The sequence below is a fragment of the Diachasma alloeum genome, unplaced genomic scaffold, assembly GCF_001412515.2.
Source record: "Diachasma alloeum isolate Michigan unplaced genomic scaffold, Dall2.0 Dall_scaffold_00433, whole genome shotgun sequence".
NCBI classification, from domain to species: domain Eukaryota; kingdom Metazoa; phylum Arthropoda; class Insecta; order Hymenoptera; family Braconidae; genus Diachasma; species Diachasma alloeum.
In genome coordinates this window covers 179,632-251,720 of record NW_021680572.1, presented here as the reverse complement: position 1 = coordinate 251,720, position 72,089 = coordinate 179,632, and the positions used below count along the sequence as shown (strand labels likewise).

General features: G+C 36.4%; 3 protein-coding genes across 3 annotated transcripts; all 3 read right to left on the bottom strand.

The window, feature by feature from the left end:
• Positions 1–41,919: 41,919 nt before the first annotated feature.
• Positions 41,920–44,542, bottom strand: LOC107042277 (A disintegrin and metalloproteinase with thrombospondin motifs 12). Its single transcript, XM_015263276.1, has 10 exons — positions 44,440–44,542; positions 44,044–44,161; positions 43,824–43,950; positions 43,621–43,766; positions 43,504–43,544; positions 43,303–43,429; positions 42,874–43,017; positions 42,679–42,805; positions 42,349–42,459; positions 41,920–42,048 (listed from the first exon to the last, which is right to left on the bottom strand). Exons 2-10 carry the CDS (start codon positions 44,061–44,063, stop codon positions 41,977–41,979), a joined length of 915 nt encoding a protein of 304 aa, XP_015118762.1. The 5' UTR covers positions 44,064–44,161; positions 44,440–44,542; the 3' UTR covers positions 41,920–41,976.
• Positions 44,543–48,563: 4,021 nt separating this feature from the next.
• LOC107042276 lies at positions 48,564–50,534 on the bottom strand. Its single transcript, XM_015263275.1, has one exon. It carries the CDS (start codon positions 50,453–50,455, stop codon positions 49,247–49,249), a length of 1,209 nt encoding a protein of 402 aa, XP_015118761.1. The 5' UTR covers positions 50,456–50,534; the 3' UTR covers positions 48,564–49,246.
• A 7,833-nt stretch (positions 50,535–58,367) lies between these two features.
• On the bottom strand, positions 58,368–61,234 carry LOC107042273. Its single transcript, XM_015263274.2, has one exon. It carries the CDS (start codon positions 60,809–60,811, stop codon positions 59,603–59,605), a length of 1,209 nt encoding a protein of 402 aa, XP_015118760.1. The 5' UTR covers positions 60,812–61,234; the 3' UTR covers positions 58,368–59,602.
• Positions 61,235–72,089: the final 10,855 nt, after the last annotated feature.

The following is a 72,089-nucleotide window of genomic DNA, read 5'->3' as shown; positions in this document are numbered from 1 at the left end:
CACTAATTAGTTTCCCATCGCACATAAGCGTGATTGCGAATTTATTTACATGAAATCAATATTTGGATGGGTAGCAAATGGACGACATTTCGGTAGAACGTAAAGGTTTTTTCGTATCGCATTCCTCTGACTGATTGTTTATTCATCAGAAGATTCCAGAGGTCCAACAAAGTATTTTGTGTACACAGAAAAAAATAAACATAAATTACGTATTGCTAAGAGCAATTTACAAAATGATAACGTAAATTACGGCCAAACAAAAAGTCTTTCAAGTTTCGCTAAGCCTATTTCGTGATTAAGAAATCGTAAATAACGATCTTATTAGAAACGTATTTTACGAGTCAGTTATGCGTAATTTGCGAAAAAATAATCGTATTTTACTCTGAAAATAACTTTTTGTTTCTTTATCGTTAATTATAGATAAGTGAACGTAAAATACGGAAAAAATATCGTCATTTACGAATACGAAATATCGTCAATTACATTTATGTAAGCGTAATTTACGCTTCTACTTCAAACGTAAAATACACTTCAGAAATCGTAAAAGGCGACTGCTGAAACGTAATTTTAGTTAAAAATTTTCCGTCATTAGTTATCGAAATGAATTTCGATAAGCTTTCATGAAAAAACATTAATTATTTTCCGAGTGGTTTCATCGCATGAGAATTATACAAGCATATCAGTCGATCTGCGAAACGTGAGCACCATGGTTAGTTGAATTTGAATCAACCGTTTGGTGAGGCACCCTATGACGCCAAGATTAGCCGTGGTGACGCGTACGTCACCGCACGGGTAATTACGTACAGTTGTGTCACATGAATGCGGAATGGGGGACACGCGTGTTCTAAAGTGTTTCATCCCGACTGAGCTAAACTACCAGGAGTAGGGATAAATTGTGCAATGGTGGGGATAATGGGTCTGAAGAACAATAGAAACCCAATTTTTTTGTATGTGACCGAGGTACTTACTGATTGATAAACTGAGTAAAGTGACCTAATAGCACAAAACTCTTCGAGATAAATCACTTCAGACGACGATTCCGTTGGATAATTCAGGCCGTGTACGAATTTCGGAGAGTGTTCATGACATAAACATCAACACTTCACGATGGAGTGGGAATTTCTGGAGGAATATGGCGGAGTAATCCAATAGAATATCTCTTGTACTCCGAAATCATAGAAAATTTGGGAAAACTCAAGGCATTACAACTGGAAAAGCAATGAATTTCCAGATTTTTGAGAAAAAAAAGAGAATTCCTCATTTAACTTGAATTATCAAACAGAAAATGAGTATTCAGTACAAAATTACCCAACTTTTCAATTTATTCAAAATTTCAGACTGTTTTTACCTAAATTTTCTTGATTTTAATAAATTGTTATGCAATAATTGAACTGGAATGTAGTTTCCACTAATTTTTTTAACGAATTACGGACCGAAAAATCGACTTGAATCAAACCGAAAACTCGACTTGAATTAAATCGAAAAATCGACTTGAATCAAACCGAAAAATCGACTTGATTCAAATCGAAAAATCGACTTGAATCAAACCGAAAACACGACTTGAATTAAACCGAAAAATCTACTTGAATCAAACCGAAAAATCAACTTGAATCAAATCTAAAAATCGACTTGAATCTAATCTCAAAATCGACTTGAATGAAGTCGAAAACTCCAATTGGATCAGACCGACATGTCAGTTTAGATCTGACCGAGTCCGACATGATTCATGCCGTCAATTCGACATGAAATAAATCGATTCCCGGCATGATTCAGTTTGACTTGATTCAGACCGATTTCTCGGCTTGATTCAAAACGACTTTTTTTGAGTTTGTGTTTTCACTTATGCGCAAGTCAGTATATTGGTGAATTTTTAATGAATTAAAAATTCAACGTTATTCGGTTACAAATATTCATGTTTTGATTGAAAATTAGAGATGCCGCGAGTCGAAACGAGATGAAAAACGACATTTTGTCAATGCTCAGGAGGGCAACATTGAATTGAATTCAATATTATTGAATTGAATTCAATGTTGCTCTCCTGAAATTGACTACCGAATTATCCATGAAATTTCAATAATTTCCTACAGTGTATACCACACTCTGGATGTGCGTGAGAACGAGCCCTCATCATTCTTCAGTAACGTGTATAATACGTTCTCTCCCTCTTGGAAAATAGGGAAAGTTCGAGCTGAGAAAAATATTCACTTAAAATTATGATAGTCATCATAAAGGGTGAGCAGTAACAACAAATGATCTGAAAATTAAAACAAAATTTATCTCCTCCGTTAAAAATGTTGATAATTATGTCATCAAATTACCCCTAAAATTTCAGATTAAAGAAAATCGATTTCGCGATAACCGCTCTAAAAATGGAACTAATTGAGTTCAATTGTGCTCGTTTTCAAACTGATGTAATTATCTTAAAATATTTGAAAGCGAACATTCGATTACTAATGATTAAATTCAATTTCACCTTTTCCTCAAACAATCCAAAATTCAAAGTGGAAAAATGAAATTTTTTGAAAAATCATAACTCGTTGAAAAAAAATCGAATCACTCTGATAATTTTATGCGAGCTTGATCTCATGTACTCCTCAGAAAAAAAGATAATCGGAAACAATCAGAAAAATGAATTTTTTAAATTTCAGATTTGACGTGGAATTGATCTACAATGTTAGACATTTTTCGAAATTTTATGGAAAACATGATAGTAATTTTCATGAGTGATGTAGAATCCGATTCAGAGAAAAAATGGTTATGAAATTTCAAGTTTTAGGGGGAATTCAAGAAAATTCATGAGTTTTCATTGCCTGTGAGACAGAAATCCCCAAACTGAATTGAATTCTCAACAGAACATAAATATTTAGAAACAAAATGACATGAATTTTCAGTTTTTCCCCGAATTTTTCATGATTTTTCCGAATTTTCATGAAATAATTCAACTGAAAAATCGAGTATTTTATTGATTTTCAGATTATTCGAACAGAAAGTCAATGGAATATTTGATTTTCTGATTGCAACATTTCCGGAAATTTTAGTGGAAATTAACCATAGAAATTCCCAGGAGTTGACACAGAAAATTCAGACGAAAATTTTTAACATTCAGACGAGGTTTTTTTTATTTTGTATACTATTAAATGTCTCGCTCTTGTTAGCTAAGTACACTGAGAAAAATCCGACGCTCGTTCAATGGCGCGGCGCTCATTTCAAGGCATTGCGCCCATAATAGTACATTAGAGTACAAGGGCACAAATTTCGTTTTCAACGAATGTGTAGTTTACAGGCGGAGCCGAAGGCGAGGTCTGTCCACACATTCGTTGAAAACGAAACTTATTACCGAGTGCTCTATAATATTTTATGTCAAGTCGTGCAGAAGTCGAGTTTTGAGCAGGCTGCGCGAAGCGCAGCGTGCGATAAACTCGACTTATTGCCCGGCGCGACATAAATGCGTTCAAAGTCGCGCGCCTTTGTTTTCAAGAAATTTCCGATAAAACGGGCTCTCGAATCAAAGGCGAGAAAATCTTCATTTGAAAGGTCTACAAGACTTTGAATCAAGAGCAGAAATTGAAAATGGAAGGGGAGAGAACTCTAACCTAATATTATAAACTAATTGGAGCATAGAGGAAAAATATGGAGTAAAGAAGCGGTGAAACGGACTCTCTTCAATTGTCCATATCTCCCGACTGAATACCGTAATTTGAATAAATGAGATTTTATTTTGGAGTTCGAAAAAACCTTTGAAAATTGTGTGAAAAATTTGACTATGCTATTTTCGTTTGATTGATACGTAGATTTGGTCCGTTTTACCCCACTATCTTCAGATTTTCATCATTCAGGAAGAACCCGAGTGGAAATTGCTTCAGGCCCACCTGAAGCACGATTAGAACTTGATCAGGTTTTTGTAAGGTTCGACTGATCCGGTGATTACTGATGAGAACTTAACTAAGTTCTGATCCAGCAGATCGGATCCAAAAAACTACAGGCGGATTCAGATCAAGTTCTGATCAGGTAGACATGATCAAATGATGCCTGATGAGAACCTCACCAGGTTCTGATCCGGTAGATCGGATCCGAAAAAGTACAGGCGGGTTCAGATCAAGTTCTGATCAGGTAGACATGAACAGATGATGCCTGATGAGAACCTGACCAAGTTTTGATCCAGTAGATGTGATCCGAAACACCGCAGGATGATTCAGATCAAATTCTGATCAAGTAGGTACGATCTCACCCTGAGGTCAGCTGCCTGACTCCAATTTGATCAAATTCGGACTTGATGTCTTTGATNACTGATGAGAACCTAACTAAGTTCTGATCCAGCAGATCGGATCCAAAAAACTACAGGCGGATTCAGATCAAGTTCTGATCAGGTAGACATGATCAAATGATGCCTGATGAGAACCTCACCAGGTTCTGATCCGGTAGATCGGATCCGAAAAAGTACAGGCGGGTTCAGATCAAGTTCTGATCAGGTAGACATGATCAAATGATGCCTGATGAGAACCTCACCAGGTTCTGATCCGGTAGATCGGATCCGAAAAAGTACAGGCGGGTTCAGATCAAGTTCTGATCAGGTAGACATGATCAAATGATGCCTGATGAGAACCTCACCAGGTTCTGATCCGGTAGATCGGATCCGAAAAAGTACAGGCGGGTTCAGATCAAGTTCTGATCAGGTAGACATGATCAAATGATGCCTGATGAGAACCTCACCAGGTTCTGATCCGGTAGATCGGATCCGAAAAAGTACAGGCGGGTTCAGATCAAGTTCTGATCAGGTAGACATGAACAGATGATGCCTGATGAGAACCTGACCAAGTTTTGATCCAGTAGATGTGATCCGAAACACCGCAGGATGATTCAGATCAAATTCTGATCAAGTAGGTACGATCTCACCCTGAGGTCAGCTGCCTGACTCCAATTTGATCAAATTCGGACTTGATGTCTTTGATCGGCATTTGAATGGGGTCAATTGAAGGGAAAATGATCAAATTCAGATCCGGTCCACCTGACATTAATTTTAATAAGTTTTTCGCATAATTTAATTAACTATTATTGTACTATTCAATTAAGTTTTATCAACCATTATGAATAATTATTTTCAATATTAAAAAATGATCATTATACTATAATTAAAATAAATTAACTTAATTTAATTTAATGAATTTAATTAAATTAAACAATTTAATTAACAGCCAGCCCTTTTCCAATGTATAAAAGGGAGGGATGATGATGCCGTAAGTGCGTATTAGAAGAGTATTATTGGATTATGCTGTCAAAAATAATGAACACTTCTATTTGTATTTTCACTTATATCCTTTATTTTCATGAATAATTTCTGACTCTACTTTAACCAGGAGGTACGTTGCTCTACGGATACTCAAGAGAGACTGACTGACAACTAAACTACTTGAGCCTTATTTTAGGACAATGGGGGCAACAACATTTCCACCCCCCTAAAAAGGGTTTTTCCTTCTCCCTTGATCACTTCTGGTCGCCAAATGTTGCTTAAGGATAGGCAGTAATAAACATAAGCTTGTCCGTAAACTACCAGTTTCGGCATGGACATTTCCCTTTTCTTATTCCCCGGCCCTACTGCAATAAAACCATAAAACGTCTTTCCAGAAACGAAAGATATAAAAACTAGGAGAGAAAGAGTGAATTTTGTACTTGGAGAAATCCCCAAAAATCCAACAAGTATCGAACTTACACGCAAATGATCTTGAGAAAAAAAATCACCAAATGTCTATTTATTTATTAGAGTTATTGTTATTATTATTATTATTATTATTCATTAATGAAATAGATAAAAATTTAATTGAACATATTTTATCTCTGAATTTATCACGCATATCCGCGAGATCAGGAATAATCGTAAATTCAACGAATACCCCGATACAAATCATATAGGCAATGTACAGTTTACTCAATAGTAATACCGCGATAGCGTAGTGATTATGGCATAGCATTAGCAATCACAGGGTCCCCGGTTCGATCCTCAGCGTCGGTAAAAAAATAATATGCTTTTTCAGAGGTAATAACAGTAGAGATTCATTAAGAGAGGCTGCCTACGGTGAAAGAATTAAATTATCTTTTGTTTTGAATTAATTATCATTGATAATTGTTATTGATACTGACAGACAAGTCATCCGGTTTTCATACAGTTGACTTGATCAAGTTCGGATCTATTCGTCCTGATCAAATCCGGATTGGTCAGAGGCGTAACATGTCTGATCAGGACCGGATCCGTCAACTTAATCAATACCTGATCAGTGGTCAGGTCTAACCTGATCCAAATTTGATCAAGACCTGACCGGAATTTCCACTCAGGAAACACGATGCTAATTGAAAATTAATGAAAAAATATGTGAATAAATAAACAAATCAGCCTCCAAATCAATTAAACAGAACATATTTTCAGCAAACAGACAAACAAATAAGTCAATAAATTAGAAATATGAAATTTGAATATTTTCTTTAATCAGGAACAGATGAACGTGAAACTGGCGAACGATTCTGGCGAACGATATCCACAACTTTTGGAGCGGACTGTACTGGCGACGCTCCAAGGGGACCGCAGACGGAGGTCAACTTTTTTACCCCTAATTTTTATAAATAATTGAGGAACATGACAAAATATGTTTAACACACCCTTACCCCTCCATATGCATACATTATTTGAATGAAAAATAAAATTGCTAAATTTAACTAAAAATTTTTAATATTGGGACTTGGAGCGGGGCGGAGGGGGGATCCATAATAGGGGAGGGTTGAAAATTTTACCCAACAGAGGGAGGGGGTTTCAAAATCTACTTGAGCCATCCCCAGCCTTCCGTTCGCATGCGATGATTAATTAAAAGAATCTAATTGTCAAATAAAAAAGAAAATCTCGAAAATTCGGATTTCGAGAGGGGGTGGAGGGGGATGCATAATAGAGGAAGGTTGAAAATTTTACTCAACAAGGGGAGGGGGTTGCAGAGTCTGTCTGAGCCACTCCCAGCCCTCTGTTTGTATGCGTTAAATAAATAAAAAAATAAAATTGTTAGGGGAGGGTTGAAAATTTTACTTAACAAGGGGAGGGGGTTTCCGAGTCTATCTGAGCCACCCCCATCCCTCCGTTCGCATGCGTCAATTAAATAAAAAAATGTTAAATTTAAATAAAAATTATGAGTATTTGGGCTTTGCAAGGGGGTGAAGGGGGATGCACAATAGGGGAGAGTTGGAAATTTTACCCAACCCCCTCTCCTTGTTGGCTAAAATTTTCAACTCTCCGCTATTATACATCCCCCCTCCACCCCCTCACAAAGTCCAAATACTCAAGATTTTCATTTATATTTAACAATTTTATTTTTCTATTTAATTAACGCATGGGAACACGAAGGATGGGGGTAGCTCAGATACATTCTGCAACCACCTCTCCCTGTTGGGTAAGATTTTCAACCCTCCCTTATTATGCATCCCTCCTCCACCCCCTCTCGAAGTCGCAATTTTCAGTGATTTTTTATTTATTTAACAATTACATTTTTTTATTTAATGAACGCTTGCGAACGGAGGGATGAGGGTGGCTCAGATAGATTCTGGAATCCCCTCCCCTTGTTGGCTACAATTTTCAACCCTACTCTATTATGCATCCCCCCTACATCCCCTCTCGAATTCCCAATGTTGAAAATTTTTATTAAAATTTAGCAATTTTATTTTTCATTCAAATAATATATGCATATGGAGGGGTAAGGGTGTGTTAAACATTTTTTGTCATGTTCCTTAATTATTTATAAAAATTAGGGGTAAAAAAGTTAACCCCCGTCCGCGGTCCCTTTGGAGCGTCGGCAGTATAGTCCGCTCCAAAAGTTGTGGATATCGTTCACCAGAATCGTTTGCCAGTTTCAGGCTCATCGTCCTCATCACATCACGTTTTCCCAACGAATGGAAAAATGCGACTCAACTGCGCCTGTTTTTGTTGGTTTTCACCGTGTTGATATTCAATTTGTTTTAGCGTGTCCGTGCATGAGTCCGGCGACACACGGCTGTAGGCTTTGGGGGGAAGGGGGACAGGCCTCCCTGAATTCGCAGAATCGTTCAATGTATTTTTCTCATCGCTGGCGTGATTTGTTTTTGTCGGCGAAAGATCTGTTTTTTAGAACTCTGGGCGTTAAAACAAACGTACATACCTGTGAAATATATACATTTTCATCACGCTGTGACAAAAAGTGAACTTTTCGGCACGCTCCGCGTGCCTAAAAGTCTAATTTTCGCCACATTGTGATGAAAAATATTGTTCGTAACTCGTGAAAAAATGTTTTTTAGCTCGTGGGATTATATCACTCGCCTTTGGCTCGTGATATACCTAATAACCTCCCACTCGCCAAAAAACACTTTTTGCACTCGTTACGAAATATACTATTTTCGCACCTCGAATTGTACGTCATGCTCGCAATTCATCGACGTGAGACATTGAATCAATTGCCTTAGACTTCAATTTTGATTCGTATAAATCAAGAGCGTGAGAAATTTTAAATCAAAGATTCCTACCCTTGAATAATTCACGTCAACATTGAATTGAATCTCGACGACATTGAATTAAGAGCGCGGCTTTTTGACGGCGGAAAATAGGACCCCAAGTGCCGAAAATCATGAATCAACAGTGCCGCCCTCGATTCAAGAGCGCGTTTTTGAAACAAAGTCGGCGCTTTTGAATTTTTTTCGATGTCGAGCGTGACTTTGAAATAGCGTCTGAATTTTTTTCAACGTATATTATGGTCTGATTCGATAGATATTATCATAAGGAATATTTTTTATGTAAAAGAACTTCATTTGATGCAGTAGATTTCGATAGATTGAGAAGAGAAAAATTTTGGGGAATCGCTGTATTTCAACTAATTAACTCATTGAGCTGAACTTTGACAGTAAAGTACCCCTAAAGAATACCAATTATGGGTCAAAATTGCAACTGTCACTTTTGTGCTTTTTTGTGAAGATTCATAAAAAAAAATACAGAATTTTGCACGTATTTACGGACGTATACATACACTGGGAAAAAATTAGCTAGGAAAACTAGGAAAAAATTTCCTAATATATAGACTATATTTACTTGAGAGAAATAAATTATTTTGAATAGCTTAAATCTCTGAATGTTTGTGCTTTACCGCACTCGAATAAATTATCATTTATCACTATCGTTCCGCGTTAGTTTATGAATATAATAAATAACAATGAATACTTTACGATTGATGATTTCCCTACGCAATTTGAGTAAGTTCGTTTGCGATAAAATCATATTTGAGTACAAGAATATTTTAAAGCATGAGACCTTTCTCGCGCTAAATGAATTGAGATGCCTGAAAAAATTAAGGGGAGACTACTATGAGTTTTAAAAGTCGTTGGTTATTGGAGTGAGACTTTTCATACGTTGAAAATCGATTATATAGATCTGAAAACGAATAATTAGTGCAAAAAAAATTTTTTTATTGTTCGCTTGCCCAAAAACGCTTAAAATGCCAAAAACAGTCCAGGGCCTCCAATTTTTGAGCTACGGAGGATTTTTTTTTAAATTTTCGGTAAAATATGTGAAATAACAATTACGAGCTAGTTTCTTAACTCGCCTCTTACATGGCAAAATTTGCTTTTTTGTATTTTTTTATACAAATAGTGAATCTTTTTACATGAAAAAAAACGAAATCAGCTGTGTAGGAGTCGAATTCCAAAAAACTGACTCGTAATCGTTGTTCCACCCATTTTTCCGAAAATTTTGAAAACAAAATCTTTTGTAGCTGAAAAATTGGAGGCCTTGGACTGTTTTTAGCATTTTAAGCGTTTTCGAGCAAACGAACAATAAAAAAAAAATTTTTTTGCACTAATTATTCGTTTTTAGATCTATATAATCGATCTTCAACGTATGAAAAATCTCACTCCAATAACTCATCACTTTTACAACTCATAGTAGTCTCCCCTTAAGCGAGTGAACAATAGTTACTTCTCTCAACGTAAATATAAATATAAATAAATAAATAAAAATATATGTTTTCGATATCAGAAATTTGTTTTCTTAGTGCAGTCGTTTCCTAAAAACATTATATCTCGAAGATTCATAACATTTGAAGTCCTTTCTAAGTAAAATTTGAGAATCACAAATTTTAGCGATTACAAAGCTTTCATTCTTAAGTAAAAAAAACTAAAATTGCTGAGATTTCAACAAAACTTGCCGAATTTCAGGATACCCTTGTAAGTGCTCAAAAACCTTCAATTTTCCCTAAGATATCCAGAATTTAACCGCTTGTTTCTTTCACCGTGGAGTATTTTCCTCCCCAGTTTGAGATCGAAAGATTCTCCCGATAAATGCATTCCCAGTGATAAATTTAAAGAAGACACACGTTATAGTACTTTGCTCATGCACCAACCATTGAAACTACTCTCCGTCGATATTCTCTCCAGCCTCTAGAATTGATACATCCATCTTCGTTCGAGCGAACATTTCACCGGAAGTTTTTTCCCCCGAGAAATTGAAAAATCAAAATCCAGCGGATCAATGCGAAGATAGTGTCGACTTTTCATCCACATGGCTCTCAGAATTCCGCTGGAGGAATCCGATTAATCATGAAATTCATGGTGGATACATGAAAAGTCCCGTAAATTATTAATCCAATAGCTCACAACTTTATTCTTCTACTTTAAGGTTTTAAAACCGTGGTGAAAATAAAATCGGCCGAGCGTGGATCAATATTCTTTACGTTCTCACGACGTGAGTCGTCTATTGTTCAGTAATAGTGCGAGCAGCCTTACGTGTTTGAAACAGCTCCCACACAAGTGCAAAGATTTGTTTCGGTGAGAGAGAACACGCAATCTGCCGTAGAATTTTGAAAGAAACTGATGGTAAAAGAACAAGGATAATGAAAAAAAATTGGAAGAAAAAGTTGCTATTACGTATGTTCATATAACACGCAAGTGTGTTTGGGGGAGACTTTAGTAGGACAATTACGACTGGAATCGTTCCAGACAGGAAGTATCGGAGATATCGGCTGGCTATTATCAGATTGAGAACTGATAAATTCTAATTGAATCAATTGAACACTTAGCCAAATCCTACATTTTGTCGCGACGTCTTTATTCATTTGTCTTTTATCTACTATATCCATGATTGCACTCACCCTTGTCTGAAATCAGCTAGCTGTGACTCCACAGTTTATGCAAATAATTCTCTTTCTGCGAGAATCATAACTCAAAGACTTCACCATCATCGAACACCCACCGTTTTCCCTTCCATACTAACTTCTTCGATATAATGTCGTCTGGCATATCAATTGCGTTATTACAATCTTTCATTCGCTACATTGACTAGGAGAGTTGTGTTGCAGTCCATCGTCAAAGTATTTCAACAGTCCGTTTACTTTTTCTTTTTGATGTTTAAGCGTTCAGTTTCATTTAAGGATATCCAAGTACTTTGGCTATTGTTTCTCCAGCAAAATTCTTTTGTACTTTTGTAGTCAAACATCAGAGCTTGCATTTAAGCCCAATTTGGCCCCAAGCTTCCTGACGTTTTTCAATGATTTTATTATTTAACCCTCTGAATAGAAATGCCCGCTCCTCATCCCAGCGCCTGACGGAGCCTCGCTCGATTCTAGTACGGTGGGGGGAGAGAGCAGGGCGTAGCTATAACCCGGGGTCTTAATACATAGAAATAATTCCAAATAATTCCAGCGCGGAAAAGACGTCTACTGATATTTATTCATACATTATTTATTTTATTGTATAAATTTTATTGATCAATAACTTTCGAATATCATCTTTTCGTAGTTTGACAAAATTTTGAATATAAACTGCTTATTCTTTTCTCCATATTTTCCACTTTTTACTCACAAAATAACAGACACTATTTATATCATTAGAATCAGAAAGAAAATTATCTGAGGTGGTCTTCTCACGCCATTCCTGTGATAATGATAGTAAGGAAACTCGGAGACTGTTTGAATCAACCACGTAACACACAACGAATGAATGAAAACACAACCAAAAACAAAATCAACACGGATATCGTTTGAATGTAAACCCCCATATCCTATGAGCTACCTATGGTCCTGGGCCCACGAGAGTGGTGGAGCCTTTGCGTGACGTCACGCAGTCACACTTACCATGCGCACACGTTATTGGTCTCTCCCTCTCTCCCGTCAGACCGACAGGATTTTGCAGAAGTTTCAATAGGGAACTTGCATGATTTTTTTTGCAATTTTCTATTCTTAAGTTTGGAACCTGATAATTCTTTTTTAATTCACAAACATTTGAAATATTGCTCATTAATTAATGATTATATTTCGCCGTCTCGTCCTCCAGATCAAAGAATGTAGTAACGTCGGTACTATGTGGTCCATCACAGAATATCCCCAAAATATAAAATCAAAATACCCCAGAATCCCTAGGTTACCGGCCGAACGCCTCCATCATGTCATTACGTTTTTCTGTGCGGTCCAACACAGTCGTTTTTGTCCCACAGAGTAATAATTATTAACGTTTTATTCTTTCCCCTAAAATTGTGTATATCACCATTCCAGACAGATTGAAGACGACAGCGAGACATCGTCCCAATCCTCTACTCACATTTTCCTCCACCTTCGCACCTAACCCGGACTTGTGTGTAGCCTCTACCTTATCAGAATACATCAAAAGGACGGAAAATTCAAGATCCAGTTCTAAACTCATTACTTATAAGAAGCCTCACCATGAAGCTTCAAAGCAGTCTGTTAGTCGATGGATCAAGACTACATTAGGAAAATGTGGAATCGACACAAGCCTATTTTCGGCTCACAGCACGAGACACACATCGGCATCAGTAGCAGCCAGACAAGGAGTGAACATCGAGACAGCAGGCTGGACACGGGATTCTCAGGTCTTTGCTCAATTCTACAACCGCCCGGTGATTGAAGGGCAAGATTTCGCGTCAACGATCCTCTCGGGATGTGAAGCTTAAAATTACAAAAAAAAAAAGTTTTTTGTTCTATATTACTCGAGTTTCTTCTTTGTTTTCATTGTTTATATGGCATCTAAGGTTGACAGATGTATATAACTGAGTTTACGTAAGTTCTTTCCTCCCATTTTTATTCAGTTCTTGGGAGTTTAAGATATTTAAGAATAAAGGTTTAATATTTAAATCGCTCTATAGTTTGAACAGCTACATTCTTTGATCTGGAGGACGAGACGGCGAAACATAATTGGAAGATTGAACGAACTTACCTGTAAGTGAAGTTCAATCGAGATTATGTGAGCCGTCTCGTCCGAACAGATCAAAACCCACCCTCAGTTAAAGAGTAACCCATCCCATCAGAGATTTAAAACTTTGAAAATAATGACATGATGGAGGCGTTCGGCCGGTAACCTAGGGATTCTGGGGTATTTTGATTTTATATTTTGGGAATATTCTGTGATGGACCACATAGTACCGACGTTACTACATTCTTTGATCTGTTCGGACGAGACGGCTCACATCTCGACTGAACTTCACTTACAGGTAAGTTCGTTCAATCTTCCAATTAATTGTTGAAAGTTGAAGATTTCAGTAACGAAGCGGTAAACCGGGTTAAGTCGATTTTGACTATTGGCCAGTTTTTGACGAATATCTGGGAATCTAAAAAATATAGAAAAAATTTTGTAATGACCTTATTTGTAAAGCCAACTGAGGGTTATAAAAAAGGTCTTGAGGTAAATTTTGCTATATCTCTTAAATTCCGAGATATTTGTCAAAAAATGGCCACAAGTCAAAATCGACTTAACCCGGTTTACCGCTTCGCTACTGATTTCAAACGCTTTGAAATCGCTAATAACGCTACACAAACGGTCGAGCGCTGGACCAATTACAAAATGCCTTGAACTGACCTAACCCAATCTTGAGGTGCCCCTCAGCCAATGGAGGACGACAACTCCCCACTCTCTTCTTTTTCGACCAATGACGCGTTACTAGACCGTCTTCGTGACGTCATGACTGAAAAATTAGCCTCGAAAATGACTGATTTTCAGTTAATTATCATAAGACATCTAGGTAATATTTTTCCATAATTTTCACCGTTTAGCTATCCTTATGTTACGAGGAATGTCTAAATAGGATTAGAAAGAATTGAGCTTCATGCAAGTTCCCTATTCAGAGGTTAAATTTTGTAGGTCTAAATTTGAATCTCGATAAACACATTCAAAATTCTGCCTACGGGACCTGACAGAATTTCCCGGATATCATATTTGATTTCGGGAAAGAGTTCCGGTACTAAATCGTGTTAATTCGTATTTATCTGCTAAACACCTTAATAGATATAAATCTCATTGTATTTTGCGATATTCATGAACTGAATGATTTCAATCTATAAAATAATCACTGCATCATCATTATGTGTATAATTTACGACATAATTTATGACAGATTGTAAAATGGATTTTCCAATTGATAATTACAGAACTCGCATTAAAAAAAGTTGAAACGACACAACACATTATTCAACACAGATATATTTGTTTTCAATTACACACTGAAAAACGATTACTCCTTGCGCTCTGTCGAGCAGATAGTATCTAACTGCAGTCGAAACCTCGGGAAAAAGCGGAAGAATGAAAGTGACAAAGGAAGATAGAGTGGGAGGAATCGAGGTATTGAATAGGATCTTTTGTTGCACACAAGAAGACCTGCCAAATGGTGAAATCTGTTATCTGATCGGAAATATCCAAGCTCTCAACTTTTTGGCTTTCTTCTCAACACAATAGACTATATTTTGAGGTTGTACATGATGCCTAATAGTGTTTTTTTTGCGATTTTGGAATCCATCATTATGATTGTAATAGTAGTTGTACTCAGGGATGTATGTGAAATATATTTTTTATTTTTATTTTTTTATTTTTTCTATTTTCATGGGTTTTATCGAAGTAATTCTCGATTTGAAACCCCTCCTCTAGCCTGCCTCCCCTCCTTTATTTTTCCTCTCATTGTTATCTGCGGTATCATGGCCGTCTTACTCTTAGCTGTGCCCCATTCGAGCTAGGACTGCACGGGAAACCATGTAAAACCCCAGTCGCACAGCCGGCCGATTGTGCAGTGCCCTAATATATCCATCTGTCACACTGACTAGATGGAGACACTAGGCCGCTACACCGTACCTACCGCCCGCAATTTTTGTGCGAGCGAGGTGTTCCTAAGCGATCACCCATCCAAGTACTAACCTAGCTCAACGCTGCTTAGCTTGGATGTCCGCCAGAGCAACACCTCATCCACCTAACCATTACAGTCGTATGTGAAATATAAATTCTCTCATTTTAGTTTGCGTTCTTATATCATGTCACATCTTCTACGTGTTATTTTCATATTAAAAAATGGTGATTTGTTAAGAAATTCTCCAAATTGTCTAGCACAGTCGCGATTTCTCCAGGATTTTCTAAAAAACCTCGGAATTTTATAAATTTCTATAAATGTGGAATTTCTAAAAATTTCGTCTTTGCTGAAACGTTTGGAAAATTCTCCAGACGTTTCCAGACGTTTCTATGTTGGATGTGCATCATATTTTCTAGAAAATTTTAAAAGTGTAGAGAAAGTTTTAGAAGGGAAAGGAAATGTCTAGAACTTTCTACACCCCCTTAGGCGTTGATTTCCAAAAAAAAACACGTATTCGTGAATTTCAAATATCGAGTCCACATGTGAGTTTTCACGCCACTAAATTCAACTGTTTCGAATTTTTATGAAAGATATGGAACCTTTTCACCCACTTAGGGGATGAATTTTCCCAGATCCGCCCTTAGTGGATGCTTACGTCACCAAAAGAACCCACATACAAAATTTCACGTTTGTAACTTCAGTAGTTTGAGCTGTACGTTGATTTGTCAGCCCTCCAAAAATATCTTCTCTTTTATAATATAAGGTAGATCTCGCATCACGGAGAACGGCAACGGAAAGTCTGAGGTCTTAATATTTGTGGTTCACTGGTAGCAGGTGACTCAAGTTGAAAAATATCGCTAAAATTGATACAGTAGACTCCTGTTAGAAGTACTTGCAGGGCTGGGGCTGTAGGGAAAGCCGATTCGACGAATGCGACTTTCTGATATTTTCTTACTCCTACCATGCGCCGAGTTTTACGGAAATTTACCCTTAGAATATGTACAATCTCCTGGAGATGCGAAACAATAGCTCATCTAAGAAAACATCGATATGTTTATATTCGGGAGTCGAGAGTGGTAGGGAGTGAAGGAAGCCTTCACGCTGGCGAAAATGCCATCAAGGAGAAACGCGACTATAACGAGAGTACTGTGTTGTGAAACCCAAATTTCAAATTCTCCAACTAATATAATTGATATGGATACTTTTCACCTCCTTAGAAGATGAATTTCCCCAGATGTGCCCTCAGTGGGTGCTTACGTCACCAAAGGCACCCACATGGAAAATTTCATGTTTGTAACTTCAGTAGTTTGGTTTGTGCGTTGGTACGTCAACCCTCCAACAAATTCTCGCTTTTACAATATACGGTAGCTCAATATTTGTGGTTCACTGGTAACAGGCGACTCAAGTTGAAAAAAATATCACTAAAATTGATACAGTAGACTCCTGTTTGAAGTACTTGCACAGCTGGGGCTGTAGGGAAAGCCGATTCGACGAATGCGACTATATTTTCTCACTCCTACCATGTGCCGAGTCTTTCGGAAATTTACTCTTAGAATATTTTATATTTACGATCTCTTGGAGATGCGAAACAATAGGTCATTTAAGAAAACATCGATATGTTTACATTTGGGAGTCGTGTGGAAGGGAGTGAGGGAAGTCTTCACGCTGGCGAAAACACCATCAAAGAGAAACGCGACTATAACGCGAGTGTACTGTATTGTGAAACCCAAATTTCAAATTCTCGAATTAATGTAGATGCATTATCACTAAAATTGACATTATGAAATTTCAATTTAGAATCATCAAAATTGGTACAGATAGGCATTCTTATAAGTGGGTTGGATATGAAAAGGATATGAAAAGCATAGCTGAAAAGGTGCAGTCGCACGGGAAGTGTTATCCGAAAACAATATAGTGAATTAGTGTAAATACGAAGCCGGGTACCAGAGACGCTTAAGGGACAGGTTATGGTTCGTCAAAGAGGAAGACCCGCCAAATTCCCACGGCAGGAGGGGAGGGACCTCGCCAAGGGGACCGAGGAGGCAGGTAAAGCAGAAAATCAGGAACGCAAAGAATTACACGCAGGTACAAGGGCACCAGAGACAACCGCATTACCGGCACAAGGTAAAGAAGTGAGAAAAAGTGACAGGTTATTGAAAAAATCCATGGTGGATGGATCAGCCGGGCAAATGCTTAGATACCTGGAAAAACACCCCGCATCATGCGAGGGGATGCCGGAGGATGGAAATACGTCGAACAATATCACAGGCCTTTCTGACCTTCGTCATGCGGGCGATTCACTGGAGGAGAAGGAGGGAGACATCATAATTGTGAGCCAGGAGGACTTCAGCAGCAGGAACTCCAACATGATGCACTCCACCCTCCTCTCCCCCAGGGAAAAAGAGTATAGTGAGGAGGAGGGCCAACATAAAGAGGAACGAGCCAAGACCCTCACAAAATCTTTGGAATTGGGGGATTTACGAGGGCAGGGGGAGGCAGTAGACATCGGAGTCGGTGACTCCCTGCTCACACTGGATGAAGTCCAGGATGAAATTTCGGAGGACGCTGGATCCAAAACCAATAAAGACAAGGAGAGAGGCTCGAGCATAGGGGAACAAGGGGGGGACGAACCTGAGGGGTCCGAAGACAATAACATAAGGACAAGACCAGATAGAGAAGAGTTGGAATCGCAACGGGTAGAAATGCACCAGGGTTTCCTGAAGGAAGTAAGAGAAAGGCTGGTAGAACTGGAGCACAGCATTACAAGCCGGATGCTAGGGAAATTCCAAGAAATCAACGCGAACCTGGAGAAAATCCTAGAGAAATAAGCGGAGACAAAAAGGGAAGAGACACACACTCATAAACAACTGGGAAGGATACTGGACAAAACATCTGCTATAATGGACTTCAGAGCAGACAGAGAGCGTCTGGAGAAGAGATTAGATGAGGACCAGAGAAAGACCACAGAGGAGGCGGAGGAGTGGCGCGGAGAAGCCATCAGCTAGAAAGAGCTTGCCTTAAAGGAAGTACAGGCAAGAAGAGATGAAGCCTGGAACTGGGAGGCGGAAAAACGCAAACTGAAGGCGGCAATTGAGGAACACACCAGGGCCAGAGCCCCAACGGAGGAAGAGCTCCAAAGATACCTGGCCTATGATAAAGGTCCCAGAGTCTTCAAGAACCGGGGAGCTCTGGATCCGCCAAGGGCTTTCCACATCACGAAGAGGAAAGAGCTCAGAGGACAACAGGAGGAACGGGCAGGGGATGGAGGAACGTGTCTCCACGCAGAGACTACATGGAATCAAGATCTTCATACGAATCGCCCCCGAATTTCCTCAACGATGAGGAAATACACCAGGGGATTCAATGTGGGAGGGGCAGGGGCAGGGGACGAGGAAATGAAACTCCTGGACGTGAATCCCCCCTCTTGACCTACATAACGCCCCCATACTGCTCGGCCCAAGCCCCATAAGCACTTGGGGTGGAGGACTTCAGGAAGGAAATGGAAGAGAGAAAAGCCAGGAAAAAGAACATCTACATAAAAGGGCTAGGAGCATCAGAGAGAGAGAGGCTAACTAAAGCCGCACTCCAAAAGCTTCTTTGGACGGAGGAAAAAATGGAGGTTCACGTACGGGAAACAACCAGGTGTGGACAGGGGATTATTCTCGAGATGGACAGCCTTAGGAACAAGGTGGATATCCTCAAACGTTCTGGAAAATGAAGGAGGTTGAACCTCAAAATCGAGGATGACCAAACATACAGGGAGCACGAGGTTCAGAAATGGCTGGAATTGCTGAAGAAAGAGCAGGAGCGCCTAGGGCCCAGAGCGTTCCTAGGACATCAAAAAATTAGAATAAACGGAACGTAGTGGTATTGGAAGGTGCGCTCAGGAGGACTTAGAGAAGAAGAGTCCAGAAAAACCAGCGCCACATCTGGAGGGAACATGAAGTGGCGAGTTTGAGGGCCTGAAGCTGGTATGCTGGAATGCGGCCAGAGGAAGGAAAATAAAAAACTGCTGGAAATTCCTGAAAGATTTCGACATCATCATAATTCTGGAGACTTGGTGGGACAAGAAAAAAGAAGCGGAGGAAATAAGCAAGCTGGACAAAAAATTCACCTGGAAAGCAAACTCAGCACTCAAAGTTAAAAAGAAAGGTAGGGCAGCAGGAGGTACAGTAGTTAGAATCAGAACTGACATCAGGATGGACTGGCACATGGTACAATGGAAACACGGATTGGTGTTCGAAGGAATGAAGCTGGAGCAGGGCATACCCCTAAAAATAATCACAGTGTATAACAACGTCGGAATGTCACAGATGTCTAAGGATATTAACCCCCTCCTGGAGTTGGCCGCAAATAAGGGGAAGGCCCTTCTCCTTGCTGGGGACTGGAATGCCAGGACAGGGGAGTAGATTGGTTTAGACGAAGACGAACGGGAGTGCTTTCACTTAGCGAGAAAATCGGAGGACAAAAAGCTGGATGCCGAGGGGGAAAAACTGCTATCACTCTGTGATAACTTTGGCTTGATTATTGCCAATGGATGCATCAAAGGTGACAGGGAAGGAAAAATTACGCACATAGGGAAAAACGGAACGCAGTCAGTAATCGATCTGGTGATAACGAACGTCGCAGAGGCCAATGAAATAATAAGAGAGTCGAAGGTCGTCCCACGGCTGAACTCAGACCATATGGCGATAACCTTACAGCTAACCACCCCGGCTTCGGGAATCAGCCCTGGGACAACAGACACTGGAACTGGCTCTAAACGTCAACAACAGGATAGGTTAATATGGAAGGAAGAAAAATGGGAAGAATACCAAAAGGCGACGCTGGAAAAATGGGACACCAAAGAACCGGGAGACAATCTGGAAACACAATGGAAGGCTATGAAAGAGACAATATGGCAGGCGGCCGAGGAACATGGCATGGTAAAACAGGCGAACGGTGGGGAGAAACCAAGAACTTGGTTTGACGAGGATTGTCGCATGGCCAGGAAACAAATGTGGAAAGCCCTAAAAAATAATCTAAAGGAAAGAAGTGAGGTGTCCAGGGAACGCTATGTGGAGGCAAGAAAATATAGGCAGGAAATTTACACAGAAAAGAAGCTACACTGGATAACCGAAATAAAAAACGAGGTACGTTACAGCCGGAATATGTCTGAGCTCTGGAGGGCCATCAACAAGGTGAAACCAAAGAACGGGAAGGCCCCGGGGGCAGAAATCAAGGAGGAAGAGTGGATCCAACACTTCAAAACACTATTAGGTGCAGAAACAGAGGTGGGGAGTACTGGAGCACCGGACCAGCCCCCAAATTGTGGGAATACCACGGAGAACAACCTGAATGACAACCAGAAAGAATTGAATGTGCTGAACCTGGATATCTCAGAAAAGGAATTCAAAAAAGCACTGAGCAAGCTGAGCAACGGCAAAGCACCAGCGGAGGATGGAATCAGAGGAGAGTTCCTGAAGGCACTCCCAGAAAGGCTGAAGAGTGAACTACTCATTCTGATCAGGACATGCTGGGACACAGGAGCCATCCCGGAAGGCTGGAATACTGCGAGAATCTACCCAATTTACAAAGCTGGAGACGAGGAGCTGGCAAAAAACTATCGAGAAATCTCTCTGCTGGACCTGGGCTACAAGGTGCTAACTCAAATAATTTCGTCAAGAATTACTCCCTGACTAGAGAAAGAGAAGAAACTCAACGAAAGCCAGGCAGGCTTCCGGCCTAGGAGAGCAACAAGGGACCATATTTTTGTGTTGAACGCATTAAGTGAGAACAGGCTCATAAAGAAAGGTGCGAAGCTATATATTGTAACGTGTTATTTTATTTCGACCGTTCAACGGTGAAATTTACCATCCAGACGAGAAGTCATCACTGCGAAGCGAAAGTCAAAAGGGTTTATTTGGGGTTGTGACTAATGCTTTGGTTTTTTATTTTTTTTGTTATTGTATCGAGCCACATATAGGGACTTCGGCAGCCTCGGACGTCAGGTCTCCAGGGAGCTGGGAAGGGGGAAACTCCCGAAAGTCGTTATGTGGTAAAAGAGCTGCTTTTATATTTGGATCGAGTTCCCGCGTTGGAGGGATAGCTCGAGTGCAGTTCACCGGCGGCGCCACTTGTCGGCGGTGACGGGACGAAGGCGGTTATCGGCCGAGATTTGCGAGGCCATTTTTAGATCTCCTCGCCTAACCGGGAGTGATGGTTTAGGCAGTGCGAGAGAAATTATCGGACTGACGTTAGACGTCCGGTAATGATACGAAATAAAGGGAAAAGGAATTGGATATTTATTCCCTATTTTGGTGACGTTGTCACACAGCTGAGTGTTTATTGGAGAATAAGTCTGGTTTGGTTGGGTTACAACCAATCAGAGCGGCTCATGGAACGGCCCTGGCCAATGGGGTTCGATTGGCGGGAAGTGTCCCGAACGCATGGGAGAAGCGTGGGTTTTAGCCTCACTTCTCGTTTGGGTGGCGAACGAGCTGTTGTTCTGTGGAGAACCTCTTGCTGTCGGAGCAATTCATCTTGTTGTGGACACCAGCGTTGACTGGATTTGGATTATTTGGAGAATCTTTCGCCCTGGCTCCTGGACTAGACTCGTTGGAGATTGTGGTGAGCGGAAGAAGAGTTCCAGAAATGTTATTTTGTATCTGTGTTAAATCGACAACGATTAGAATTCGCTCGTTCGCTTTTTGACGACGCTTATCGTCGGGCGAAGTGACGCCATTAGAGTCTTTTGATTTTCGGGGCGAGTTCTTATCGTCTGTTCGGCAGAGGTTAGCTCTTTTGTATAATTTAATTTGGACGTATGATTTTGATATTATATTGTGATTTGAGATGTTCGATTTTCTCGGGAATTCAGTGGTTTCTCTGAACGGATTTTGACTCTCGTTTCAACGGTTTGTTTGCCGATCGGATGAGGAATCGGTAGAACAAATCCTTTCAAATAATGTATTTAGTTTTGAACTAATTTTGAGAACTACATTGATATTCGAAATTTTCGGTAATTACTTTTGTTTTCGATATTTGAAGTTGTCGTATCATTTCGTCATCGCATCGGCAGTTGAAATTGTAGAATCTTGTCAACGCTCGAGTGATTTGTATCTGACCTTGATTGCGGTCACCTTTTGTATTGTCTGTTCCGAGGCAATTTCAGTTGCCGCTGTCGATGTCAGTCACCTCTTCGATTTGGGATATTTTGACAGTATATTCTATCGGAAAATTAACTTCCCATTCAGTGATATTATTTGACTTTATTTCCGCTAGTCATTTCTACAGTTTGACTTTATTCATGATTTTGTAATTTTGACTGAACTTATTCTTTTGACTGACTAGTATTGTATTATTTTGACTAATCATTGGTTAGGGATTTTCTAGTGTATCGAGTCTTTAGCTTTTGTTGAATATTTGTGTTAATAATTTTCTGAGGGGTGATTCGAATTGAAATGAACAAGGGGGTTTATTGAATAAATTATTTATCCCCCGGATTATTGAATTTTTTATATAATTTGTTAGATAAGAAAACCAAGTCATTTCGGAAACTTCAGAACAACCATTTGTATCGAGAACCCAGCCGCCACCGCGGTTGTCTGAGCTGTCGGGGGTTGTTCTTTTGTCTCGAATAATTGTCGATTTAATTTGTTGTTTTAATTGCACGGTTCACCCGTGCTGGCGCCCAACTTTATTTTCGTTGTTTGGTCGCTGAGGGCTGCGTATCTTTCACCATCCGCAGAGGTAAGAAAATACGTCACAATATATGTTTTATAGACTTCAGGGCTGCTTTCGACTTGGTAGACAGAGATAAGCTCATGGAGAAACTGGAAAACATCGGAATCAGAGGAAAAATTCTCCAGCTAATTAAAGGAATCTATGACGAGACCTGGAACGATATTATCACGGGAAATGGAACCTCTGAGAAATTTAGAACCTGGAAGGGAGTGCGGCAAGACTGCCCACTAAGCCCGGTGCTCTTCGGTATATTCCTGGATGATATAGATGATGCCTGGGAAAAACCAAACATTGGTGGTACGGTGATTGGAAAAACCAAAATCTACGCACTGAAATATGCAGACGACATAGTACTAGTTGCAAAAAATGCACAGGAACTCACTGGAATGCTGAAAGCGACGGAAAGATACGCGAGAAAAAACAGGATGGAAATCAACGTTGTGAAGACAAAGATTATGATATTCAGAAAAGGAGGGAAACATAAGCTAGAGGAGAAGCGGCACATAAAAGGCGAGGAAATGGAGATAATAAACTCCTTCAAATACTTAGGCTTCTGGTTCACAACTAAAAACTCCTACAAGACACACCTGAAGAAAATGGCAGGGAAGGCTCAGAGAGCAGTCACCTCGTTCTGGGGTCTTACTAAAAGAACAGGAATGGACTCGTTGAAGGGAAGGCTGTACCTATATGATACCTTAGCCAAAGCAGCCTGCATATACGGAATTGAAGTATGGGGTTGGAAGAGACACGAAACAATCGAAAGACTGCAGTAGAGATTCATCAAGATGGCCATGAGACTCAGCCCCAACACTCCAGACTACATCTGGAAGCTGGAAGCTGGAAGAAGGAGTCTGGAGGTGGAATCCTTTGAAAGGGTTGGAAGATTCGTACTGGAGATCATCACAATAAAGGAGGATAGATGGCCGAGAATATGTCTACAAGAAATTATAAGGGAAGTGGTAAATAAAAACACAGACAGATGGGGAATGGCGCTGGAAAAAGCACTTCAAAAAGCAGGAGATGACGATATGATAAATCAGATCTGAAAAGCACTAAAAAAGCCAGGAGAGGCGGAGGAAGAGGAGGACTGGGACCGCATTAGAAACCGCCGGGATGAGAACCACAAAATACTGGAAAATCAGGACATACAAAGATGCTAGGAGAGAGCTGGCACCTCTAAGTTCTGCCCGCAGTACCAGAGCTGGAAGTGCTCGCCGGAAGAAGAAAAGTACTGGAGAAGCAAGAGAATCCCAGGAACAATCAAGGAGCAATGGGCGAGGATGAGATGCGGAAGTGTTGGAAAAAGTCTACAAAAGGGCCACAAAGACACGAAGTGCAGGGCATGTGGAACTGCAAATGAGACGCTGGAGCACATTTTAACATGTGGCGAGGGGCGAACAAGGGTTCGCGAGGAGATAGGCAAAGCGCTGGAGCAGTTCGAAGCTCGGCACAATCTGGCTAACAGATGGGCAGCGGAGCTGCTTGGCTGGCTTGCAGGCTGCCCAATAAAAGAGATATGCCTGTACGTCAGGGAATTCGAGAAGCTCCCGCCGAACTACAGGGAGGGAGACCCACCAACGTGACGATTCACTGCCACCAAAAAGGGCGGTCAGACAGATTCCAGACGAAGCTAGAGACTGATAAAAGCTATCTCTCTCTTTTGTTCAACTCTTATTTCAGTCGTGCACTATTATTATGGGAAAAACCTGGAATATTACATATTTTGTTATGTTGTTTTTAATACTTTGAAGCCAAAGATGTACACAGAAAGCAATTTTTTGTACTTAAGGAAATAAATATTATTATTATTATTACTCCCAAACGTAACTTGATATCAGCAAAATATATAAATTACTTATTATTAGAATTACCTCACGAGGCAAAAGTCAAATAAATAATAAATTATGAAGTAAACCAGTTTCAATAAATTGAGAAAATAATGATACATTCACACAGAAAAACTTAGACGTAAATTACGTTTTGATAAACGTAATTTACGCTTAACGTCGATATGTCTGGTGCCGTTTTTTTCCGTCATGAAAGTTGGAATTTAGGCTTTAAAAAAGTGTATTTTATGATCGAAATAAAAACGTAAATTATGCCTAAACAAAGCGTATTTTACGTATATCAAAAAGTAAATTATGCTTACACCGGTAACAAAAATGAAATTTCATGGATAGTTGACTACCAATTTTAAGGATAGTGACACTGAATGCAATATAGGGAAAAAAATATTAAATTTCAGGTTTCACTGAAAATTCAGTAAAATTCCAGAATTTTAAGGGGGATAAAGACGAAAATTCCTTAATTTATTTGAATCTGCAATCTAATAAGAATATTCAGTGTTAAGGGGAGACTACTATGAGTTTTAAAAGTCGTGGGCTATTGGAATGAGATTTCTCATACATTGAAGATCGATTATACATGTCAAAAAACGAATAATTAGTGCAAAAAAATGACTTGTTTATTATTCGTGTTCCCTGCAAACGCTGAAAATGTTGAAAATAGTCCAGAGCCTCCAATGTTTGAGCTACAGAGGTTTTTTTTTTCCCAAAATTTTTGAAAAAATGTGTACAATAAGAATTATGAATGAGTTTTTTGAAATTCAACTTCTACATAGCTAATTTCCTTATTATTTTAATTTAAAAAATGGCACCATTCATGTAGAATAGCGTGAAAAATATTTCTGAAAGAATCGAGAATATATTTTTCATATTTTAAGGATAATTTTTCTGCCTATTTTACATGAATCACGCAAATTTTTATAGTGAACAAAACGAAATTAGCTGCGTAGGAGTCGAATTTCAAAAAACTAATTTGTGATTGTTATTGTACACATTTTTTCAAAATTTTTTAAAGAAAACCTCGGTGGCTCAAAAATTGGAGGCCCTGGAGTATTTCCAACATTTTAAGCGTCTGTAGGGCAAACGAACAATAAACAACTAATTTTTTTGCACTAATTATTCATTTTTAGACATGTATAATCGATCTTCCGTGCATGAGAAATCTCACTCTAATATCCCGCGACTTTTAAAAATCATAGTAGTCTCGCCTTAAATTGCATCGAATTTCCAGTTTTTTCCCTCTAAATCGCATTTAGTGTTACTATCCTGAAAATTCAAGAATATATTTATCACAGTTTTCTGGCTTTCTGTTCATTTTCAGGGAAAAATGGAATGGGAATTTACAGTTCTGTTTTATTTTTCCACGAGATTCTGAATTTTCAATGATAAGATTTCCTGAAATTTCAGTAGAATTGAAACACGATAAAAATTTCCGGAATTTGGCACGGAAAATTCAGACATAAATCTTTAACAGTGTCAACAAAGCGTCTTTTACGTGTATCAAAACAAAAATTACGTTTCTCAAAACTTGAATTACGTTTATCAAAAATACGAAAAAATCATGGTAATTAACGGCAACTTTGAGCGTAACTTACGAATACGAGATCGTAAATTACGTCTATGTAATCGTAATTTACGATGATTTTGAGCGTGATTTACGATTTATAATCGTCGTAATTTACGATTTCGCAATCGTAAATTACGCTCATAATCGTCGCAAATTACTTTTATGTAATCGTAATTTAAGGCGATTTTGAGCGTAATTTACGCCTCAACATTAAGCGTAAAATACGTTTTCGAAAGCGTAAAATACGACTTCTTGAACGTAATTTACGTTTACGTTTTTCTGTGTGTTCAACGACAGAGAGAGTATTGGACAATAGAATTACAAAAAACTATCGGTCAAGCGTTCCCTAACGAGTCCAACACCCGAGAGAACGAAAAACCCAGCGCCACTTTTGTCCACAGCTCCTGGCCATGATCGTGGCCTCTCTCGGTGACAAGGACAAGTGCTAATGGCAGTTAATATAAATGGCTGTATCATCACAGCCTCTTTGCGCCAATCCTAAATTTTTCTCTTTCCATCCGAGAACAAGCTTCTCGGGTAGGAGGTGAGGAATGGGCCAAGATTGGCTGACGGTGGTCCCATGTTGGCTAGCATCGGGCCATCCTCGGTCTACTCTGGGCCTCTTCTCGTTAGGGTTGTTGCAAGAATTTCTTCGCATCTAAAAAATCGGCCTTTCTCTCAGTGTATGGAGGATTATCCATAAGATGGGAATGTACACCCTGCACAATAATTCGTTGATCTCTTTTTTTTATCCAGCTCATATCGACCACCTTAAATACCAAGAAACTTGACAAACATGTAAGGTGACCGCATATAACCTGGATAAAATAAAGGATTGTTAATAATGTTTGGTGACTCCGACTGAAAGATGAAATTGCTTCATATAATAATCAGTAACAAACATGTGATTGATGAATAGTGAAAAAATAAGATATGACGTTTACTAAAGAACAAATAGGGAGAAAACTCTGCTAATATTCCTATGCAAACTAGAGATGAAATATTCTTTACAGTATCCCTACAATACGGTGTATTATAACTGCACGCTATTCATTCAAGAGAATAATTTAACAATATCCGACATATTTGTTTATCGGTATTTCCAGAACGGGTTACCTATCTACAATCGGATTAGAATTAGGATTCATTGAACCCGTGAGGCCTGCATCATAAACGTGATTCAGCAGTTGAAATAGGATTAATGGAACTGCGAAAGAGAGTGGAGTATTGTAGGTTTATCAAACTCGCTAGAGGCTAATTGATCCATAAAGCCGATGTGCGGCGTAATATAATACAATACACCTGAATCGACCGGTGGGGTAATACAACACGACAGCATAGTGGATATTTTTAACTTCCCGGGCAGGGAAGTTATTGTAATGCCCCCGAAAATGAAAAATCGATTTTCCATGATATCTCCACGTTTCAAGGTGTTTCTAATGTTCCTCGATAGTTTTTAATAAAATGTCTGTGGGCCTGTGTGTGTGTGTGTGTGTGTGTGTATGAATGTGTGTTACTTTGTACGAATGTGGTCAAAATTTTGGTCAACGATTTCTCGTGAACGAATGGTCCGATTTAACTTTTTTTTTCTCCAATTAATACGTCTTCATGTAACTTAGACCTGATTAGATTTTGGAGTGATTCGCTCCAGTAGTTCTTCCAAATTTTCCTGGAGAAATGTTTGAAAATGGCTAAGATAAGTATTTCTCCTGTATAAATGACGTGATTGGCATTCTCAACATCAGGATATCACTAGAGTCAATCACTCCAGTGGTTTATCTAGGATTTTCTGAAACTCCAGTGATTTTTCCAGCGGTTTTTCCAAAATTCCCTGGAGAAAAGTTTGAAAATCGCTCAGACAAGGGTTTCTCATGAATAAATAAACAGAGTATTGAGAGTTGAAAAGGATTCTTTTAGTCAAAATGGGAGGAATAATAATATCGGGAAGTTGTTGGTGCGACCCGTCCGACGGGTCAGACCCACATGAATACATCCGCTACCAACCCACCCGCAATGGGAGCGAGCGACCAACAGCCCAATCCACTAGTCTATTACGAAAATGGAATAGATTATGAGAGGATGACAAGTACAATAATCGATCATCTCAATGGCGGATCGCCTGCAACGTACTGGAAATGAAATACGAATAGGAGGGTGGAATAGCTGAGAGACAGATGAGATAACTCGTGGAAGAATGTTGAGACAAGGGCCAATATTTCTACACTTTTCAAGGTATTTCTGAAAATGATTGAAACAAATCAATTATTTTACAAACGTTGAGCATCGATCAGACATACTGTCAGTGACTCAATCATGGAGCCCTTGAGGAACGAGGTCCGTATTTGGAACCGTATTTTTTTCAATAAAATGAAAGTATTATTGACTGGATATTTTTGGCTTCACAGTGTTAAAAAGTTTCAACCAAAATTTCCGGTAAGATTCTTAGAAATTTCTATCAAGTACCATTTCCACTGAAATTTCAGGAAATATTGTCATTACAAATTCACAATTTCGTGTAGAAATTCATTGGGAACATTCCAACGTTTGATGTTCAAACTTTCGAAAATCTCAAGTTGAGATGTTCAGGAATGAATTCAAAATTTTTGAGTCTTAATTTGAAATCGTAAGTCTCAAATTGAAATATTTTTTTTTTTGTGTAGTGTGACGTTTCGAGTTAGATCACCCACTACATTAATCCTGGGTGATCCAACATGTGACTAGTCCCTGGGACTAGTCACAAATAGAAATAAGGTTTCCTTTCCTAGGGCCGTCGTACCCTATGTTGACCGGCTAACTGTCGCGTGGGATTCACTCAAGTTGGGAATGATAAGGGAATTGGAAGGTATTGTACCGAAGATAAATACACGATTAACTGGTAAAAGCATGGTATATTTAACTCAACTACTAACTACGGTACACGACAGTGTTATTGATGGGTTCGGTAAACGCGTTATTAATATTTGAAGGAGCTGGGATGACCGTCCAGCTTCACTCCCGATCGTACTCTGCCCTTGCAGAGTCTTTGTAAAATGCTCAAGACCTAAAATTGAGGAGCAAGCAGTCTTACGGTCCCGAAACACTAAGACAATTGAGTGTCATTATTGACACACAACTAAAACAGTCAAACAGCTTCATTACCGAGAAGCTGGACTCAGATGGCACCGTGAGAGTGCTGAGCTCTGCTCCTGCACGATGAGAAAGAAATCATATTTCTTTTCTCATCGTCCCACATTATAAATTTAATGTAACGTATTATTCATAATACGTCACATTGTATTCAACAAATAACCGACGTATTAATGACAATACGTCACAGTAGTATTCACGGACTTAATTGTAATTGCAAGGATTTCGTTTTGAGGAATTATGACAAATTTCAATGATTGTAACTAGCAATCGGTTATCATCAGTTGAATGTCACACAAAGCTAGCCGTCAACTCTCCTCAGATCAAGAGACGGCTTTGTGTAACTGTATCATACAAGAATCACCTGGGGTAATCTCTGATGACAAATAATTCTGGCGGGGGAAAGTCATGATTGAACTCTGCTGAAGTCATCACTGGTAACGAATAATTCAATATCTGACAAGACGGCTTGGTGTGAAGGTGACAATCCAAGAAATTGGAGCCTCACTTTCTATATATTCCTATCAATCATGAAATCTTGTATCTCATGTCGCTGAAGAATCATGCAAGCAAACTTCCAAATACACTGTTAGAAAAAAAATGAAATTTCATGGAGAATTGTCTACTAATTTTCAGGACTGTAATACTGGATGCGATTTAGAGGGAAAAAATCGTGAAATTGCAGGTTTCACTAAAAAATCAGTCAAATTCCAGAATTTTAAGCAGCATAAACATGAAAATTCTTTAATTTGTTTGGATTTCTAATCTAATATAAATATTTAGTGACAAATTACATTGAATTTTCAGTGAAATGTGAAATTTCATGATTTTTTCCTCCTTAAATCGCATTTAGTGTCATGTCATGAAAATTCCAGAATATATTTACCGGAATTTGCTGATTTTCTATTTATTGTCAAGAAAAAATGGAACTGAAGTTTATAGCTCTCTTTAATTTTTCCACAAAATCCTGAATTTTCAATAATGAAATTCCTACTACAAATGTACCGGAAATTTCAGACAAAATTTTTTAACAGTGTAGAAGCACCGTTCGATTCTTCCAGGATTATTGAGACATTCGATGACTCATAATGAACATATAAGTACAAGGAATATTTTTGATTCTTAAATTAACGACCAGAATATTTTATCCCACAAAAGGAAAGCCATTATGGAGTTGAATATATTGTCAGTTAAAAATGATTTCTTTTCTTTACATGGAGAAAAATTTATTAAAAAATGAATTATGCAAAAAATCTGTGATACATGATCACATTATCTCCGAACAAAATGGAAATTCGACGTTATCCGTACAGATTCTATGAAGATTTCAATACAAAATCATAGAATTGCTGAGTAAAGTTTGCACGCTTTCACTCCTCTCCATAAACTTCATTAGAAACTTTTCTCCATGTAAATGTTGAATCACCTACCTTCATTGTCCTATCCGCGCTATACAATCGAAATTCTTGGAAATATCTGAGACTCAATTGAAGGCTTTAAGATGATCCCCAGCCGTATAACCGGTAAATTTCTAAATTTTGCGAATGAATAGATCGTTGTAGATGCCAGTGTGTGGGCGGTTGTTTATTCTCGAAATTAAATTGAATTGCCTCATAACTTGCCGGTCTATTAGCCCTGGGGACCGAGGCTAGTTTGCTCGTAAATCTCCAGAGTATCGGACGGGGTGGTCGGCATTGGGTGGCGCCGCGGCGAGCCAGCAAAAGCGTGGTGAACGGGCGAGAGGTGGATGGCAGAGCGAGAGGTTGAGGTGGAGGTGGAGGGCAAAAGGCGGCAAACGATGCTAGGAGTATGAGGGTGCTTTCGATTCAACCCGACAATGCATCCGGAAGCTTCCAGGAAATACATGGGCGTGGTGCAGAGATAAATGTACTCTTGAATTAGCATACTTACCTATCTATTCGTTGACTCTGTGACCGGCGCCAACAACTCTCTGACGTTGCTACGTAACCTATCGACCTCATACTTGTCGATCATTTTACCGCTGCGAATGGAGTTCACAAGAAATATGTGGTTTTAACTCAGTTGGCATGGGAGCATCAAGGCTCTCTTATATTTTCCATTTCAGTGATGAAAAACCTGCACAGACTAAAAAGAATTTTAGTTCCTAGGAACAGTTTCTGCATTTCAGGAAAATTTCTCTGAGAATCACGTATGAAAAAATTTCATAAAAAAACCTAGCGAATTTTTTAGACAACATGGACGAAAAAATTGACTAGAAAAACCTATCGAATTCGTTAGAAAATTCTATCGAATTTCTTTTGAACTGTTCTATTAGTTCTTGGCCAATTCTATTAAAATTTTCAATAGAAAATATTCTATAGAAAAAGTCGACCCCCAAAAACAAAAGAATTTTTTTTGAAAAAACCGGTCAAGTGCGCCTTTGTAAGAATTGTATTAAAAAAAAAATTGTATTGTTTGTCAGAAAAAAAAATTGAAAAAATGCCGAGTAACGATTTCAATGCGTTGTTGTGGGAAAATGCCCGAGTACTTATTTGTGGATAATTGTTTCTGAGAAATTGAAAAAAGTGCAGAAATAAGGAAAAGCGCCAAGTTCATGAAGTTGAACTTGTGATTTTGAAAAACCACAGAACTTTTCGTAACGTCTAGAAACAATTTCAGCTTTTTTCTACAGTCGGCTTGTACTGTTGCAAATTTTATAAATTTGAACTCATCAATGCCAACTCAATGTTGTCTATTTCTGTGAGTTACAGAGTAGGTACGACGGTTCTAGGTGAATTCATCCCGAACAACTTATTCCAAACAATTTCATCCCGGACAACTCATCCCAAATAATTTAATCCCAAAACAAATTTATCCCATGAAAAATTCATCCCAAAATTCAAATTCTAATGAAATTTCCAACGTCAACAAGAAAAAATAAGGGAGGAAGAGAATGAAATCTTTATTCGCCAAAAAGCAAACACTCTAAACAAAACATGGAAAGCAATTAAATATGTCACTATTTCTACACAATCTTCATCACAACATCGATCATCGGATCTACAGACAATATTCCAAGAGAAACCATTAAATAAGCCTTCATTCATCACAACAAATATTCATCAAATAGGCGACAATAATAAACAACGTCGAATTCGTGACAATACGATACCATGTCATTTACGAAATTAATAAACGGTTAATACAAAAATTCGAAATAACCCACTGGAAATAAATTATTCATTTTAAGTATCATCCATTATAATCATAACAAAAGTCAAATTAAAAGTCAACATTTTGAGCAACATTCTCCAAATACTTCACAACACGTCCAGCATCATATTTGCCCACAACCCGTTCCAAACGTGCTGCATAGGCTACATTATTTTCTTTTCTTCTTAAGCGTTTCACGTTCAGCCTCCTATTGATGAATTTTTAATTCAGTAGCGTTTTGTTCAGACTTCACTAAATTAATTATTTTCCAAATAGAGAGGTGACTCGCTTGTGCTCGACCTTTGAACCCATGATACCACCCTTCACATGTATTATTCGTACGAGTCTCATGATTCTTAACGGAATCATAGTGATTCCATAATGACGGATCACACCGACAAACACCACGACGATTAACCTCTCCAAGTCAATTCTCCTCATAACAATCCAGAAGCGGATTCAATAATTCTCTATTATTCACATAAAACTTCGATTTCATCAAAGCATCGTAGGTCGCAGACAGATCCTCATATGGAACAAATGCGAAGCCAATCAGACAACGCAAATTTAATGCAAACATCGCATCCCCATTGTACTGATCTTGCAAACCAGTCTTCTGAATGTGTGACCACACACTTTGAGCAAAATGAAAAAAACAACCCTTGACGATTGTCTCAGGGAATACGTCCTCCACTGCCTGGTGAAATGCCAATTCATAATCACACATAACTTTTTTCGGTTTCAAACGAGACTCACATCTTTTCAGTCTCATCAACACATCCTTATAAACTTTTTTACGTTTACTTGAACTCAAAATAAACACAAGAGGGGCTGGTTGTAGGCCATCCCGAACAACATGAATGGTATACAGTTGTTGAAATACATGTGGCACACAATCGAATGTTCCATCAGCAAACCACATTTCACACAATGCCATAATCTCGAGATTTTCACTAGTTGTAAACACCAAGGTCCGTGTTGATTGTCCATCGACCCGAGAATCTCAAAACAAAAATGGGTCACCCTCCAATATGTGCCTGAACTTCTCAGGGATAGTCAGATCATTAGCGGATTTGGGATCAGCTGGAAGAGAATTATGTTGAGCACGATAACGACGGAATGTGCGTTTCTCCAAAGGTCGACAGAATTAATGATAATTCGAGAAAAAAAATCAATGAAGAACAATGATTATTTTCAAACAGAATATATTTTTGAAAATTTTCGTCCGATACCCAATTTTTTAGAGAAAATTCCCGACGTGGAATTTTTTGCGCTTCGGACTTGGCGTGACAATACTCATATTAAAATTACAAAAAATATAAATTTCAAGGCCGCAATTATCATGTGGATTTTCAAATAATAGTTCTTTCATTATGTGAACATTTTTTATTTCTTCAGAAAAACTTGAGAATTGAAAAACATATGAGGTATTCCACGCCGAGTCAACCGTTGACCCTCACCCTCTTGAAAATTGATGGCGATTTTTTCTACGAATGGGGGGGGGGAGGGGTTGAAAAACTATATTTTTTGTCAACAACTTAAGTTCTATCCATCCGGTTTTTATTTCTTAAGCGTCAAAATTTTTCCTTTTTTACTGCCTATGAGAACATTTTTAGTAAACAGATTTTTCCCACCTTTAGAGGCTCATAATAAAGAATTTTCGAAAAAAAAGTTGAAAAGGTTGAATTTTGCAAATTATGTCACTTTGGTTTTGTTTCATTTTTTTCCAGTAGTTCTTATAATCAAAACAAGTATTTTGAGCCATCATACAAGTTGGGTATCCTCCTGGATCTATTTCATTTTCAATTTTTTCTTTGCAAAATTCCACAAATTATGTCAAAACAGGCGAAAATGGCGTTAATTGACTTTGATTATAGACATTATGAAGTGAATTTGACTGTATATTTATATATTACATATTTGTTCGATACATAATCGAAGTCGGTTTGGAGTGTTTTGACCAAATTTACGAAATTTCGAAAAGAAAAAATGAAAAATAAAATAGATCCAGGAGGATGCCTAACTCGTATGACGGCTCAAAATACTTGTTTTGATTATAAGAATTACTAAAAAAAATGAAACAAATCAAAAGTCACATAATTTGCAAGATTCAACTTTTTCAGTAAAAAATGAAAAATTTTGACGCTTACTAAATCGAAATCGGATGGATAGAACTCGATTTATTGAAAAAAAAAAGAAAAACGAGATAAAATCATATCTCTCCAAACTGGGACGCCAAAAAATTCTGAAAAAATTTGAGATATTATTCCCCCCCCCCCCGCCCCCCAATTGTAAGAAAAATCGCTATCAATTTCCAAGAGAGTGGGGGTCAACGGTTGACTCATTTGGCGTGGATTACCTCGTACACTTCTTGAGAACGTAGGATTTTCTCCGAGTTGCACAATGAATTAGAAAATTTCCTGAAATTATCTCGAAACCTCGAGAATTATTTCAATTTTCCCGAACCTCACGGTAGGAACGTGGGACACACCCGATTCTATGCATATATCATAAAGGTTGGAGAAGTGGCAAATTGAAATCTATTGTGTCATTTTTACGTGGATTCCAGATGAGAGACAAGCAACAGATTTATTAAAAACGAACGAATAATATGTATGGAACTCTAGAGATTAACCATCAATTCACGAATTTTCTTCTCGCCAGTTTAAAGTAGAGTCTCAATGCGTGGACTAATCTATTCCCAGCAAATTTATAGACTATTCATTTCCATAATTGATTCGAACTACCATATGCTGATAAATAGCAGATCTACGTGTGCCCTTGCAACTAATTCATTGAAATGTGAACTTAGTGTAAAAATTGGGACGCTAGCAAGAGCTGAACAAAGTAGGACAGTGTGACGCTTGGAAATCTGGGTGATGGGAAATGGCCGCTAATGCAAATGTCTTCAAATTTTTACTATCCGCGGGAACTTTATAGCTTTAAATGAAACAAATGATTTCATTTATACCGAAATATCTGTATCCGCAGACGGAGAGGAATTGTTGATCAAAATTATCCTATCGTTCTATAATTGCCCGGTGGCTTGGCGCAATGGGTAAGTTCGTTGCCTCACATGCGAAAGGTTCCGAGTTCAAATCCCGGCCGGGTAGAATGGTGTGATCTAACCATTTAAAGTCTTGATCATCATCGCAGTATATCCTAATCGAGTCGAAGCGATGTAAAATAACGATTAAAAAAATACCGTTCTATAAAAGTGTATCATGAGTTATCGTTTCCTCATTTCTATCCCGAAATTTAGTAAAAATTAATATATGATGATCAGATGTTATTCTATGTTAGAGAAATGTTATCCTGACGCATAACAAATTTTAACCTTTCAGTATAATAATTTTTATGTAGATAACAACGAAAATTCTAAAACAGTTGGTAAATTTTACCTTAACGGTACAGTAATTTTTACTCCACCGGCACGGTAATTTTTATTTTTATCAGGATAGAATTTCTCTAACGTAGAATAAAATTAGATCATCATACATTAATTTTTACTGCATTTCCGGATAGAAATGAAGAAACGATGTTTCATGATATACTTTTTTAGAACGGTAGGATAAGGTTTATCAAAAATTTCTCTCCGTGCAGCATGTTCGGAGCATGAGATGGGACAAATGATGGATATTTCTGGAAGATCGGTAACGTTTACAAATTCCTTTCGAATATGAACTATATACCGATGCCCGAACACGATTTGAGTAACTCTCGGGTGACAATCTGTATTTACGTGGATGTTTTTTTTTTACTTTCAAAAGAAAAATCGTAGCTTGATAAATTTGGAATGATGTTCCGAATTCATCTCGATATTTAATCGGCATAAAACAAATTACGCGATAATTTTCATAACCTTGAAACGAGGTGCAAAAATCCTCAAACAATCATAAGTTTCTCTCGATGCATAATTAAGTATCTTCTTCTACATATTTTGAAGTCACGATAGCTTGTATCAGGGATTTAGAGAAGTACATATATGCAGATTAAGGTGATACTGACTATATTAACCGTAGGATGTAATTCCGATTGTATGGGAAAATAGGTCAATACCTATTTTACTCTTCGACAGCGTATGCAATTGTCTGCGGAATTGATCAACATTCAATTCTGAAGATCTGTCATACTTTGGAAACAAGATATACTATTTTGAAATCAATTCTTCAACGATATAAAGTCCCATCGCATCGCACACAGAAAACAGAAAAAAAAAATTTTAATTTGAGATTTACAATCTCAAATTCAGACTTATGAATTTCGTAATCATCTTTAAGGTTCTCACCAAGGCTTTAAAAGAATAGAGTGAATGATTCTCTGAATTTCTTATAGACAACTCTTCTTATCAAAGATGTTTCATTGTCAACACGGAAACGTGATATTCTACTCACCAATTGAGGTAATTCGAGGTTCCTTACTATAAAAAACAAGCCGTTGAATTTAACCTCGGTTGATTACTTTACGCCAGTTGTAGTTTTCGGCGCGATCACCTACTGATCGTCGTTCGAGAAATGAACACTTGATTACTCACGATAGTTGTGAAACGGTTCCAGACAGCCAACCTTCATTGCCATACATGATTTATTATTGATATCCATCAAGTATTCAGTAGTTGTAATCGGCGCCATAATAAAACTTACGAAATATTATTCGTCAGGAAACCAGCTATGATGATAGAGTCTTCCGGGTATCTTCCATAATACAATTTTTATGGCTCCTCTTTGACGCATTTCCTCTGAGGAAAGTGCCACTGTAATTGATAATATACGTCATGATCAAACAATTATTCGGAAATATCATGTATTATGTTCAATACGTATGTTATCATTGCAATCGACAAAAACAGCATTCAGTTGTCCAATTCCTAAAATTGATTCACAGCAGAATACAAATATTATTTGACTATTAATAATTCTCATGTGACACAAATAGTTTTCTTTCATGAAAATGAACATTTTTGTTCGAATTTTTTTTCCATATGATTTCGTAGCAGGGTTCGGAAAAAGAGTAATCTGAAAATACCATTATTCTATTATTCAAGAATTCCAGAATTCAAAAACTGAATTTTTTCATCTATCGAAAATTTGATAACTCAAACAATCTATTACCCATTACAAAAGTAATCAGTTCTTGAATACCTGAAATATGAAATCATTACACTCTAAAAAAAAGTTACTACTCACCAGTACTGAATTCTACTTGGGAGAAGTTTTCTTGTGAAAAGTTGGGAAACTACTTGTCCCAAGTACTTTTCATGTCCTTGGGTGAGGTATAATATTTGCTAAGCAAGTAGGAAAAGTACTAGGAGGAAGTACTTTTATTACTTCCTGTCAGCATTTTTCTTACTTCTCACAAGTACTTTTAATGCTTGGAGCAAGTAATTTTTCTACTTCTCGCGAGTACTTTTATGACTTGATTCCAGTACTTTTGGTTGGTTATTTTGTTGGGGAATTTCATATCATTAATTATCATTCTCATTATCGTTCTCATTATCATTATCATTATCATTCTCAGATGACAATGACCAAATTTCATCGAGGGGAGGTTACGATGAGTTTAAAAATCGCGAGATATTGCAGTAAGATTTATCACACATTGATGATTGATTATTTATATATGTTGAAAGACGAAGAATAAGTGGGAAAAAAAACGATTATTTATTGTTTATTTGCCCCCAAGACCTTGAAAATGAAGAAAAATAGCACAGTGTACTCAATTTTTGAGCTACAGGGGTTTCCTTTTGTAAATTTTTCAAAAGATGTCTAGAATAACGGTTACGAGCTACTTTTTTTCAAAATTCGACTTCTAAATAGGCAATTTCATTCTTTGTCGCATAATGAAATTGCAATTTTCACACAAGATAGCTCAAAAGATTAATACTTCAATTTTTTTGTTCAATATAAAATATAACAATTATTTTGAGAATCATTTTGCTGGCTATTTCGCATGAATATTACCTTTTTTGTTATTAAAAAAAAGGACTATTTGGAAATTAAATTTGGAAAACTTAATTGGTAATTGTTATTCTACACATCTTTTGAAAAATTTTGAAAAAAAAATCTCTGTAGCTCGAGAATTTATTACACTGGACTGTAGTCCAGTACATTTCAATTTTCAAGCATTTGAGGGGCAAACGAACAATAAACAATAATTTTATTTGCATTAATTCTTCGTTTTTCAACGATCTCCATTGTATGATGAATCTTACTGTAATATTCCGCGAAAATCCATTGGTACTGGATTTGAGTACTATTACTACTTGTCTCAAGTATTTTTTCTACTTTTGAGAAGTACAGCTCGGTACTCAGTACAAGTACTTTCAGTACTGATGATGAGTACAGTTGGTACTTGTCACCAGTGCTAATTGTACTTGGAGCATAAAACTTGTATTCAGTCGATTTTCGACTTGGACCAAGTAAAAAAATTAGCTTTTCTCCAGAAACGCCTCGGTACTGAATACAAGTAGTTTTCCTACTTATCAGAAGTAATCTTTTTTTAGAGTGTAGTCAACCTGTAATTATCATTGGAGATTCGAGAATATTTGGAAAATGTTTAATGAAAATATTTAGTTGACCATTACTCTCTCAATTACTATTTGATGTTTCGAATTTGTACATTACTCAATTTGTATCTAGAAAGAGCTACATATTTTTCCATTTCTTGGGCAATCAGTAATTATATTTTGATAATACATATTTATTCGAGAAATGAGTAATGAGTATTTGAAAAATTTCAATTATCAATCAATCCTCAACTGAAATCTGAAATTACTCAATTCTGTGGTAAATCAGTAATCGAATTTTGAAATTACTGATTGCCGAGTAATTGGTCAATTAATATGATGAATTGACTCATTTTCCAAATAATGGATAATAACAAATGAGATTACTCATTACACGAGTAATGATTAATATCAATTGTTGATTTTTCAATTACTGCATCCATCATTGTACTGAATGAAATAAGGGAAAATGATCGGGAAAATCATAAGTATGACGAAGAAGAGTAAAAACAAGGCAAAAAATAGTCCACACGGTAGCTCAGATTCTGTGTGACGATTGACACCTTTTATTGAATTCTACAATACAAAGATCTCATTCTGTGATTGAGGGACAATATGATTTAATGATTGAATAATTACAATATATTAGTCATAATTTACTGGCCAATTTGCAAATTCTCACTTTCAATGATAAATTGGAGTTGTAATGGAGTAACCATAGGAACTTATTACGCGTTGATTTAATAACAGACAAATTACATATTTCGATTACAAATTGCGTGAGTATTCAAATAACAGCTCATTGAAATTGAGCATTTATTGAAGGCCAGAAAGGCCGGGAAGGTGATCGGATTGAATTGAGCCACTGCACATGTGTGAGAACGATTAAAGAATAAGCGTGTTAACGGATAATAATATTTTCGAATTAAAAATTGATTGGGTAATTGAATGATGTTAATCGAATAGACGATCTGCACAATAATCAATAATTTTCACTTTTGGATTGATGATTAACGGAATAATAGAAAAAATTTTCGATATGATCCATTATTTTTTAGTTATTGAGTATTTTCCCAGCGTCAATACTAATTTATTGGAAAATCAAACGGTTGACTAATGAAATTGATGATTGATGAAGCAATCAATGTATTAATGTTTCTGATTATTGGTTACATTATAAATAATACTTCTTACAATCGATTAACGATTACTCAGTTATCGATCAATTTCTCGACTTGATTACAGATTGACGAAATAATAGAAAAATGTAGCATCTCAATTTGAAAAATATAAATGTAATTTCATTTAGAGTGGAAAATATTACAAAAAAAATGATTACTTCGGAACACTGTTTCGCAGTATGAAGATTTCAACAATTAAATTGTGAATACAAATACCTTAGCCCACCCGAATGGCAAAAATAACCAATATATTCGTGTCTTACACCCTTAAGTAAGTAAATATCAATTATTTTCAGCCGGGTACCTTATTTTGGGGATAAAATTATAACCAGCGTATGAATTGTCACTTGAGAAGTACTAAAATGTAAGCATATCACATGCTCAAAAGAAGTGTGCATATATATCTGTGCAACGAAAGACATTTTAATTAGTCATGACTAATCCAATTTGGATGGCTGGTATTATGTTGATATGCTATGTAGATCTCGGTCTGATGTGATGAATTTTCCTGATAATTGAAAAATCATGGAATTAGTATCTGAGTCATTAACTCACTGAAGACAACGCTCACTACCACAGACAAGATCTAAGCAGGGTTTTCCGTTCCCCTACTCCGCTCACATTGATAGGGTTTGGTATGATTTGCTCTTCAGATGGTTAAAACATAGAATTAGTATTTAGCAAATATCTTGAGAATTGCTGCCTCAATGGCAGAATCTGACTACCTAAGATCAATCGATTAGAACTCAGAAGATTAAGCAGATTTGAACTGCCGAGAATTTTGAGATCAATGAATATTATCAACTGCATGAATTGGGCGATTGGTGTTTGTGACCACATAATCATCTGTCCAGAACTTGGTGAATGGATTTTGCCAACATAATTTCGGTGGATTACTATTTTGTCACGTATTCTGAGGGAAACAGGAGACGAGCAGCTGGGCGGTTGCAATTAAGTTGATAGCCACGTTTGGAAAAGAGGAGACTCTAAAGAGTATTTGGACTATGATAATAATATTATATTTTGCATGTTTTCAGTGATTACAATGACATATAATCATTTACAAAATCCCACAAAGTTGCAGTCCAAAAACATGTTAAGGAAACAGCAATTTCCTAAACAATGTTTTTCAAGAATACCCTCACAGATTTTCTCTTTAGGAATATCCACAATATACTACCTTCCTCAAATCATTAACATTAGGTGAAAGGGTCTGAAAATAAACAGAATCTGGATAATGCGAAAACAATTTATTATCAACATATGTACTCATAATTGTTATCCCTATGCTGATAACATCTCAATATTTCTATAATAAACTTTTTCATCAGCCCATACATTATATTTCAATCATAGACTTTCAATCATAAAAGGTTTAAAGTGATTCCAGGAGTTGAAATTATCACTGTCTTCATGAAAACCTAACCCTGTTAGATATTGTTTCTCATTTGTTGATTCCAAGCAATCCACTCCAGTGGGATTTGAATGAGATTATTCTGAGGACTCCGCTTTTTGAGTACCTTGCATAGGGATTAATATATTATTAATATATTAATAATATATTAACCCCTATATAATATATTAATACTATATTTAAATAATATATTATTAATATATAATAATAATATTATTATTATTTTTATTTATAATATATTATTTTGTTATTATTATTATATTATTATATTTAATATATTAAATATTTTTCTCCCCGAAGTCCAGCCATGGTTTCGGCCCTGGCCTCGGAACTATCGGCTGCTATGTTTGTGCACTAGTATTGACATGCCCAATGTACCGACACACATGCCACTCATACAGTGCTGGAAAAATATACAATATCGTGTGAGATTGTTGCCTGTTCAATTCCATACCTTAAGAAAATCGACTTATTTATTAGAGATCAATATTATTTGTAGATTCAGATATTATATGTAAATAGCTCGGATGAAGGGTAATGGTTCGTTTTAAATCATCCGTAAATCGAGTCCTGCAAAGTGAAACTCAATCAATCTCAGTGAATAATGAATATATGGGAACGTTGCTCATATTTCATGATCGGACTAGGGATGAAAGATATTGTTCACTAGCTTCATGCTTCACGATTTACTCTATCATGTTACCTTATAATCACCACAGATTGATCCCTCAGCAGCTGCGCTGGGATTTACGCACGAACCTTCCTTTTCCGGGTCAAGACACCATAGGGTTTCACAAATATTTTCCATTTTGTGCTGAAATCATAAATTGTTACAAAATGGAAAATAGAATGTAAATGTTAGTCACCATTCGAGTGCGAAATTTTGAAGAAATCATTTCCGATCAACAACCATGACTATGCAAAACATGATTTTTCATATACTGCATGAAGACGCCATGCAGGATGTTAAATTCAGAATTAGGATAGTTAAATTCGAAATCAGGAGAAAGTATTTTATGGAAAGGGAACTTACCCGGCAAACATTCGTGCCAACTGCTATTTGGCATTGTTCGTCCAACGACTTTACTTCCCCTGGTAATAGTGCCTGCGGCGGTCTCCCCGGTTGAGGAACGTTGAATAGACATGCAGCCAACTTAGAGCTGAAAAATAATAAATGAAGATAATGTTGTAGAGTTAATGCCTTGATGACAATCATATTCATACTTACTTCATTAATTTCCGAATCTGTTGTATACTGCAATCAGACCAGTAGTAATATTCCTCTAGAAAACCTATCGCAGGACTCATCAGTAAACCTTGGTTTCCGGTGCAATTCTTATTTTCTTTCTCTCCATCGTGGTCAGCACCCAATCTTCAGAGAGTAGTCAATTTTATTCATCTCATAATTTTTGACTGATTAACAAACAATTGAATTGAATTGGAAACGATTTTGGTCTATTTGAGTAATTATTGAATAACTTCCGATACGTGATGCATATGTTGAAAATATCGAAAAATGTTACACCCAATCGATTAACTATCCTATATGAATATGAAAATACATAATTTTTTCGCAAGCTATTTAACACACACCCTGCTCTTCAGTAAACCTTTGAAAATTTATTGGGGTCCCTATGTAATGACTGACATGACTTACAAATGTCCTAATTCGTGAGCAGCCATTAGTACATTTCTAAATGCCCCATTGTCCTCTACAATTGCAAGTGAAAATATTTCATTTTCACTTGGACTTAGGTTACACGGTGCTGCCACATATGCCATTCCTTAAAACAATTCGATTTCATTAGTAAGCTCACCGTACCATTAAATGTCTTTCTCCTAAGAAATTGACTTTTACCGGTTATAACGCGGACGAACGCCCCGAAATATAGGTCCAGTCTGCAAATATGATGATTACATTACTAAAAAATAATAGTTGGATACCGATAAATTAGAAATGAAATTCAAACTCAACTGAGTCATTGCTATTGCTATATCGTAGTTCACAGGAATTTTGCCGTCAGGATAGAAGAATTTTCTCATTGCACCGAGAGCATCGGAAGTATTGACCAACCTGCTTTCATTTCCTGTGCCCATAATGAATGGAGTTCCACCGTTTTGCTGGAAGTAAAAGTAAAATATTACCTAATTCTCTGCTGAATTGGCTGATTTAGTTACTATTGAAATAATGAATGCCGCTATATTCAGTTCAATTCTTGGCTGGGTCAATAATTTAAAGCGGAGATCAACGGCATTCCAAAATGCCATCAGATATGTCACTGCTGTTTTAAAATCCGGCTGAGTTCTGTAAATAAGAGTCATTCATTATACATCGTTCTTTGAGAATCCGCTCCTGCATTTGTTATAAAACGTGAAAAAATTCAAAGATTATATGTACATGTATAGAGAGTAATCCATAGTGACCAAAATTTCTGGGTAGGCGACACCGGAGACGTCACGCTGTGATCTTCCAGTTCTTGAATCATGTTGATAAGGGTACTGGGGTTTCACCAATTCTAGAAAGTGGAAAAAAACTTTCTTAGCTAGGAAGAATTCACCGTCTTCTGTTGACAACAGATCTGGACATGTCGAATTAAAGTAAACGAACTTGGTAACTTCATCATTTACACGAGATATTCAGCAGATATTGGAGATTTCCAAAAGCAAATCTTGATTTAATCTCACCGCATTAGTGATCGATTATTGGGTATTAAAAACGAATACATTTTACGTATGCGTAGTTCATAAAAATGACCCCCACAATTCGAATTAGACTATCATATTTCGAACTCACGTATTCCCCGTTGAAGTTCCTCTTTGGTGGGGTTAGGTTGTTTGAAAATAATATGATGATGAGTTTGCTCGAAACTATCATCTGTTTCATTTACACTGCGTGTATTTCTGATAAGATTGTTGAGTCTTGCCGGTACGGGTTGTATAATATAGTCATCCAGAATTATTCCTGATATTTGCACGTAACCATCAAGATCCTTTTTCATAATAATTGCTGACATGGTTTGTTCATCTAGATATGGTAGACCAATTCCTTCATAGGGCTATGGAATAAATTCGAAAATAAAAATAACACATTTTGAAACTTTTCATCTGTTTCGTACGTATTGAAATGATATTGTCACAAATCCGCGATTTTATAGCGCCGTAGATACAATGCACTATCATATAATGATCAGCGATTCCGTTACTCACATTGATGATTTTGGTGAAGTTCACTCCGAAAGGTTTAGTATTATCTGGGACTACTGTAAACACAGGAGTATTGTTTCCATACAAAATACCACTATTTGGTATTAACTTAAGCTCTACGTCGTTGCCAAATGCCGTGAATTTCACCACTTGATCATCGCCTGCGTTCCGTTTGTGTAAAGTATGGAAAACAGGAACAACCTCGTAGTCAGGAACTGAAACAAGTCAGATGTAATCTCTCTTCGCACATTTCTATTATTTCTGAAATCATGTTTGTTCTATCGTAACGCACCTGCATTTCGTGCAACTCGAAAAATTGTTTGAATCTCTTCCTCATTCATATGGTGATGGAGCTGAAATTACAATCATGATGATTTAGTCATTTGCATTATAAAAGCGACATTCCTTTAAGGATGCCAAGTGAATTTGGCGATGACCTTGAAAATTGACATTCACCAACAAAGTTATAGTTTTTTTAATTAATAGTATTAGACAGATGGTGAACATGGGTGACAATTTTAAAATTTTAGAACTTATGGATATCGAGAAATTAAATAAACAAAATCAGCCTTATACATGGCCTCTTATGGAGTTTTGATTAAATTGAACGTTTCAACCCCCTAGGAACTCAAGAAAAATTTGAAAAAATTTGAAGATATGGGGAATGATGTGTTCAATGTGATGGCGACAAAAAACAATGGGGTACCCGGCTGAATACGAGAGATATTTCAATCCGTCGTACCCATTTGATCCCATGCTTTCTCGAGGTTCGTTACGCGAAATAGAGGATTTTCGCATTAATAGAGGGTTTGAAATTTCGTCGGATGGATGAATACATATTTCTCCAATGATGAAGGGAAAGAAAAATTTTTTTTTAAATCTTTTTTCAAATTCACTTGGCACCCTTAATATGTTGTTCTTAATGTTTTCCAGTGGAGAAAATTCCCAAATTGAACTAAAAAATCGAATAATTTTCGCTTGAAATCCGGGGTAATGGTTTCGATCGGATTTTTCACATGTTATAAGGAATTTCTTCGAAATACGCAAAACTCATCGCTATCATCATAAACAATTTGCAGCGATTCTTGAAATTGAATATGCTGGTATTCTGTTTCTTACATGAAATGTTTCTTCACCATTGCCCGGATGGGTTTATAGTAATTCATCTGATCTTGTAAATTATACATTTCCCATGCGAATACTGGACTAAGCATCCACCCATTAACAGATAACTTATTCAGATACAATGTATTCAATTACCTCAGTGGCTTGACTCAAAGTTACCACCGACAGCAGTAGGCATTCCAGAATCATCTTTTCGTTTCTCCTGGCGGAGAGAACGGAATAAATTAAATGGCTCCTTTAATTTTCTATAGGAAACTGTCTTTATTAAATGTTTTAGTCTTTACATGAAATTGTAATAATGTACTCACCAATTGAAGCAAGTTGAACTTCCTCGCTATCGACGGCGAATCGTCAAATTGTGACTTAGTGGATTATTCCTCGCTATTTATAGTGTTCGACGGGAAATTTTTCTCAATTTATCATAATTGGTGATACCCATTGAACAGTCAAAATTTGTTGTCTTTTTAATAAAAAAACCCACTGAGTTTCTTTCATAAAACCAACTGTGATAATAGAAGATATAGGATACTCTTTGATTGTTCCTCTTTGACGTACATTCGTGAGTGATGAACGTCACGAGTAAACAATTATTTGCAAGGACGCATATGTGCTGTATTGAATATGTATCATTCATTCATGAGAATTGGAAAATCAGCAATAGGTTCATCACCCTATAAAGGGGTAAAAGAGAATAACGCAAATGTTTCAAGACGATCATTCGTTTTTATGTTACGTGAAATGTTTGTATAGAAACCTCACAGTAGAAAGCTCTTAATCTTTTACATGTTCGATTCGTCATGACTATTGAAAGAAGCAATAGATTGTTTAACCATTAATAATGGATAGTATACCGTATCAAACATATGTTCTTTGGTTATTATTCACTCCCACATTACAAATCATACTGTCTCATTTTTCTTCTTTTTTAGAATTAAAAAAAGAGTTAATTTTATTGATATTTTCTTCATTTTCATTCTCAATAGATTAAACAATAACAAACAAACACATTGTTGTATACATTTATGTGAGGTGATATACTCGCATCTACTTCATCCTTCGAAATATGTAGAAATATTTCACAACACCGCAGAATAAAATATCAAGCAATCTAAACTGATACATTTCACGTATATTATTATTTTTCAATACATGTATGAGCATTGTCTCATGAAAATCAATTGAAGTAATCACTGCCAGTCGCTCGCTCTGCTCACTCACGGGTTGGGGTGTGACAGGTAAGGGTTGGTGAAATTTCGTGTGATACATTACTGGTCGAACCAATAACTTCCCGACCGATGTTCTTTTTCTGTTGATTAGAAAAAACAAGAGAATTTTGAAAGAATTCATCCAAACTGAACAACCGCTGAGAAGATTCCACTCAACGTTCAAGTAGAATTGAATTATGTGAAAACACATCGATTATAAAAAATGAATTCATATTGCATCGTCATCTCAAGTAAAATCGTCAAATTTCAATGCAATTGACGCTTTTTGCATTTTTTACATGTTTTATACGAATAACTGACATAGTGCGGAGGTGATCGTTCACATGATCTAATCAGTTCTAAGTTACATAAAGATACATCGATTGAAGGAAAAGTTGTCTCGGTTTATTTATTCCGGAGATATCGTTGAACATATTTTCCATCACATGCATACATATGCACGCACACATACACACGCAAACATATCTCAAAAAACCTTTCAGGATGACTCGAGAGACCATGAAACGTGGACAAATCATCGAAATTTAACATTTCATTTTCAGGGTTATTACCATCACTTCCTCCTTTTGGCTCAGGAAGTTGATAATTCACATGTATTAGTAGAAGTTTCTATTTTAGTTGCCTGGAAGATGATAAAAAAATACTGAAAGAAGGAGATTTTTCAAAAGCCGATTTTATCAATCAGCGTAATTGTTGAGTTACCTTTGTCGATTCGTCACAAAATATACTTCACTATGGAAGATGATGAATTAAGTGTCAAGGAGGAACATGAATTGATTCATTTTTTGGCGGTTGGAGAAAACGTTGAGATAAATAAAAAAAGATTGGTATTTGAACATGTCAGTTCGAATTAATTTCTCTTTCAGAATTTCTCTTTGTCATTCACTCCGTAATCTATGCTGAGATAATTGCTTACCTTTCATATTGGTCAACTCAGAGAGGAACTGAGTTATTGGTAATCCATATTCCTTAGTGGACAATGTGATCGATATGAGTGGCAAGAAATGGGGGAAATAGTCTTGAAAAATTTAAATACAATTCGAGGAGCAGAATTTTTTGATCCTCCGCATTTTCTGACCCTTCAGTTCTGAATTTGTAATCCCATCCAAGTCTCATGAATGCTGTCATCTTCCAGGCTGTACTCGAAAGATGATAAATATGGGGTCCCTTCAAATTCATTGTGATTTCATATTAAAGACATGAAAGTCAAACTGAATTTCAAACGAGAGAAATTGATCGAAAAACAAATCCTGCTTCTGGACGCCATAACTTACGGAGAACGAGTCAGGGCTTTCGCTATTCTTCGAATATATTTATTCAATCTTGAAATATTATCTAAAAAACAGTTCACGACAGACTTCTGTATTTTCTGCCCATCTGAAAGAACGTTATTTTATTCACATTCTCACATTTCATTGCTAAATTTGACTTATTAAAGGACGAAATATAATTTATTGAAAATGTACATGATGGGTCGGGTGCGGTATGAAAAAAAAATTTATTGTTGACAACTTCACAACTGTTCTTTTTCTAATATCGGTGTACTTTACTGCTTTTTGTGTGACGGCCTCAAAATAGGCTATATTTAACAAATTTCGAATTCATCACTGATAGTCATACTTCATCATTGAAAACGTGTCATAGCTATTGAAATACTATCGAATAATATCCGTGACGATCACTGATTCGCTCTCTGCAGCACATTAATGCACGTCACTATATTTGTTAATTCAATCTCACTTCCAGGCTTAGTTAATTCCTTAAGAATATCAATTGTCTTCGAAATTCTTGAAGGTACTAAACATGTTATTTCAATATGACCTCATTTATAATTGAGACTAGCAGTTCGAGGTGAAAAGTTTAATACAGGTGATCGAATCGAGTTTATTAGCTCCAATGTAAAAGATGTCTCCCTTCAAAATTTTTCGTTTCCAATTACACTAAACTCGATGCTAATCTGCTTTACAAAAGTCACAAAGTGAATATCATTCACCTATATTCTTATATATAGACAAATTGCAAGTTGTTCATTCAGTTCAACTGGATTTAGTAAAGAACATGATCCAAACACCCCATATCACGGAGTTCCAGCAACATATCTGCAAATTCTTCTGACATAGTGTCTCCACCACCTGCTTTCATCTTCCTGGCTTTTTCTTCAATACTCGCTTGATCTCGACTAGGTCCATCATCGCTATCATTATCATTCGAATATCCCCGCAAATCAGGTAAGAAAAATAGAGCGATAATGTACCCAAAAGCCGCTCGTCTTCTATAATCATCTAGCATATTTTCGATGGAAAATTTTTCAAGATCCTTGATACCAGCATCTCGCAGGTACTCCAACAGTGATTCATGATAAGCTCCAAATATTTCATCAAATCGATTCTTCCTATCTTCAGATGAAGCGTTTAAAAATAGCAAAGTAGACAGATCTACCGCTGGTGATGCATAGCATATCGTACCAAAGTCTATCAACATGGTCTCCACTTTATTCAATGATTTATTGAATAATACATTGCTTCCGGTAAAGTCACCGTGGAGCAAAACAGCTAGAGGTTCAACTGGTGTCAGACCGTCAAGCGTGATACTATTGAATGCATCACCCAAGTATTTTTCCATCTTGTCGCAGAAAAGAGGATCATGATTGATTTTGCGAAGCCACTCCACAGGTCTAAGTGAAACTACTTTGATTAGAGGTTCCCACCTCGAACCAGAGACGAATCTGGATATCTGTATACTTTCAATAATTTCTTTGAATTTACCGGGATTCTTTTCTTTCATCACGTAACCAGCACCGTGGAATCTTCCAATTTCACGAATCGCATGTATCACATATTTGAATGGAATATCGTATAATTGCGAACGCATCTTGAAGCCCCTCCTGCTAACATTTTCCATGATCACCACGGTCTTGTCGACATCGTCAGCCCTGCCGTAAATATAAGGGGGATATTTCGGAGAATTCCTGGCGAATTTTTCATAGAACACAATCTCGTTGGCATAAGTCTTATTATCAAGCAACTTCCATAACAATTCATTTGTTACTGGTGGACATTTCAAGACTAAATGAACAGATTCTTTCATATTTTTCTTATTTTCTTCGAAAATTAGTTCCAACAAAAACACTCGGGAGAGGAAGAAAGACTTTCCAAATGATGACCAAACACATTTGTATTTTCTTCCTTGCTTTTTGATACGTTTGATCACTTCTGGTATCACATCTACCTCGAGCCACTCTATCATTGTACTCATTGCAGTGGTCTCGTCGAGTTGTTACTCAATGTTAAACTGATTTTGCAGCAATTGAAAAATCAGGAACTACTGCTAGTGATTCTGCACTATTCGTTCAGAATCTGAAGGACTCCATCTCTTGTTAATATGAAGATTACGATAAGTGACATTGACATTTCAAAATCCTTCATTGTTTGTGTTCAGTAAACTATGAAGAGCCCACGAGCCTCGTTATCTGCCTCTTATTATCCGCTGTGAAATTCCGGCCCATTAACATGTCATTCATCCAGAATCAACATCATAATGACTCGAAGATAAGTGGCATGATCTTGCAAGACTTTCAATAGAGAGGAGTAAGAGCTTTATCGTTTAGTCACGTATTTCGGATACAATTGGATCATTCTAGAGATTTAGTGATAAGTTTGATCAAATCAACTAATCTGCCGGTGATATTTTCATTGAAAAATTCTGACGAGAATCTTCCTATCTGGGATTAACAAGAATGTTCTTTTCAAAAGTCTAATGACAATTCGAATTTCTGAATAAATATTGAATGTTCCCAGGGAGCCTATTCTCGACTCAGGATCGTACGATCGTACGAAAGCGAGTCGCATACGACCCAGCAGTTCGCTTATGGGCCGCATGTGACGCGTTGTCGTACGACCGTACGATCCTGAGTCGAGAATAGGCTTCCAGTTGATTCTTATAACTAGTACCAAATATGAGTATAAAAAAAAATTTACCTCTGTCTAAACAGAAGATTTTATCAAAAACTGAAAAAAATGGAAAAATTAATGTATTGAGCGTGACAAAACTGAAAGAAACTAGTGGATTGGGCTGTTGGTCGCTCGCTGCGCTCGCTCCCATTGCGGGTGGGTTGGTAGCGGATGTATTCATGTGGGTCTGACCCGTCGGACGGGTCGCACCAACAACTTCCCGATATTATTATTCCTCCCATTTTGACTAAAAGAATCCTTTTCAACTCTCAATACTCTGTTTATTTATTCATGAGAAACCCTTGTCTGAGCGATTTTCAAACTTTTCTCCAGGGAATTTTGGAAAAACCGCTGGAAAAATCACTGGAGTTTCAGAAAATCCTAGATAAACCACTGGAGTGATTGACTCTAGTGATATCCTGATGTTGACAATCCCAATCACGTCATTTATACAGGAGAAATACTTATCTTAGCCATTTTCAAACATTTCTCCAGGAAAATTTGGAAGAACTACTGGAGCGAATCACTCCAAAATCTAATCAGGTCTAAGTTACATGAAGACCTTTCGATTGCGTCCTCCATCATCTTGATCGCGCGAGTCATTCGGGAGAAATCGTTAACGAAAATTCCGTGGCATACAGACCTACATACACACATACACACACACACGTACAGATATGTTGTTTAGAAGTGTTTTAGACACCGAGAAACGTGGATAAATCGCAAAAAACTAATGATTCATTTTCAGGGTGATTACAATAACTACCGGATAGATCGGGAAGTTGATAAAATAAATAAAAAATTAGAAAAAAACGGAAGAAATATCATGGTGGAAAATATATGAAAAAAATTGGAGAAAATGAAGAGCTTTTCTTCATTACAATCGTTCGTTATGAGCATCTTATGAGAATGAGAAATTTTTGGTCATTTTTTCTATTTTGAATTTTTCGTTCTGGAATAACTCGAAAACCATCAGACCAATATCAACCAAAATCTAATCCGGTCTAAGTTACATGAAGACGTATCGATTGGAGAAAAAAAAAGTTAAATCGGACCATTCGTTCACGAGAAATCGTTGACCAAAATTTTGACCACATACGTACAAAGTAACACACATACACACACACACACACACACACCCACAGACATTTTGTTAAAAACTATCGAGGAACATTAGAAACACCTTGAAACGTGGAGATATCATGGAAAATCGATTTTTCATTTTCGGGGGCTTTACAATAACTTCCCTGCCCGGGAAGTTAAAAATTGTAACAATTTTTTGCCAAGTTTTTTGAATGATATGAAAACTATATGAGAAGCCGGGACGTTAAAATGCAGTGCACTCGGAGTCAACATTATGACAATTCGAGAGGGAATTTAGTGATAAGTTTGATTAAATCACCTGATTTGTCGGTGGTATTCCCATTAGAAAATATCGAAATGAACCTTTCTTTCTGGAAATAATGGAAGTGTTTTATCCAGAAAGTCTAACAATAATCCGAATTTTTGAACAGCTATTGAATGTTCATCCTAGGTTTCAGTAATTCGAATCAAATATGAGCTTACTATTAAAAGTATGATAACTCCTTGAGCAAATGAACAATTCATATATCGATTTGCAGTGAATTTTTTTATGCGGTGCAAAAAAAATGGAAATATTTTCTCCCCCCGTTTTATGTAAATGTCCACAAAAGATGAGGATTTTTCTCAAAGTTTTAGTTTTATGAAATTGTGGTCAGATGATATTTTCGAAAATGAGTGATTTTTCTTTCAATACACGGAAAGAAATTTAGCAAAACTCTAATGATAACACAGGAAAAAGGGCGCAAAGTTATGGTCAGGGAAGAATTCCAGTACTAGCACTAGAAGTTTTAGCACGTTAATTTTCCTCATTTTTACGTGAGATTTTCACAGAAATCCCCGGAAATTGTATCAGAAATCACTAGAAACTTTACCTTATCAGCACTAGAATTTTTCATTGCCGGTGCATTGGAATTTTTTCCAGTACCAGCACTAAATTTTTTCTAAAGAATTTCTCTACGTTTATAATTGATTCTTGAAAATAATTGAAAAAAAATGGTAAATGTTCAGATGTTTTCAATTTTTTCGAATTTATTCCGATTATAATAGTTTCTACAGATAAGACGAAGTTGAAAAAACTGTCTCTGTTACTAATCTAATTATTAATTTGATTACTTGTCATATCACACAATTATCTCTTCTTCGTTGATGAATGTGATACAAAATATAAACGAACATTCGTGAGTAAATATTCTGAACGGAATCGAAATTGTAGAAATGCAAATAATTACCATAACTTATCCATTTATTTTGTAAATTCATATAATACAGGTTGTACATTTGTTTCGTATAAATTCACTGAGATGCAATGTTCATTCATCATCATTAAACGCAAAGGCATACTACCAACCTACGTATAAATACATACACGCTTTCATTGTTCAATCACCAAACCTTCCTTGAGTCATCAGCAGAACCGTAGACCGGTTTATAAAAGATGTCTGATGAAGAAAAATTTGTAGGCAACTATGCATGAGTTGCCTAGGAGTTTTGTTATCAGGCCTTTTACCAAATGAAGCCTCCATTTGTACTTATTACCACATGCATAGCCGCTATATATAATATTATAAACTATCAATGCAGCGAACAAATCAATACTTAATGATTCTATTATCCGTCAAGTACTTAAAGAGAAAACAGATGTCTGATGAAGAAAAATTTGTAGGCAACTATGCATGGGTTGCCTAGGAGTTTTGTTATCAGGCCTTTTACCAAATGAAGCCTCCATTTGTACTTATTACCACATACATAGCCGCTATTATAATATTATAAACTATCAATGCAGCGAACAAATCAATACTTAATGATTCTATTATCCGTCGAGTACTTAAAGAGAAAACAGTTGTGTATTTGAAAAATACTAAATTGTACATTTATCAACGACATTGAAACTACACTGAGTGAACACGTACACCACATGTATACATATATATATTTGAAAATCAAGAGGGAAGACTGTTTGCCAACTCGTAATTCATCAGATAAAGGGAACTATCAATGTCAATTTGTTTGCACTCCAGTGATACCACGTTTTCAATTCTCTTCCGCGTAGATTGAGTGCGGTTATATCATGAACAGACTTTAGCCTAACTAAAATTCATTGCATAGCCTCGTATTAATCGAATAGCAATCCAAGTAAATGATCACGCAAATACTTGTTACAGGTGGTGCGAATAACCATTAGATAATTGTCTTCAACAGTCTACAAATCTGCGGTGTACAGATGATAATATCTATCTCGGTATTACGGCACGGAGTGCCTCTATTTAATTCGTGAAACCGACATTATTGACGGGAAACTGTTCAAGACGAGAATACGTTATTCATATAACACTTACACTGATAGACAGGATTAGTTATTGTTAACAAATGGATTTGGTTAACTCTCCAGTGGTCGCGCTATGGTCTGAACGCCGCCGTGTTTATTATTTTCACGATATCTCTAGAAATGTGATGAATTACGCTCTGCTTATTTAAGAGTTCCTCAATTGATATGTCCTGATGAGATTAAACACGGTAGGGTTGTCTTGCACTGACAATTTTCTTCTCAATTAATTTTTTCGTCGGGCGCGGTTAGCGAGAATGAGCACAGCCCTCACCGTGCGACCACTCTCGTAGTGGAAATTTTACGAGCGGTGTTGCCGACCCTCGTGGTAGTCCCAAGTCGCGTGTGTGGAGTGGGGGGTCACTGGCCGGTGATATGTTTAATAGTTAATAGTTAAAAAATGCATATTTGAGGAGTCTTGTTTGACTCGACTTTCACCTTTCAAGGGAACCATTCGTCAACTATTAACGAATCTCGTTTGGAATAAATGAATCATTCTATCAGTGTACGTAAATTCAAACTAGTGGAGACATATAAACATAATTAACTTCTGAACGCAGAGGGTGATTGCAAACCAATTAATAGTCAATAGTACCCCAACACCAAAGGTCCATTGATTAAATTCGAATGCACGTAATCAATAAATTTTTTATATTTTCTTTTTTGGAATTCTTCGTCAACCTCGTCCTCGTCGTGCATCCTGGGTCACACTAAGAGCTGGTGAGGATTGAATTCTTCATTGATAACTGTTGGTTCCTTCAAGAACTTAGTCACCTTATTGAGAGAAGTTTGTCTTTTCACAATTTGCCAAAAGATAGAACGAGAGCGTTATATCCACGTAGTGGGGTCAGTCGCTGTGACGTAGGCAAATACCCAGCGCTAGGTACGAAGAAGCTGCTAAAGGGACACGTCAACCTAATAGCCATAAACGCGTAATTCGATTCAACCTAAACCGACAACAGACCAAAACAACAAAAGAAAATGAAACTGAGTAAAAGGGTGATAATTAGCCCAGATAAGGTCCACTAACTAGCATTACCTCTTCGGGGTTGCATTCGCAAGGATTATCGGGGCAGGAACGCATGATACACCAAAAATTATAATTCAACAGAACACATAATGCACCATAAAACAAAACTTGATTCTCTAAAACTTATGGCGAACTTAGTAATTCACACTGTTGCAACGGTCGCGATTGGCCGTGTGAACTTCCACAGAAACCCAAAACCGAAACAGTCCCATCCCGATAACTCCATACACTGAGCGCCAGCATTTCAGCTGGGCCTCCACACGTCCCCAAAGATTAAACCGTAAGGGAGAATTCCTGTCCATAATCGCGTAGCTCGATAATATTTTGGCCCAAACAACGAAAATCTCTAGGTCCCCGATAGCTAACTTATTCAAACTCCTAACAGATATCACAAAAATATTACCCAAAAAAAATCATACCTACCCATCAATATATTCGAAATATGAAAATATCACCGAAAGATAGCTAATACGAAATTCTGCTTGTCAAAAAATATACAATAAACGCTCTGGGTCTTTGTCTGACTCACGCTGAATCCGACGTTCTTGATGGTCTCTGGATCGCATAAGCAATTCCCAGAATTCCTTACAATTTTAATTCTAAGGTTTGTACCAATCACCACCAACCCATTATAAAGATAGTGTTAAATACTAGATGTGAATGAATGAATTTTGCCCACTAACTACATGTACTCAACATTTATATCTTACAGTCATTATTGGAATTTGCCATACCAGAAAGCAAACAAAATCTTCATCGTTCAACGTTGATTAAGTCTGGCCAAGAATCTGAGGTTCCAAACGATGCGCCGCAGCGCGGCAGCGCATCGATTGTCGTTACTTACCATTGACCAGATAACGAGGAACATTTTTAAAAAATTTGACTTTCGGAATTGAAGTATATAGTACATTATAGTAGTTTTAGAAAAACATAATTCCCAAAATTCCAAAAGAGACTAAATTATTTCCCACAGAAGAATGTTTTTTTCCCATGTTGAATGAAATGGCCCGTCATGCAACGTTTCCGAAAACCCGTTAACCGTGTAGGGTAATTACTTTATCGATAGTGAATATGGTAGCTAGAAAGGATAAAGATAATATTGAGGAAAGAGAAGAAGGAAATTGAAAGGAGATTTCTTGACTTGATTGTTTTCCTAACACCTGACTGATCGCCTCGATACAATGAGAAATTTACACCTCGCTCTCTTTGCTCCGGGCCGGCACCACGTTAACATCTCTCAGACCAGTATTTTTATATCCATTGGGATCCCACAAACGAAAATCTTAGAAAAGTGCACAAAGTACACGTACTCTGGTGAATTATATATCGTTGAACTGCAGTCAAGATATATAAGATAAGTAAAATATTCAATTTGAAACATTTGGAGTGATCTGAGTTTGATGGTGGTCGGAGAATCGAGATTATTATTTTTAAATACAGAGCTTGTTGAATATCATTTTTCAATTGGCCATTCAGTTGAATCATTTGTCTTTACTATTCTTTTTGAAATTCTTCATTTGGGGGTTTAAGAAAAACTGATCTTGTGTATTAAATTCAAAATAGACATTTTTGTCACTCTGGTCGTACGACAGCGTCTTAGGCGCGTGTGCCTGCGGCACGTCGCAGGCACACCTGCCTAAAACACTGCCTACGACCCTTGTGACAAAAAATTTTGTTCGACACACGGGCGCAGAAAAATTTTCTAAAATTTTTCATGCGCCCTAGTATCGAAATTTGCTATAGCGTGTCTATTTTGTGATGAGTGTGTTATGCGTGACGAATATTTTGAAACAAAAAAAAATTGACATTTGTGATTCAAAGGAAAAGATAATGAGAAAGAAAATTCGGGATAATATAAACTGAGAAATCGAGTAGATGTTGAATTATTTAAAGATTGATTTTGGATGAATCCAAATGAAACTTGATTTTAATAAATACTGATTAATAATATCGTCTTCGAATTGATTGTTTCAATATTAATCCATGGGTCTATCCTAGTTATCTATGTTATTTACGAGAACACTGAATTTAATGAACTTGTAATTCTAAAAATATTAATTAGCCTCATGATAATTTTGTTGACGATTAATGTCTTAATTACTCTAAAATCGATATTAACTTCTTTCTTGTGTTGAAAGAAAACATTTTTGTGTCAGCTACTTCCGTCGAGCAGTTCGGTTCATTTCACGAAATTCTTGTCTAATTAATTTCGTTGGAATTAATTTTCAAATATAACTTTCTAATAATAAAAAAAACAGAAAATAATTTCATTACAACCGCGCCCGGGGAGTCTAGAGTAAATTCGGCAACATTCACGATAAACCGACGAGGTAAAAAGCCAATTTTATAACATTTTCCAAATACATTCTTCGATATGTCCTGAAGTCCTGTGCGGAAGATCAGATTGTTGAAGAGAGTGGTTCGAATGGAATAAACTATTTTAGAAAACGTAATTTAACCCGTGTTCTTATCGTTAATGTTGGCAAATGCATCTCATGAACGTAACAATGCAGCCAGTGTTACGAAACTTCGTCGACGTATGACATAATGATAAATACACCCTTTACAAGAAAAACAAACCTTTAAAAATCAGAATTTCTTCGCGCGCAGTTGTGAACTGCGACAACGTAGCACTTGCCGATCGGGTCGGAATAAACGGCGGTCATCTGGAACGTGTATAAAAGAGAGTTGCGGATCTAAAGTGCACTCAGAAAACTGTTGTTTTTTAAATAAATAAACATCTTTATTTGAAATTTTTTACTTATTCCAAGAATATTTTAATAACAAATGAATAAACTAGTTAATTTTTTTCAAGAAAAAGGACTTACGTATATTGAACAAATAGCTTGTTTATTTCAAATAAATAATTTCTCAAAATCAAATCAGCAATTTATTTAGTTGAAATGAACAGTTTTCATATTTTAAGATTACATTCTCATGTATTTTGTGGAAGAATTTCAAAAGTATGTTTCAACAATATTCGTGGCCAATGTGAAAGATGGTCGTATGAACCTAATCCAGGAAACGTGAAATCTGGACGATATGAGCTCTCTAGAATCATTGTGATGCAATTTGGATTACACTTTTCACTCCAGTATTTACGATCTTCTTTCACCATGGTCACCCTGATAGTTGAATCAAGGAACAGAAATCCCCCCCCCCCTCTTATTCATCCTAAATATCTTACGTGTCTTATTTTTTCGTTCAATCTTTTTCGATTTTAGGTCCAATTAATATTTTGTGTCAAATAAATATTTATTTAGTTCAAAGAAAAAATTTATTTGATATAAATAAAGATATTTATAGTAAAAAAATATTTATTCAATATATCAAAACTTTGGATGAAGTTTTTCACTTGATTTGAAAAAAAAACTTATGTTGGGCCGACATTGCCACTTTTTTATCACAAATTAATTATTTTCCATTCAATATTAAAATTGAATATAAAAATGTTTTGATGATTGCACGATGTAGAAACAAAATGAATAGTGATACAATAATTATTTGGCCATAGAAGACTTCAAATCTGATCTGAACATTGAATTGAAGTCGATAGAGGTTTTTTGTTCAGGGATTGGTTTTCTGCAGGAATAGAATAGGTATTAGTTCGCCTCACCTCGTGACACTCAGTCATCGCCGGTTCATCGTTAAAGCTTAAATAATACGGCAGCACATTTTCGCGGAGGTAACCAAGTCGCTGCGTCGCGTAGAGTCACCAATTTCCATTTTACGATTATCTCATAGCCGAATTTATCCTCTATTTTGCATAAAACGACCATTTTTCGTTAGCCAAATAAAATAGGAGTATCGAATAATGACAAAGTAGTGCTGGAGATGACATTTCTTGCTTGCAAAGATTATACAAATTTTTTGGAATCACTAAAACTATTTTGGAGATAAGAAATTTTCATCCCAGGGCAGTCTTCAAGGCTCACCACTCGATTTTAGTTTTTTGGTAATTAACTGACGTTTTTTTGGTTCAGACAAAACTAGTTTGTGAAAATATTTTCTCTCTCTCATTCCACATGACTCAAACAACCGTTATTTCGTAAATTTATGAATAGATCCGCGAATTCTTTCGACAGTTGGTCCCCTCCTGCTTCCTTAGCGGCCTGATGAAATTCTATAAACTTATCGGTGCCAATGGTCGTTGGATCAAGAGTAACCAAGCCGCGCTGTAGCGGAATGAAAAACAGCGCTATCATATACCCAAACATTGCCCGCCGTTTATAGTCTTCTAGCACCTTATCATATGAGTAACAATCAACCTCTTTGATTCCGTGTTCCCGCAAATAATCAATCAATCCACTATGATAAGCACTGAATATCTCATTAAAATTCTCACAAATGTCTTTCGCTGAACAACTTATGTAAAGAAAAGTCGATAAATCAATCGCCGGTGATGAATATCTCAGCATTGCGAAATCGATCAGTATAGCGTCCAATCCACTCTCAGTCTCTCTATAGAATATGTTATTTCTTGTATAGTCACCATGACATAACACAGCTAAGGGTTCACAAGGTTTCACAGCATCTAACATAACCGTCTCAAATGCATACTCCAAGTGTTTCTCCATTTTGTCACAGAAAACTGGATCGTAATTTTGTTTTCGCAGGTAATTAATAGGTCTCGACGAGACGAAATTCACCAAAGGTTCATTCCATTCTCCATGCAAATATCTCGCTTCCTGAATTTTGCCAACAATCTCGAAAAATTTGCCTGAATTGTTGGTCTTCATGACGTAACCCATAGCATGAAGTTTAGCCATTTCACGAACTCCAGCAATAATATACTTCATTGGAATTTCCGAGGTTTCGGGACACATTCTGAAGCCCATTGTTTCGACATTTTCGGTAACGATGGATGACATTTTTGAATTTTCAGGGTCTTCGTAAGCGTAGAAACATCGGGGATATCTGTCACTGTTCGGCGACACTTCTTCGTAGAAAAGCACTTCATTGTGGAATAGTTCCTTACTGTGCATACCTCCTTCCTCATCATTTGCAAATAGTGGTTTTTTTATCACAACAGAAATTGATTCATCGTTACTGAATTTTATTTTTGCGAAGTAGACGGTGGACAGGAAAAAACAATTCTCCGGCACTGTGATTTCTAAGGTCGCGTTGTCACGTGATTTTCCAGTGATTTTGGAAATTTTCGGAAGCACAACTGATTTCAACCACTTGATCAACTCTTCGGTATCTATTTGCTTGGTATTATCCATGTCTTCGCCTGCAATTTATGAACAGCACCGAGTAATTGGAATTTTCTAAACTGTTATGACTCGTCAACAGATAGATGCAATGTGGCACGATCAGCCTTCAGATACCCACGACGCATTGATGGCAGTGTTTATTTATGACGTCAGCTGTACTGCGAGGAAAAAGCTGTTAATGATATGGTGTACGTTTTCATGTACAGACTGCTGTCGTGTTGGTGTCCGTGAAATGGATTGTACAATTAGGTTCATTGTATAGAATCCGCTATTTTATCCATGGAAACACATTTTGTCTTCGTTCACCTGCCCACTTCGGGATTGCACCCTTGTAGTTTCTTCTTTCGCGACTCTCACTACACTAACTAAGAATAGTGAATACATTAGCTCTTCCACATCTGAGGCTTGAGTGGAGAATGGAGGGGGACATAACAAGGATGGAAATATTTGGTCTTCACAATTTTGGCAAATACCTGATTTATGGTGACACATGTGAAACATTCTGACAGAAAAATTTTGCATTTTCTCTGTTGAATTCTATTGAATTTTTATTGGAACTCGATTAAACTTTTATTTATACGTTGTATTGTTCATTTTTTTGTCAAGAACTTGATTATACAACTCTACGATTTTTTTGTTAGACAGTTGGTGGAAAAAAGTTGATATATATCGAATAATTTATTAATTTAAAATAAAATTTGTATTAAATTCAAGAAAACAATTTATTTATTCCAAAGAAATCATTTATTAAACGTCCTATCCAACGTATACAATTCCAATAGAGTAAATTATATAAAAGAATCGCCATTTATTGAATCTCTTCATTGAGAACATCCAGAGAAATAGTTCATTTCAATCAAAGAAAATTCATTGTCTGAAATTTTTACCTTGTTTCAAAAATGTGATCATTACAAATGAATAAATTTGTTTGTTTCTACCAAATAAAGCATATTTCGTATTTGAAGAAAATCACAAATTCATTTCATTCAAATAAATTATTTCTGTATTTTTTTTGTTTCAAATTGCAATATGTGAAGAAAAACAGAATATATTCATGCCTATGAGATATGTAGAAAAATTCCAACGGAGTAAATTACATAGGAGAGTCAAAATTTATAGATTTTTTTCCCATTGAGAAATGAAAAATGGCTCATTTGAATCTAATAAAAAAATTCATTTGAAATTTGTTACTTGGTTCAAGGATGTAGTTATTATAAATGAATAAACTTTTTTGTTCATTTTTGAAATAAAAGGATTTAATTATATCGAATAATTTATTAATTTAAAATAAATCTTTGATTAAATTCAAGAAAAAAATTTATTTATTCCAAAGAAATCATTTATTAAACTTCGTATACAAATACCCCAATAGAGTAAATTACATAAAAGAGTCACTATTTATTGATTCTCTTAAATGAGAACATCCAGAGAAATAGTTCATTTGAATCAAATAAAATTCATTATCTGAAATTTTTACCTTGTTTCAAGAATGTCATCGTTACAAATGAATAAATTTCTTTACTTATTTAAAAAGATAGGATTTAATGATATCAAATAAATAATTTATTTCCATCAAATAAAGAATATTTCGTATTGGAAGAAAATCACATATTCATGTCATTCAAATAAATTATTTTTCTGGGTGAAATATATATTGAAAAATACTAGTAGTCCTTCAGTAGGAAAACAATACAATTTTTTACAGGCTAATTTAACTTTTATCTTATAGAATAGTTTTTTTGTGTTTAGTAAAAAACAATTTTGGATTTATATTAAAATGCACAATTATAATGATTTCCTGTGATGTTTACAAATTTCCGACATGTCTCACTGATTATATTTTAATGTAATTCACATCCATGTCACATATCGCCATATGTATTTCTTTCGTGAATTATAAAAATAATTAGTCTAGACTTAGGGTACAAAGGAGTAAAAAGGAAATAAAGATTAAAACTGACGATTCGAGTTGGATATCAACGCAATTATATTATCATTATTGATCGATATCCGATGATAACCCCGCTATTCACAGAATGTAAAATTTCCCACATTGTAAACACAATAATTGATAGCCTCCTTATCATCAGGAACTGGAGTGAAAAATTTTCCAATAGTACCGATAATTGGTGCCGGATGCGATTTTTTGGAGATAAACGTATACAATAGATGTTTAATCTCGGGATCAATCACCAGTTAAGATAAAACTTCGATCAAATACATTTTATGCTCCATCTTAAGAGCACTTTATTCATGCATAAACTCGACCATATTCAACTTGTCAACGAGTACGTTGTATATCGCGTAATTTCCTCTGAGAGACTTAATATTCAATTTTCCTAGTTCATATTAACAAATTGATGACAGTTGGGTGTGCAAAGATTAATTTTGATCAATTACAATTATGTCATTAAGGGGAGACTACTATGAGTTTTAAAAGTCGCGGACCATTGGAATGCGATATCTCATACATTGAAGGTCGATTATGTATATAAAAGTGAAGAATTAGTGCATAAAAATTAATTGTTTATTGTTCGTTTGCCCCGCAGACGCTTAAAATGTTAAATATAGTCCAGGGCCTCCAGTTTTTAAGCTACAAAGGTTTCTTCCTTGTCTAAATTTTTGAAAAAAAAGTGTACAATAACAATTACGAATTAGTTTTTTGAAATTCAACTCCTTTTTTCTTTTAACTAAGGCCTGGATGTACTATCTTTCAAATGTTATCTGGATTTTTTTTATATTTCGTAATCCAAAATTGTCAATTGAGTGGTGCATCATGTAGAAATTCCCAAAAAATATGATAAAATGTTGAAAAAGTAGAAAAAATTCTCAACTTTTTCAAAGAACGTTTTTAATTGAGATTCAGAATGAGTTGAAAAAAGTGAAAATTACAAATATCTGATTCGCTGTGACAAATTATCTATTAGCTGTCATTTTCCATGGTGGATAACAAAACACTAACTCCTCATGGGAAGTGACAGCTAGGTATCTCAATTTTCAAAACAGTGGTATGTAGAAATCTTTCGTCGTCCCCCTGCATGATATTGGTTGACAGTCCGCCATCTGTCGCCATAAATCAGATACATTTTTCAATTTCTTGTTATTCAACCTATTCTGAATATAAATTAAAAATGCTCTTTGAAAAAATTAAGAATTTTTTCTACTTTTTTTTGATTATTCATTCATAATTTTTCAAAACTTCTGCATGATGCAGGACTTAATTGACAATTTCAGATGACGAAAGATGAAAAAAAAAACATCGAGATAACGTTCAAAAAATAGTACACCCGGGCCTTAACTGAAAATCTTTATTTGAAATTTTTTACTTATTTCCAGAATATTTTTATTAGAAACGAATAAACTTGTTTACTTATTTCGAGAAAAAGAATTCACTTATATTAAACAAATAGTTTATGTATTTCAACAAAATCATTTTTTAAAATTAAATAAACAGTTTATTTAGCTCAAATAAACAGTTTTTTCATTTCAAGAAAATCATATTTTCGTGTATTTGGTGGTAGAATTTCGAAAGTGTGTTTCAACAATATTCATTCATACAGGAAACGTGGAATTTGGATGGTATGAGCTCTCTAGAATCATTCTGATCCAATTTTTTATTACACTCTTTTAGAATAAAAATTCCCCTCCCCCCCCTATTAATCATTTTATGTTTCCGTTCAATGTTTTTCGATTTAATTACCAACTCAAATCGATAATAAATTTTTAGTATCAAATAAATATTTATTCAGTTCACAGAAAAAATTTATTTGATTCAAATAAACATTTATCAATAGTAAAAAAAAAAACATTTATTCACTAGAAACAAAACTTTGAATAAATTTTTTTATTTAATTTGAAACGAAAATTATGTGGTACTATTTCAATAAACTTATTCATTTGAGGCCCGATTGCACCGACCCCTGTTAGGGGAATTTAACAGCCTGTTAGACTAACAGACTGTTAAAATTTATCTGTCCAGTAAATTTATTGGGTTGCACCAAAAATTTGACTGGTCCAGTATCTCCCCAGTAAATTTGAGGATATATTTAAGTACTTGTTACAGTTTGATAGGGATCACATTATACATTCAGACATTCTCAATGATTAAATTTTTCAATCAAATTACGTGTGAAAATTTAAAAAAAATCATGAAGCTTTATTTCAATCACATTTTGTAAATAATTATTATTCTTTCATACATTCTCTTCTTGCAAACAAATAATTAAAATTGTTTAAACTTTCGGAAACCTTATTTTTAGGCATGAAAACGATTGATGGTGAAATGTTAATAAATTTGTTAGGATTTCCAAAAAAATCGTTGCAGGGTGGAACACTCATATTTTGAATAAATTTTTCATGAAAAATGATCGAAATCTTTAAAAATATATAGCGGATATAATATTGGAAAAATTGAATCAACATATTTTAAACCTTCAATAATGTAAGGGCAAATTTGGGTAATATTACTGAAATCTAATATTGATGGGGATCCCTGAGATATATGCACCCTCACTAATGTTTTTGTATTCACGTGATTGTTGATTCATTCACCGATAAAGATGGACCCCTCACCGAAAATTCTATGGGTAGTGGCATGGATTTGATGAACATATATTTAATGTGAATAGATGATTATATCTGTATGGCACTCCCTTACCTTCTCAAAAATTAATAACAGGAAATAACTAAAAAAATTTTATTCCTCGAATTTTCATCCAGGCCGTAATAGTATAATTTTTCTTTTTTTCGTGCTGTTGGTTCGTTGACATAACTTGGGTCCATATATACACGGTTAGTTATTCCACATTTATTCAAATTCTTCGGATCATGGGATATTAGATTAATCAGAACAATACACTAATTAATTGTCAATTCACTTGATATTTAATCCAAAAATTTAATATCCGCTCACCAGGCGTTTCCTCGGCATTTCCCCATTTTGTAGTTGGGTGCGTGCACCTAGGTGTTGTTTTTATGGTAAACTAATATGCTGGCAGACCTGCCGGCATTATACCAAAATGATTCAAGTCGGCGGTCAATGAATGGCGTGAGCTTTCGCAAACTCTGGAAATTCATAAAATACTGAATTTGCAATAAAGCTTCTGTCACAAGCTCAATAGTCAATCCCATGGGAGTGACATTGAATCGAATTTAGTAGGGAAAAATGGTTATGGAATTTCCAGTTTTAAGTAGAATTCACGGAAATTCATGAGTTTTCAATGGGAGTGAGATGGAAATTTTACAACTTGATTGAATTTCCAGTGGAACATCAATATTCGGAAAAAAAATGACATGAATATTCAATTTTTCCCAGAATTTCCCTGATTTTTCTGAATTTTCTCAAAATAATTGAACTGAAAAATCAAGTATTTTATTGACTTCCAGATCACTTGAACAGAAAATGAATGGAATATTTGATATTTTTATCGCAAGATTTCCTGAAATTTCAGTGGAACTTGAACACGATAAAAATTTCCGGAATTTGACACGGAAAATTCAGACAACAAATTTTGAAGTATTTTTGGCTTTTTCGTTTGAAAAACGCGCTACTCTGTTCAGAGGCACCTGTAGTTAACTAAGTGAATTAGAATATGATACATACTTTTCTTGGAAGTCGAGCTAGTAAGGAAGAAGAAGATATGGGGTTCATATGGAACATTGAAATCTTTTCAAGACTAGAAGGACAACAAATTCAAAAACTAAAATACCTCGACAAACAACACTTTTAAAAAATTTTAGCTGAAAATTTTTCAATTGACAGTTCTCGTCATATTTCAAAACGTTTCGCAATGAGGATGGCGACATCAGAAGCTCAATTCGGGCGGCAGGATTAAGACTGGAACCTTACATCTGCATTTGTAGCATACTAGAAATCGCGAAAAGCATTCTTTTATTTCTTCTACTAGATTAGCCTGCGCGCTCTGCGAGCGTATGTCCTACTCCATGGGGCTCAATGTATGTTAATTCTAGTGAATAGTGTTATATTATATTTCTGAAGTTAGGGATAATCGGGCGAGCTGGGAGGGTTGGAAAAAAGCAGCCATTTTTTTCTTTTTTTTACGTATTCTTTAAATGATGGAAACGCGTGTGCAAAGTTGCAGACTGCTGGGGAGCATGGTTAATTTATTATGAATTTTTGAAAAAGTGGTCATTTAACCCGTGATCTTATGGAAATCACCAAAAGAAACTGCAAAACCCAAGGAGAAAATGCAGCCAAAGTCATGAAACTTTAGACACATTTAGAACATGTGATCAATTGAGTGGCTGTAGTGGTCATGCGGAGAGTGTGTGGCTCCGGCGGTCATCCAAGCTAAGCAGCGTTCAGTCTACCCAGTACTTGGATGGGTGTCCGCTTAGGCACACCTAACCGCGTGGGACTACAGTCGCTAGGCACGAATGTAGAGAACCACTGTGCCCATTGAGTCAGTGTGACCAATGGACACAGTGGAATCCCTGCATTATCGGCCGGCTGTACGACTGGGGTTTTCCATGGTTTCCCTTGCAGTCCTAGCCCGAATGGGGTACAGTTAAGAGTAAGACGGCCCATGGTAACGCAGAAAAAATCAGAAGAGAGAAGTGGAAGAGGTAAGGCAGACGAATGGGGAGCCTATAAAACCGTAATGGTAGTAGGAAAGAAATGAATAAAAAAATAAAAACATGTGATCAATCATTTTTTGAGTGAAAAAGATTGTCGCTTAGGAGCATTGTTTATTAATAATAACCAAAAAAGTACTGAAAAATGAAATTTCTGCACACGAAGCCTAAACGAGCAGCAACGTCCCAAGTACCGATCGGGTGGGAGTAGCGCGGTCAATTTAAACGTTTCTTGAGAGAGAGCGATGAAGCGTTGTGATTGGAGCTCCCTCGAGCCAGTGGTACCAGCTACTGGTGAAAAAAAAACTATCGCCAATGTTGCCACTCTTTCGCATGGATTAATATTTTTTCATTTATTTAAAAAAAAAAACAATCTGAAAATCATTCAATGCGTGGAACAGATACAAATAAATNACCAAAAAAATACTGAAAAATGAAATTTCTGCACACGAAGCCTAAACGAGCAGCAACGTCCCAAGTACCGATCGGGTGGGAGTAGCGCGGTCAATTTAAACGTTTCTTGAGAGAGAGCGATGAAGCGTTGTGATTGGAGCTCCCTCGAGCCAGTGGTACCAGCTACTGGTGAAAAAAAAACTATCGCCAATGTTGCCACTCTTTCGCATGGATTAATATTTTTTCATTTATTTAAAAAAAAAAACAATCTGAAAATCATTCAATGCGTGGAACAGATACAAATAAATTTGATTAGCTCCAAAAATAATTTTTAACCGGAGATACTCCCTAATATTGCCTGAATTTTGAATCCGAATGGGCAAAATTTTTTTGTTCAGCGATTGGTTTTCTGCAGGAAAACAACAGAAACCCCTCCGCCTCACCTGCTACATTTCCTCCTCGCCCGATTATTCTTAATATCAAGTTTTCCGAAAGAAGTTTCAGGAATGTATTGTATTTTTGATATATATAATACATCCAGCGTTACGTTTTTTGAAGCCAATCCATTCGGTGTATTGTGTCATTAGATTTTTTATAAATGATGATAGCATACATTGAAGATATTACGATAATGCTATGTTATATTAGATTCTATACTATAGTATATGAAATAAACTATGTATAATATACAATATATGATAGAGTACTATATGTATTATAAAAGATAATGCAGATAATAAAAAAAATAATAAACTGGTAACAATAATAATATAGATTATGTATACGATATTGAGTGATATTATATATACCATTATATATGCCTAATATATTATAATATAGTACAGTATCAAATATAATATAATATAGTGTTATCATAATGTCTTCAATGTATGTTATCATCATTTATAAGAGACCTAATGACACAATTCTCCGAACAGATTGGCTTCGAAAAACGTTACACTGGATTTTTTATTAAAGGATTTTTGTTGGATGAAGGGTCTCCAGTTGTAAAATATGTGATAATTGAGCACTTATTTGATAGCAAATAAGAACACCACCGCTAATTTCATCACCTGAGAATGTCGAGATTCTTCCATCGTAAATTAACAGTTTCTAATTAAAATTTAATTTGAAAAAATAATCCGACAAATACCCCTCGAGATTCAAAATTAACCGTGTTTTTTACCCTTGTTTCTGACCGTTATACTGATCATTTTCATTGTAAACTTTTTATCCATCTCTTCATTAGTCCATTATTTCGATCGATATGAAGAGGATTGCTTGCAACAACTTCAAGGAGTTACTGTTTGACATTGGGACTGAGGGACCAATAGGAGTCTTTCAGAATTCCAGAAATTGTCAATGAATTTTAAAAACCGGTTTTTAAAATTCAATGGTTTTTAAATTTCACAGTTGGACCATTTTAATTAAATATTCTACATTCAACACGCTTCGTCCATCTCATCGTGAATACGAATAAACTCACTCATTTATTGCGGGCAAAACATTCTATCGGTGTATAGTTTGAATTAGGATTGCACAATTTTCAGATTCCTCTAGCATAACAGAATATTTCGATACGTGTGCGTAAAAGTGTTTTGTGACCCTTACGAGGTGTGTAGCGCTCGTCGAAGGCGAATGCTACCCTCTCAAGGGTCAAAGAACGCTTTTCCTACGAGTGTCGAATGCTCTTTTTCATCCCGATGCGTGGAGAGTGGGATTTTACGCACCTGAAGCGCACAAGTGATGAAAATTATCACAAGTGATGAAATAGTATATTTCGATACGATTGCGGGAAAGTGTTTTTGGGCTCGTGGGAGGTTTATAGCACGAGTCGAAGGCAAGTGATATAATCCCACTTTTCATCACAATGTGTGGGAAGTGGGGTTTTGCGCACGCGCAGCGTGCGTAAAATGTCACTTTATACACAGCATGATGAAAATGATCACTTGCATTATCAACTTTTTATTCATCTCTCCATTGATCCGTCATGTCCATCGATACTAAAAGGAATACAATAACTTCAAGGAGTTACTATGTGACATTGAGATTGAAAGACAGATGAGGTTCGTCCAGATTTTCTAAAATTGTCGATGAATTTTAAAAATCCTTCAGCTACACATTTCATAGTTAGAAAACTTTAATTAAATATTCTACATTCAACACGCTTTTTCCGTACCAGTGTGAGCTCTCAAGATACCCACACAACAGTCTTTCTCCTCATGAACTGAAAAATCAAGAGAAAAAAAAAAGGCGTCTACACAACGAGGAAACCCTTCTGGGACAAAATCGTCTTACTCCGGTTCACTCCATACCATCCTCTTGACACTGAGGTGTGAAATTAACTGAATTGGCCGTCGTCTTCAGAGACGGCAAGAAAGAGAGATGGTAGAAATGTGACCGCAAATAAGACGCTCGGCTATAAGAAGTTGAGACGTTGAAAAAAGGGGAGGATTGTAGAAAAACCGGGACACCAAGAGCTGTCGACAGTCCCAAGACGATTTCATCTCTTGAGATACTGTGCCGTTTTCCTTAGTATTGCGAACAATTTTGCCCTAGACAATGGAAATTTTTGCTAGTGTCGAGATGAAGGTGTGTGATATCGAGGTGAAGTTTTAATACTGTTGAATAATTTTCCAATTGCGAGTAGTTTTATCAGTGAGACGAGGGTGTTAACAATTTCAATTGCCTTGATTATGAATTTTCAGACGTGATATTATCGGCATCAGCTAAATATTGGCCACTCTCCAACTCACCACTTGGCATGGTATTCTTTTTGTGCTCAAGAATCTATCAGTCCTATCTACTCAAGAAACTCAGTGGGATATCAGGAGAAAGAACAATTTAACAAAGTATAGTTCTGTGGCCCCGCGATAGTGTGATTGTTAACAAAGGAAAAAATATCGATTGTAAGTTATGGATATGCTTGGACTTATCTCCACTGGCATTTTTTTCGCAGCTCTTTCTGCTTCCATCAGGCTACCCGATTTTATCTCTGAGAATTTTTTTTCCTTCGTTCGATGTTGCTTCAATTTTTTTTTTACCTGGTCTTTATGCTTCCGTTTTCCGCTTTCCTCCACCTTTCCAGGTCGGCCATCAGTTCGTGAATAGGGAAACAGGAATTTATCGAGCTTCCTTAAACGGTTCAATCCAATTTTCTTACAAATTGCTGGGTGACAGTTTCTCTGCAATTTTGCCATCCGTTCGTATTTTTTATTTTTATTGGATAGAGGGTGAGGGGAAATCTAGGTGGAATTATGGTAGCGGATCAGGTGAAAGGATAGGTTTTCATCGAGTGAGGAAATGGAAAATGTTGACAGGAATGAGATTACAGTGTTGAGAATTTTTTACGTTTTGTAGATGGCGGTTCAATTATTCACTGTTAAAAAAATTTGACCCGAAATTCTAACAAAAATGTTGGAAGTTTTATTCACACATAGTGTGGTAAAATTACAACACTTTTTTTACAGTTATCATATGAGAATTTTCTAGGAAAAAAAGGAATACTCGCATACACGAATATTGTAAAATNTCAGAAGAAAAATTTATAGGTCAAGTCGATGAATCCGACTTGATATTAGAGACATTTGTAATAAATTTTTTTTTTAATGATAATCGTTTGGACAAATATATGACAAATTAAATTTTATGAGTGAAATACACAAGAAATAGATGATTCAATAGAGTAACAATATATATATTGAATATAAAAATAATGTCGAGAAAAATATAAAGATTCAATACAAATTTAAGACATAAATGTCCCCAAAATATTATTTGCTCATAAGGACGAATATTTGATATAGAAATATTATTTATTAATGACTCGCATGAAACATTTCATAAAAATAAGTATTGCTCAGTTCTCTATAAATTTATAAAATGTACTTCCTCAAGTTATTTATATAAAAATAAATAATAAATGGCCCATCCTATTGATAAAAGGTTCAGGATGCCATGAAAAAAATGTAAGGGTACCCATTACAAATATAAGAAGTACTTATCTTGATAATGGCCAGCGAGAATGAGAGCGGGTCATGTGGGTTTCTCGCCTTTTTTATCCTTATTTGAGTCATTGATCGTAGCTTCGCTAATAGATTCGTCCTTCGTTTTTATTTTGTTTCCCTAAATTCCTTCATTACATATTGATAACTCAAATCTCTGCTATATCATTAAATTACCATTCAAATTCCTACACATTCCATGTTAATTCGGTCATCTCAATTTTTTTTGTGTTGAAAAAATCCTTCAGTAGTTGTGGCCCGAACTGTCGAACTGTCGAACTGGAAAATTGGCAGGA

Coding starts and splice junctions, on each gene's coding strand:
- LOC107042276 (XM_015263275.1), bottom strand. CDS start 50,455: ATGAGTACAATGATAGAGTGGCTCGAGGTAGATGTGATACCAGAAGTG.
- LOC107042277 (XM_015263276.1), bottom strand. CDS start 44,063: ATGGATTACTCTCTATACAT. Junction 43,545..43,620: donor ATAGCAATAGCAATGACTCA/GTTGAGTTTGAA, acceptor TCATATTTGCAG/ACTGGACCTATATTTCGGGG. Junction 42,460..42,678: donor TTGGCACGAATGTTTGCCGG/GTAAGTTCCCTT, acceptor TTATGATTTCAG/CACAAAATGGAAAATATTTG.
- LOC107042273 (XM_015263274.2), bottom strand. CDS start 60,811: ATGGATAATACCAAGCAAATAGATACCGAAGAGTTGATCAAGTGGTTG.